Here is a 72,089-nt window from a genome sequence, read left to right on the forward strand (position 1 = left end):
TCCAGAACTGTTGAAGCCACCCAGCCTGGTCCATCCCATTTTCTCACATTCTTCCTCATGTCCTGTTAGCTGTGTCCCGCACTTCTGACACAGCTAAGCAGAAAGAAAAGAAAATGGTTAAGCTTCACAGTAAGATAGGTAACCTTCTGCCTCTTGTTTCCCTCAGCTACAAAGTGAGTGTCCATAACCTGGAGACGCCATGATGTTGACCACCTGCTATAGAAGTACCCAGGTAACCCCTTTAGAGATGTCGTGTCCCATCTCCAGTCCTCTTTTGAGACCTCTGTTTTCAGGGTAAATTAATACTATTTCTTACTTGATTTGAGCATTTTCTCCTGTTTTTCCTTGCATTGCAGAATCATTCAGAACAGAATGACCGGCAGCATGTGACAGACTAAATTAGGTTTTTGCATTTCTCTGGAAATTTAAGTCCCTTTTCTAACATAGTTTCTTCCACAAAATATGCTCAGAGTTCCAAACCTTCTAGTCACAAGTGAATCTTTGGAACATACTCTTTATACATTGTGCTGTATTGTGCTTAGTCGCTCAGGTGTGTCTGACTCTTCATGACCCCATGGAATGTAGCCCACCAGGCTCCTCTGTCCATGGGGATTCCCTAGGCAAGGATACTGGAGTGGATTGCCATGTGCTCCTCCAGGGGATATTCCCAACCCAGGGATCGAACCCAGGTCTCCCGCATTGCAGGCAGATTCTTAACTGTCTGAGTGACCAGGGAAGCCCACTCCTTATACATTGCTGCTGCTAAGTCACTTCAGTCATGTCTGACTCTGTGCGACCCCACAGAGCTCACCAGACTCCCCCGTCCCTGGGATTCTCCAAGCAAGAACACTGGAGTGGGTTGCCATTTCCTTCTCCAATGCATGAAAGTGAAAAGTGAAAGTGAAGTCACTCAGTCATGTCCGACTCTTTGCAACCCCATGGACGCAGCCCACCAGGCTCCTCCGTCCATGGGATTTTCCAGGCAAGAGTGCTGGAGTGGGTTGCCACTGCCCTCTCCCTTTATACATTGGGACTGTCTAAACATAGTTGAATGAAAGAAGTATAAATCTTGACTTCTTTTCTTTTTTGGCAGTACACTTTTATCATGATGAAACAATTAGCTTGACCTAATTATAATAAGAACAGTCATCCAAGAGGTGACTGGCATTATAGCTTCATCCTCCAGTCTAGAAAACTGTACAATGAGTGGGTTCCCTCACCAGGCCAAGAGCAAAGGCCTGATTAAAACCAAAAATAGGCCCAGCTGCTCTGCAGGCCGCACATTTCTGCAACTTCACTGAGTAACAAAACAGAGTATAAACATGGGGTATTTGGTAAACTAATGACTGAATAAGAGCCTATGAAGTTCTCTGTGATTCCTGCCAGCCTCTGCTCCACTTCTGCCTCCGAGACCATCCACCTGATTTTGGCAGAGAACAAACCTGCCTTATCATGCAGCGTAGGCCTGAGTACGCGACAGCTATGTTCTCAGTTCGGTGTGTAACTCTTTCCCAATATTTCATTAGATGGGAGATCAATAGAGAGGAGCAGAAAGGTCTGCCCACAAAGCAGCCAAGTAAATTTTTTGCAACTTTTTGGCTCTTGGGCTCAAAAAACAGAGACCTCAGGGTGCCCTCTGCCTCCTCACAAAAGTCATTCCTTCCCTTCGTCGCTGTTTTCAAATGTGGGTGCTTCTACTAAGCGTAAGGTGCCAGCTAGATGCTTCCCTGAACTGTAGACCTGAGTACAATAGAGAACTGCTCTTCATGTGGGGCTGGCATTCCTGGAATCACTCCCCAAAAGTGATGAAGCAAAGGCCCTTATGGCCAAGTTTCTGAGAAACTGCTGACTCTGCTTGACAGTCAAGTTTCTGGGGCCAGAGTGCTCTCAGGGACACCTGCACTCACTCCTCGGGGCAGGGACAGCCCCAGGGACAACCCTTGACAGCAGGCCATGTTACCTGAGCACTGAATACTCTAGGGGACACCATCACCAAGCTCCCTGCACCTCCTCCCTAACCACATTCTCCCCAGATGCGAAGAAAATCTCTGGAGAAAAACTGTTCCCTGTATAGATGTCCATATATATATATATATATATATATATATATATATATATATATAGAACTATAGAAACCATTTATTAGAAAACAATGGTACAATGATAACTGAGTGCTATGTGAGCTTATTTACCAGATTCCCACTTTGAGCTAATGACAGTCATCTTGAATTCACCCAATTTGGGGAAAGGAGAGACCAGATCTAGTTACAGCTCTGCCATCACTTAACTGTGGCAATGATCTTGGGAGTGTCAGAACCTCTAGGAACCTCTGTTGGTTTACAAAGCAAAAGGAGGAAGTTAGGATATTGCTATGGTGTGGCTCAGCTGGTAAAGAATCCGCCTGCAATGTGGGAGACCTGGGTTCCATCCCTGGGTTGGGAAGATCCCCTAGAGAAGGGAAAGGCTACCCACTCCAGTATTCTGGCTTGGAGAATTCCATCAGCTGAGTCCATGGGGTCACAGAGTCAGACACGACTGATTGACTTTCACTTTCACTTTCCTAGTTTTGTTACTAATTATGGAGAGATTGATGATCTCCACTCTAAGGGCAGAAAGACAGGAGGAACTAAAGAGCTTCTTGATGAAGGTGAAAAAGAGTGAAAAGTTGGTTTAAAACTCATCATTCAGAAAACTAAAATCATGGCATCCAATCCCATCACTTCATGGCAAATAGATGGGGGGAAAGTGGAAACAACAACAGGTTTTATTTTCTTGGGCTCCAAAATCATTGCAGACAGTGACTGCAACCATGAAATTAGAAGACGCTTGCTCCTTGGAAGGAAAGCTATGACAAACCAAGACATCACATAAAATCAGAGACATCACTTTGCTGACAAAGGTCCATATAATCAAAGCTATGCTTTTTCCAGTAGGCGTGTACAGATGTGAGAGTTGGACCATAAAGAAGTCTGAGTGCCGGAGAATTGATCCTTTTGAACTGTGATGTTAGAGAAGACTCTTGAGAATCCCTTGGACTGCAAGGAGATCAAACCAGTCCATCCTAAAGAAAATCAACCCTGAGTTTTCATTGGAAGGATTGTTGTTGAAGCTGAAGCTCCAATACTTTGGCCACCTGATGCAGAGTCGACTCACTGGAAAAGACCTTGGGAAAGATTGAGGGCCAAAGAAGAAGAGTGCAGCAGAGGATGAGATGGTTAGATAGCTTCACTGACTCAACAGACATGAGTTTGAGCAAATTCCGGGAGATAGGGAAGAACAGGGAAGCCTGGTGTGCTGCAGTCTGTGGAGTTGCAGAGTCAGACATGACTTAGCAACTGAACAGTAACAACAACAATGGAGAGATTGAGTTAAATAAGCAGTCAACAAGAATCGTTAGACTGTCAACACGGACATCAACTATGTTAGTTTGGAGAATTGGGTTCTGTGTGAAGTCAGGGCAGGAACATGACAGGCCTGCTGGAGGAAAAGATAGGAGATATCCTAGTACAGAGTAAGAACCTAAGTGTGAAATGATAGGCTGACCCGTGAGCTGACCTATAAAAGTCACTGACTCCATGGTCTCTGACGCTGGGGTCTCTGACTCTGTGGTCTCTCTTATTTTGATTTAGAGGGTGGGTTCCTTAATATTAGGCTTCCCAGGTGGCACAGGTGATAAAGAACCCACCCACCAGTGCAAGAGATGTAAGAGATACAGGTTTGATCCCTGTGTGGGGAAGATATCCTGGAGAAAGGAATGGAAACCTACTCCAGTATTCTTGCCTGGAGAATCCCATGGACAGAGGAGCCTAGTGGGCTATGTTCCATAGGGTCACAAAGAGTCAGACATGATTGAAGTGACTTATCATGCATAGCATGAAATCTTTAATATTAAATGTAGACACGTTAATTTCATGGATGTGGTATTTGCTGGCAAACAGGAGGTTTCAGGCCCAAGCCTGCCCCTATAACTTGCTGAGCAGGCTTCTTCACAAAATCACTTCTCCTTCACCAGATGTCAGTTTCTGACTAAAACGAGAGCTTGGACAGGTGACTTTGAATCTGCAATTCTCTTTGAAACATCAGTGTCCCTGTCTTGGTGTCACTTTCTAGGTTTGAGCCTCTGACTTGGTATCAGGCCAGGCAGATGGAGAAGGGGGCTGGTGACTATGGTGTTGGCATTTCATCTTCTTCTAATGAGACCAAGGCTTTAATCCTAACTGCAAAAATGACTCAGACTAATCCTGAGAGCAATGTGAGATTCCACAGTTAACAAGTCCAAACTGCTGGTGAGTTGGGGGAAGGCCTTCCTGTGTGGAGAGGTGGGGCATAGTTTAACATTGCAATACTGTATGGGGTCATGGTTAGAGTCATAATAAAAGTCTCTTGGCTAAATGGGAAAATTTAGCCTTTAAGAAAGTTCTAAAATAAGATCATTTACAAGAAAATTATACCTGGTTTTTGTTTTAATGTGGCCCTCTCACATACTTTCTTTTTTCAAATGAAAAAACAAAAATCTCATATACTAGTACACTTTTTAGAAGTTTAATAAAAATTATAGAACAAAATAACCTTTGGGATTGCTCTACAGCAGGAATTGGCAATCACTTCCCATAAAGGCCCAGATAGTAAATATTGTTGGTTCTGCAACCATGTGGTCTCTGTTGCAACTACACAGCTTTGTGATTGCATTATAAGAGCAGGCCTAGACAAGAGCACTAATAAGTGGGCAATAAAACTTCATTTTGGGGGCTTCCCTGGTGGTCCAGAGGTTAAGAATTTGCCTGCCAGTGCAGGGGACATGGGTTCGATCTGTTGTCCTCAAAGGTTCCATGCTGCAGAGCAGCTAAGCCCATGCACCACAATTGCTGAGCCCGCGCTATAGAGCCTGCGCGCTGCAACTATTGATGTCCACGTGCCCTAGAGCACATGCTCCACAACGAGAAAAGCCACCACGGGACGCCTGAGCACTGCAACTAGAGAGAGTCCCTGCTCTCTGCAACCAGAGAAAAACCCTGGTAGCAACAAAGACCCAGCATAGCCAAAAATAAATTTTTTAAAAAAAGTTTACTTATGAACATGGAAATCTGAGCTTTGTGTAATTTCCATATGTCATAAAATATTATTATTCTCTTGATTTTGCCCAACCAATAAAAAACGTAAAAACCACTCAGGTTTCAATCTATACACAAACAGGACACCTTTGGCCCACAGTGCTATGGACTGGCAACCCCTATTAAACAAGAATAAAGAGGTGGAAAGATGTGTGGACACATTCAGCAAGAGACAGGCATGCCTCATTCTGTTGTGTTTCCCTTTCTTCTGCTCCATGGATGCTGCTTTAAAAAAAAAAACAAAAAACAAAAAAACTGAAGGTTTGTGGCAACCCTGCATCAAGCAAGTGTGCTAGCCCCATTTTCCAACAGCATTTGCTCACTCTGGTCTCTGTGTCACATTTCGGTAAGTCTTGAAATATTTCAAACATTTTCATTATTATTTTATTTGCTATGGTGTGATCTGTGATCTTGGATGTTGCTATTGTAACCATTTGAAGGCACCATGAACCATGTTCATGTAAGAGGATGAACTTAATCAATGCTGTGTGTGTTCTAATTGCTCCATCTGCTGGCTGTTCTCTATCTCCTGAGACACCACAGTATTGCAATTAGGCCAATTAGTAACCCTACAATGGCCTCTAAGTGTTCAAGTGAAAGGAAGAGTCCCATGTCTCTCATAAATCAAAAGCTAGAAATGATGATATTTGGTGAGGAAGTCATGTCCAAGCTGAGATAGACTGAAAGCTAGGGCTCTTATACCAGTTCAGTTCAGTCACTCAGTCGTGTCGAACTCTTTGGACCTGATGGACTGCAACACGCCAGGCCTCCCTGTCCATCACCAACTCCTAGAGTTTCCTCAAACTCATGTTTATTGACTCGGTGATGCCATCCAACCATCTCATCCTCTGTCGTCCCCATCTCCTCTTGCCTTTAATCTTTCCCAGCATCAGGATCTTTTCCAGTGAGTTAGTTCTTCGCATCAGGTGGCACATCAGCTGGAGTTTTACCTTCAACATCAGTCCTTCCAATGAATATTCGGGACTGATTTCCTTTAGGATTGACTGGTTGGATCTCCTTGCAGTCCAAGGGACTCTCAAGAGTCTTCTCCAACACCACAGTTCAAAAACATCAATTCTTTGGCACTCAACTTTCTTTATAGTCCAGCTCACATTCATACACAACTACTGGAAAAACTATAGCTTTGACTAGACGAACCTTCGTTTGCAAAGTAATATCTCTGCTTTTTAATATGCTGTCTAGGTTGGTCATAAATTTTCTTCCAAGGAGTAAACATCTTTTAATTTCATGGCTGCAGTCACCATCTGCAGTGATTTTGGAGCCCAAGAAAATAAAGTCTGTCACTATATCCACTGTTTCCCCATCTATTTGCCATGAAGTGATAGGACCAGATGCCATGATCTCAGTTTTCTGAATGTTGAGCTTTAAGCCAACTTTTTTACTCTCCCACTTTCACTTTCATCAAGAGGCTCTTTAGTTCTTCACTTTCTGCCATAAGGGTGGTGTCATCTGCATATCTGAGGTTATTGATATTTCTCCCGGCAATCTTGATTCCAGCTTGTGCTTCTTCCAGACCAGCGTTTCTCATGATGTACCCTGCATAGAAGTTAAATAAGCAGGGTGACAATATAAAGCTTTGATGTACTCCTTTTCCTATTTGAAACAAGTCTGTTGTTCCATCTCCAGTTCTAACTGCTGCTTCCTGACCTGCATACAGATTTATACCAGTTAGTCAAGATGTAAATGCAAAGGGGAAGTTCTTGAAGGAAATGAAAAGTGCTGTTCCAGTGAACACAGGAACAGTAAGAGAGTGAAACAGCCTTCTTGCTGATATGGAGAAGTGGCCTGGATAGAAGGTCAAACCAGCCACAACTGCTAAGTCGCTTCAGTTGTGTCTGACTCTGTGCGACCCCATAGACGGCAGCTCACCTTAATCAGAGCCTAATCCAGAGCAAGGTCCTAACTCTCTTCAGTTCTATGACGGCTGAGAGAGGTGTGGAAGCTACAGAAGAAAAGTTTGAAGCCAGCAGATGTTGGTTCATGAGATTTAAGGAAAGAAGTCATCTGCATAGCATCGAAGTGCAAAATGAAGCAGCAAGTGCTGATGTAGAAACTGCAGCAAGTTACCCAAAAGATCTAGCTAATCATAATAATCATAAAGGTGGCTACACTAAGAAACAGGTATTCAGTGTAGAAGAAACAGCCTTGTGTTGGAAGAAGATGCCATCTCAGGGTTTCCTGGTTAGAGGGGAGAAGTCAATGCATGACTTCAAAACTTCGAAGGACAGCCTGACTCTCTCATCAGGGGCTAATGCAGCTGGTGACTTTAAGTTGAAGCCAATGCTCCTTTACCATTTTGAAAATCCCAGGGCACGTAAGAATTATGCTCAACATACTCTGACTGAGCTCCATAGATGGGACAGAAAAGCCTGGATGACAACACGTATGTTTACAACATGGTTTACTGACTATCCTAAGCCCACTGTTGAGACCTACCATGCTGAAAAAAAGAGCTCTTTCAAAATATTACTGCTCTTTGACAATGCACCTGGTCACCCAAGAGCTCTGCTGGAGATGAACTATTAGGGTAATTGCTCTTCCCATGCCTGCTAACATAACATCTATTTTGCCACCCATGGATCAAGTAGTAATTTTGACTTTCAAGTGTTATTCTTTAAGAAATATGTATTTCATAAGAAATATATATTGCCATAGACAGTGATTCCTCTGCTAGACCCAGGTAAAGTGATTTGAAAATCTTAGGGAAAGGATTCATTACTCAAGATGCCATTAAGAACATTCATATTTCATGAGAAGAGGTTAAAAATATCAATATTAACAGCAGTTTGGAGAAAGTTGATTCCAAACCCTAATAGATAACTTTGAGAAGTTCAAGACTTCAGTGGAGGAAATAACTGCAGATGTGGTGGAAATTGTGGGGGGGACTAGAAATGGGGTCTAGAGATGTAAGTGAGTTGCTGCCTCCTCCGGATAAAACTTTAACATGATGAGTTCTTCTGATAAGGGAAGAAAGTGGTATCTGAAGATAGAATCTACTTCTGGTGGAGATGCCGTGAAAGTAGCTGAAGTGACAACGAAGAACTGAGACTATGTAAACTTAGTTGCTAAGGCAGTGAGTGACAGGGTTTGAGAGGCCTCCCTCCAATTCCGAAAGAAGTTCAAACCATCAGACGATGATTAGCACTTTTTAGCAATTAAGTATTTTAATTAAGGTATGTACATTGTTTGTTCAGATATAATGCTATTGCACATTTAATAGACTAAAATATACTATAAAAACATTAACTTTTATATACACTCAGAAACCAGTACTCTTGCCTGGAAAATCCCACGGATGGAGGAGCCTAGAAGGCTGCAGTCCATGGGGTCGCTGAGGGTCGGACAAACTGAGCAACTTCATTTTTACTTTTCACTTTCATGCATTGGAGAAGGAAACGGCAACCCACTCCAGTGTTATTGCTTGGAGAATCCCAGGGATGGGGGAGCCTGGTGGGCTGCCATCTATGGGGTCGCACAGAGTCGGACACGACTGAAGTGACTTAGCAGTAGCAGCAGAAACCAAAAAATTCATGTGACTTGCATTATTGGGTTGGTCTGGAATCAAAGGAGATCCAACCAGTCCATTCTAAAGGAGATCGGTCCTGGGTGTTCTTGGGAAGGAATGATGAAACTCCAGTACTCTGGCCACCTCATGGGAAGAGTTGACTCATTGGAAAAGACTCTGATGCTGGCAGGGATTGGGGGCAGGAGAAGAAGGGGACGACAGAGGATGAGATGGCTGGATGGCATCACCGACTCGATGGATGTGAGTCTGAGTGAACTCTGGGAGTTGGTGATGGACAGGGAGGCCTGGCGTGCTGCGATTCATGGGGTCACAAAGAGTCGGACACAACTGAGTGACTGAACTGAACTGAACTGGAACCAAACCCATTATATCTCCAGGATGTGTCTATATGAATATATTAGGGAATCATATTAGAAATTAAGTCTAAAACAAATTTTTTGTAAAAGGGGATTTTGTTAATCTTGGTCCACATGTAAATGAGTTTAATTTTCTTGATATGAAAAATAACTTACACGGGAGATAATCCCATGGTTATATTATTAATAAATTCAATTACTAATAAATTAAACAAATAGAAAGATTTAAAATCTTTAATGAATTTTATAAAGTATGGAGGAGATTTTTGAGTGAATAATTATTTTGCTTTTTCTATGAGATGAAAAATGAGCAAAATTGTTGTAACTTAGTAGGTGATCGCTTGAAACATTTAGAATACTTAATTTAAAACAAAAATTCACACTTTTATTTCTGAAAAGTGAATCATTTCAACATTAGCAAAGATTACAATATATCTTAGTATTTGTAGTGCAAGGAAAAAGTTAAATATAATTTATAATATATACATAGAGAAATATCAGTAAAGTATTACAGTTCATAACTCCAATACTTAAAATATTTCACTAAAGCACTGTTGTACACAGTAGCTGAACACTATGCTATAGCCTAAACTATATTTCCTTCAGTTACAACTTGTTTAAAGATAAAAAGTTTTCAAATAAAACACAATGCCAATTTAATGAATTCTTTGCAGTTTCATATCTAAAACTTTCAGATGGTCATTATCATCCAATTTTAATTTTAAAATATATCACATGAGAGCTACATTCTTTTCATAGGTGCATGTTAATAATATCAGAACAAAACCTGCCTTTCCTGGAAAAAAAATCTTCCAATTAATATGAAATCTAATAAAAGTGTAGGTAAAATGATTGAAACCTGACACAGATATTACAGTTTCCAGCAAAAATAAATTAAATATAAAGAGAATATAGTAAAACCATCTTTAATGTTCTCAAGCTATTAAGACAGTCATTTTAAAAGCCATGAATACTAGATATAAGGAAAGCTGAAAAAAATTTTTATTAAAAGGCATGATATAATCCTTTAAAATACCCTCTGTAATATACATCTATACCCAAAGAGCCCCATATCTGATCAGAAAGTCATGCATTTTCACTAAAACGTGAATGTGTACCTTTTGCATAACCATGGGAGGTTTATATAAAAATAAAGCAGTTTCCTTAGGAAAACAAAAAAAGAAGAACTTTTGCCAAATATTCTGGGAAAAAAACAAGCAAACAAACAAACAAAAAAGACTTTTTCCTCTGAAAATAATAAAGTTCAGTCCCTGGCAATGTGAACACTCCACAGACTTATTCAAATGAAAACAAATTATTGTGTTTCTAGAAACTCGTTTGTTTTGTTTTTCACTTGCAGAGTCTGAATCAGCATCTGGAAACCGTCACCAAAATGTTAAGATTCACAAGCAAGCACTGGTGAGCAGAACGAACCTGCTGCACCGTTCCACTGCCACTAAACACGTCTGTCCACAGGGCACTGGTGAGTGACAGCGCGCCGCAGCCTTGTAACAGCATCAGGGGGCCTCTTTCTCCAAGCATATGTTCACGAATGTTTGAATTTATATCTAAACTCAATATCATGTAACGGTGGTAAAATGCCCAAGCCTGCCCGGGATTGGTCCAAAGGTGGACATTTGACACAGCTCTCCACAAGCTCTAGTTCGAAATAGGAAAGCATCAGGATCAAAAACTGCTTGATTTCCTGGACAGCAAATAATCTTCCAGGACATATAGTGACTCCTGACCCAAAGGGCATGTAGTAATACTTTAACTTGAGTCCATTACTGTAGAAGGTGGTCTTTGTCTTCCCATTTTCATCAAGATAGCGATCATATTTAAAAGTCTGCAATAAAGAAACAAAGGAAACAAATGCATAAGCTAGTTTAAAAAGAATCTTTTTCTGAATCTGGAAGTTCCAAAGAGTAATTTTCTTTTTTAATCCAATCTATGAGTAACATAGCAAATACCCCACCTTGAATCAGAAAGTAATAAGAAATAGGAATTTAAAGAGAACTGAGGGGAATGGAAGAGCTTTATACCTCCCATCCCACCTGGGTGACTAGTTCCTCCCTCCCTTAGGCAGAACGAGAAAGAAGGATTTAGATCAGAAATTAGAGGAGTCAGTATATTAGCCTCTAATTTCCTAGACTTGGGAAGAGGCACATTTTAAGGAAGGAAGGATGCAGCTTTATTATTGCAACTGCAGATATAATCTATTAGAGATTGTTGTTGTTGATATTTAGTCACTAAGTCATGTCTCACTCTTCTGCAACATCATGGATTGTAGCCCAAAAGACTCCCCTGCCCTTGGGATTTCCCAGGCATGAATACTGGAGTGGGTTGCCATTTCCTCCTCCAGGGGATCTTCCTGATCCAGGGACTGAACCTGCCTCTCCTGCATTGGGAGGTGGATTCTTTACTGCTGAGCCACCAGGGAAGCCTCTAGTAGAGATATGATGGCAAATACCAAGAATAAAAATTAAAATTTCAGCCATCATCCAAATTCTCCAAAATATAACATGAATATTTGACATTAATAAAAGAGACAATCCCTGTGATTTCCATGATCAAATGAATTCTGCAGTGGTAAATTTCCTTTTTATTTCAGTCTGGATACACATCACCGGGACACTGAACTTTGATGAACAGTCACTTACCAAAGGGTCTGGGTAGATTTCTGGATCTAAATGCATTAACTGTGGATAAAGAGCTATGATGTCATCTTTGCGGATATTATAGGAACCATCCTGGAGGTGCAAAGTGAAGTCCTCTTTAGCCGTACGGATGTTGAGGGAAGCACTGGAAAGTCTCAGAGACTCCTTGATGATACTGTCTAAAGATTTTAAGAGGAATAAAGGAGGAGAGAAAAGGAAGAAGAAAGAACAAAGTATTTATAAAGGCCATGTAATCTAGAGTCTGATATACCCCTAGCAGCCAGTAACACAAACCTAAACAGACTAGGGGAAGCTGGCCAGATCCAAATTTCTCAAACTTTTTTATGTGCTGTGATCAATGAGTCAGTTGTGCCTAGTGTATTTTTAATCCGATAATCTGAGTTATAATCTCTTGATATAATCTTGATCATCAATGGAAACTAGACTTTCATAATTTTACAGAAAAATAATCTTATTTCTACATGATACTAGACATCTAATAATTGCAAAAAATCAGTTAATAACTTTTATGTGAATTATTCAAAGTTTATCACTTTTGATATTTAATATACTAATACTTTTATATGGAAATATTTGTTCAAGATGCAGCTTCACTTCGGTGTTTATGTTGCTGTTGCTGCTGCTAAGTCGCTTCAGTCATGTCCGATTCTGTGTGACCCCAGAGACGGCAGCCTACCAGGCTCCTCCATCCCTGGGATTCGGTGTTTATAAGAACCTGTACTTATCATTACACTGCCTGGGGTTGTGTGAGTACACCCTGCATTCTCGTAGGGACATAAAGGGACACAAAGAACATGCTGAGAATAGCTTAAATATGATGAGACCTTCCAGTCTCTGTCCTTTTAACTGTCATGCTTTAAGTGCTCATCACACAATTGTGCATAAAATCATAGCATGTTAGCACTTGATTTCACAAATGAGAACATAAGGCCCCCAAAGAGTCGGACATGACTGAGCGACTGAACTGAACTGAAAGTGAAATGACATGTCCGAGGTCTCCACAGCAAATCAGAGCCCTCCCATGGGGCCCGTGCTTCTTCCGTCCCTGTCTCTTCTGCTAGGACACACTGCCCCTGAAAGCATACACTGGTTTCTTGCCTCTAAAGAAACATAACAAAAGCAAGAGAAAACTTTTTTCTTACTTAAAAACATAGTACTTCTGTATTTCTATAAAATCCAGAGAATCAAACATTTTTCAGTGAAATAACTGTCCACCCCATCTTCCAACCCATGCAGCTAATTGTGGTTTCATGGTGGTACCTTTCCCCCTTTCGTTTCATGCACACGAATAATGTACTGACTATAAGAAGAATGGCAAAAGCAGTAACAAGCGAGGAAGTGCAGAGAAGAGCTTGAGAGTATAGGGTCAAGAGCTCCATGTCAGGCTGTCACTGGTTCCTCCATCCCATCCCAGGCTGTGACGTAACCTCTAAATGCCTGTCTCCTCACTTGTTATATAGAAACAGTACTAGTCTCCAGGCATAGGGTTGCTGGAGGGTCAGATGGGACATAACGCCTGCAACAAGTAAGTGTGTGATGTGAGCTGATGACCGCTGGTAGGAGGACACAGAAATTTACATGTAACACGCACACAAGCACACCTAGCACGGGCATGTTGTCCAGCTGTATCTGATTCAGATGAACAGGACTGTCGTCAAAGCTAACTTTCTGACCAGCGTTCTCTAGTGTTTTATTTACTTCTTCAGTGGCCGCTTTCATTGCCTCTGGGTTTCTATGAAAAGTTAAGAGAAAAGAAAAGATGTACAGAGCATAAGCTTTTTCTGTACCAAAAAGTCTGCAAAAAGGCATTTCCTCCTTCTTTTAATCAGATACAGGTCAAGATACAGAGACGGTGATAAAGGGACATTCTCATTTATTTTTTACTCTGTTTTATAGTTGTGCTTTTTCAATATTTTTATAGTTACTCCAGGTCTTAGTTGGGGCATGTGAACTCTTAGTTGTGAACTCTTAGTCCCTGACCAGGGATCGAATCTGGGCCCCCTTCCCCGGAGGAGTATGGAGTCTTAGCCATGGACCACCAGGGAAATCCCTGTAGTTTTTTAAGTCCTTGGATATCAGCAAGAACTGATGAAAGGGTCTCACTACGTAAAAGTAAAACTTTGGTCAGACTTTTAAATAAGTGATTCTAATAAGGATTAAATGATCAAAGTAGTCATTACATGGCAAGTGAGAGAGAAAGTTGCCTCCAAGATAACGATTCTAAAGTACTAGCTAAACTGCCAAAGGAAATTTAAATTTACTCTTAAAATCCACTTGTATGGTAATTTATTCCTCTGACACTTGGACCTCTGAAATGAATGCGACTTCATTTTAGGGCACTGACCATTCACTGGATCCTCAGCGCATGGTGAGGTGTCCATGGAACAGGATCGCAGTTAACTAAGTCTCAGAAACATCTGATTGATGTCTTTGCATGACTATCAGGAAATGGCTACTATTACTATAGAATATAAAATTGCTGTTGTAACCTTGCTGTTAATATGTGAATTTACTCCAGACAGAGCTTTCTGAAGTAAACATTTTAGAAGACATTTAATCTTTGAGACAGATGAGTTTTTTATCTGAAATTAAAAAAAAAATATTTTAAAGACATAAAATTAGCAGCCCTCAACAGAACTTTGGCATTCCCAATCCAATTGAATAGTAACTTTGTGTCTGTGAAACATCCAGTTTAACTGGAATAATTCAATAAAACATTTGAATGTCAAATTCCTAAAAGACTAACCTTTGGGAAAGAAGTCACGTTATGCAAAGTTTATGTCGCATCCAAGTTTTTTTTTTTTATATACAGTGTTTAAAAGGCAAAATCTAGCTAAATTCCATCAATAACAGTATATTATGATTGATTCATAGGTATTAGAGTTGGTCAAATAGTATTACAGCAACCGCTAACTGAGTGAAAAAGCAGCTAATGTAGGCAGGCTGAAGTGGCTTAGCAAGCATGCACGCACTGTCCTTTTTGCTGACAGTACATCAGCAATCACATAAGGATATTTTTATGATTATAAAGACCAAATTCATGCACTTAAAGAGGCGTCGTGAAGAACAACCTGGCCTTAAGGAGAAGGGCTCTGGGTGCAGACAGCCTCATTGACCCTGTACCAGTATGTTCCTTTCCCCAGGACGATCAGTCTCTGCTTCTAGAAGGTGTGTTTAGCAGTCACAGCTGTTTTTAGAGGATCAGATAAGCCGATGTAACTATTGAACATTTACAAGGGTAAATGCCACATTCATGATTGACAGCATGAGAAGGTACCATGAGTCTTTTTTTTTTTTAGTTACAATGGTTGAATTTCTGCTTTCAACTAAAATAAAGAAATAAATGGATAATCTGCTGATTACCTAATCATTTGAAACAAGCTCCAGAAAGTGGCTGGAATGGTGTTTGCTTGTGATGCCCAGAGGACTGCGAGGAGTGACTTGGCTCTCTCTGTGTCATCTAAGGTGGCGAATGTGTCATTCAGAAACCTGACCAGCTCTGAGATGTGGTCTCTTTCTCTGAGCTTCTGGAGCCTCAAGCCCTCCGTCAGCTTCTCCCGGGCATAGTGTCCTGTCTTGAACACATGGATGGGGAAGCCAGCCACCAGGGCGGGAAAGATTTTGTCAAATTGCTTGAAGTTGTCCAGGCTGTTTTGAATGAGTGCCTTTTGGGCATCTTGCCCTGCGAGATCGCGGCCAAAGAGTGTCAAGTAGCCAGCTTCGAACATGACCCTGTAGCAGAAGGAGTACATCCCCTCGGTCACCCAGGCAGGCGTGGGGGGCTGTGGTGACCCCTGGGGTCTCAGGACAAGCTGGAGGTTTCCCATCATGGCTTCTGTGAGGGAGCTCAAGGCGTCACCCTGCAGGGTCTTGATGATAGTTTTGCTTATGTTATCAGTGGTGTTTCCATCACTCGGGTCAATGCTTCTGTGTCCAAATGCCTGATGGGAAATGAAATGTGGGGGAAAAAAGAACTTAAGCCTGACCCAGGACTAGTAAATGAGGATGGCATGGCAACCCACTCCAGTACTCTTGCCTGGAGAATCCCATAGACAGAGGAGCTTGGCAGGCTACGGTCCATAGGGTCACGCGACTGAAGTGACTTAGCTACAGGACTGGTAAACAGCGTGATTCTTTCATGATTCTCTACTTGTTAAAAAAGGGGAGGAGAAGGGAACCAGCCTTCCCACCTGAAATTTCATAGCAGTTGTATTTGAAATACTACTTCAAATAAATGGCCAAATCACATCCTTCAAGGCCAACTTTAAGTCCCAGATTATCAGTGAAACTTCCTTCACAATTACTCTGCTCTTCTCTTTCTTATTTTTCTATGCTTCTGCATTTATTTGCATGTTAATTTGGTATTAATCAAGAGTGTTTCTTTAAAATGTTTATTTATTTATTTGGTTGCACTGGGTCTTATTTATTTGGTTAGAGTACATGGGAACTCTTAGTTGAGGTATCTGTGACCTAGTTCCCTGACTAGGGATCAAACCCAGGCCTTCTGAATTGGGAGTGCAGAGTCTTAGTCACTGGACCACCAGGGAATTCCGAAGAATTTTTTTTTAATCATGGGTTCTTTTTCATATTCCTTGTAGATATATCTTAACCAGATTTTAAGTTACTTAGGGGCAGAGACCAGGTCTAATATTTCTTTGCAGAAACTCAGTTAATATTGATTTATTTTGCTCTGTAAAAGAGCCTTTTAAAGTGATGCCAAAATATCTGGACAATTCCTTAACAAAATTAAACAATTGTGTGGCATGAGTGTGGTAAAACAACTATTGAATGTTAAGTTCCCACATGTGCTCTGGGTGTTGTGTAGAAATTATTGACATGAGTGAGTTTTTAAACTGTCTTATACAGTACCATCTAGTCCAGTAAAACATTTAGTTTTTATTTCACCCTCCTAAACTGGTTAGAAAATGACAAATCTATACCCATTTCAACTTTTTAAATGGTTAGTACCAAGAGATTATGTCCAATTTGGCTTATTGTGTTTCTAAGAATCTTCATGTAAGGGTAGCTCTCTTCAACATATCTGTCTTTAAATTGGAGTACATCAGAATGATTAAATAGATTGACATAGAAAAGGTAGAAAATAAACAAGTCTAATGTTATGTAAATGCAAATCTGGTTACCTTTGCAGAAGCAGTAAAGTGAAATTTTTTCCAATCAAAGTATTTTCCATGGCACAGTACTTTATGATATGACAAGGGATTTGTGATGAAGTGGACATAGTTTCCCATCAGTCTGCAGGTGAAAACATGACCGTGTTTCCTTTGATTCGCTCTGAGGAACTCGAGAGGATTGGCACCAAACTGCAGAGCACAACCCAGATACGGAATCAGCCCATTCTCCAGAGGTGGTTCGCCCATCTGCCTGTGAGAAACAGAGATGGTAAATATGGAAAACTGTACATAGTTCTTTGTTTATGTTTGTTTATATTAAGTTTACTACCACTGATGTCAAATTTCGAACTCTATAGTTTATTGATATTTTTTTGGTTGGTGAGGCCCTGCTTCTTTACTAAAATAATGAGTCATCTTAACTTAGTAACATGATATGTTGGTTAAAATGATAGGTAAATCCATCCATCCATCCATCCACCCATCCATCCATGCATCCATTCAGCAAACACATATGTGTATGTGTGCACACGTGTGTTTATGTACGGTATGCTCAATCATGTCCGACTCTTTTGCAACTCCATGGACTGTAGTCCACCTGGCTCCTCTGTCCATGAAGTTTCCCAAGCAAGAACGCTAGAGTGGGTTGCCATTTCCATCTCCAGGAGAATCTTCCTGACCCAGGGAATCAAACCCACATCTCTTGCATCTCCTGCATTGGCAGGGGGATTCTTTATCCCTGCACCACCTGAGAAGCCCTTACTGAATGTCTAATATATGCTGCTCATTCTTTCCAATCATGAGGATAAAAGGGTCAACCAAGGCCAACAAGAATTTTGCTCTCAATGTAGAAATGAAATTACATTGTAGTGTTTATATTTGTTTCTAAGCATTGTTTGCCTGAGTATCTCAAAATGTTTTATTTTATTGTCTTCTCTAAAGGTATATAGCATACTGAACGACAGAAAGGATTGCAGAATTGAAGTTTTTAAAAATCTTCATAGTTTAAACATTTTATTATTCTGTAATGATAGTTGAAGAGGGAATCTGAGAAATTAACACATTATAGAGTGAAATTGAATAAGATAGTCATTGACATGGTTGTTGATTATAATTTAGTGCTCTTTCTTATAATCTAGCATTATAATTTAATGCTCATGCTATTTTAAATGTTTTTATTTAATAAAATAAACATTTATTTTCCAACAGAAACCACTCTCCCTCTTTGTAGAATAATATAGCATAAAATAATGATTTTTATTTTCATAGTTTGCAGGTAAGTAGTTTAATTAAAAATAGAAATTACCAAGCCTGAATTAAAATACTGAAAAGGAAAAAAAAAAAAAAAACCTGTTAAAAGGTGGACAACCCATAGCAGCCTACATAGCTGAAGATATGCAGTGGGTAATTCTGTTTTGGAGACTGACATAGTCAAGAATATTTATATGCCCTCCCCCAAATGCTCTTTGAACCAATCAGAAGTTAAATAATTATGGTGGATGTATCTGACTTTATTGTATTTCTTCAACCAGTTGTAAATGATGCACACAAATAAGTAATGTCTCATGTATTTGGCAGTTTCCCAATTCACCATGATTGATTATCATTAGTAATAGTAATAGAGTCTTAACACTGATGTTAAGGGGACATGGGTTTGATCCCTGGTCTGGGAAGATCCCACCTACCAAGGAGCAACTAAGTCCACGTGCCACAACTGCTGAGCCTGTGCTCTGGCTCCAGCGAGTCACAACCCCTGAGTCCACACTTCAGGAGTCACAACTCCTGAAGCCCGCGCAGTTTGAGCACCAAAGCCCGTGCTCCACAACAACCACTGCCATGAGAAGCCTGGGCACTGCAACAAAGAGTAGCCCCCACTCAGCACAGCCAGGGAAAGCCCTAGCAGCAGCAAAGACCAAGTGAAGCTAAAGCTGAATGAGTAAATACAAGGAAGCTTAAAGAAAGAGCAGGATGCTCACTGCAGGCTCTACGCTCTTGTCCAACTTAGCCCGAGTGTGTATGCAGTGCACAAGAACTAGCTGAAAAGAGAACATTTGTTTAGTCAGAGCATCTATTTAACCTACAAGATAGCAACTGCGGATCCCACTTACCACGTCTATCCTTATTCATCCACACTTTATATGCACACATGGGCACACAGACATATGCACACACACAGATCTTACAAAGTTTCTGTCAGTGATGTTTAACAAGTTTGTCCATTTTTACATTAAGACTAATATATTTCAATACTAAAAAGGAAACATTGCCATTATATCTCTTGTGAGATCTAATAAAAAAGATACTTAAAATTTTTTTTAATTTAAAAATATTAAGGAAGAAAATGCCAGCATTTGTAAGTACAGAAAACCAACTGTATGGTATAACAATGAAAGTTAAATAACTTTAAATAAATGAACAAAAATGCAATTTGAAGATAAAACTTACCTTCTTCTCATTCCAAGAAGTAGGTATAAACAACAGCACACTGCTATAACAACCCCCCAGATCAAAGAGAGGCTCATCATTTTGCAAATCTAATGTGAAACCTCGGAGGAGGAGCGTCTGCGATGAGAAAGGTAAGGACGTAACAACAGACTCCAGCTAGACTTTTTATACACGGTAAGATGCTTCACTTGAGTGATCAAAGCAAACAACCATCCCTATTAGGTAAAAAAATAAAATAAAATAACTGGCCTTGAACTAAGTCCACAAGTATCAGAAGAGGTTCCAAAACAATCAGAGGCCTGCCATACTTGATAAGTTGAAGGTCACTCAAACATATGTTGACTTAACATTCAGACCTGGGAATGACAGCCAGTATTACAAATTTAGTACGCTTATGAAAAGAACAAATAAACCTGTTCAAGATGAACATATCAAATAGAGATGTAAAATATAATAAGGCAAAGAAAAGTAAGTACAAGTTATCACTAAGCTAATGATTTGATCTTGTTACCTTTAAAAAGAAATCAACTTAAATGATTTATGAGAGAGAGAGCTGTAAAGTTCAAAGGAAAGAGAACTGAGTGAAATGTTTCTGCTGCTTCACGTTTCAGTGCTTTTACAGAAGCATGGGTATTTTACTATATATAGTAACATGTTGCTTACCTATCACCCTCAAGAAAGAAAGTATCCCACAAAAATTCATCCTCCAGCTAAACACAGTCTAGTGTTTCAAGTCTTTATTAAATTTATGACAATATTCCTTCTGTTTTATGTTCTAGCTTTTTGGCACGTGGGATCTTATCTCCCCGACCAGGGACTGAATCCAACCCCCTTGCACTGGAAGGCGAAGTCTCAACCACTGGACCAGCAGGCAAGTTCCCCACAACACAGTTTATCTTAAAGCATCAAAACTTTATCAACCACTTCTTTCTAACTGAAAATAGGTTTATTAATTTTTCTGATTGTTAAAGAAGTATAGCTTAATTTCAAATAATTCAAGACTAACTGAAACGTATCTTAGTAGAAAGGGAAAGTCAATTCATAATTTACCTCTGCCACACCTCCCCACTCAGAACTGTGAACTGTTTGGTGTGTATATCCTCCCAAACTTTATTTCTTTGCACATTTATGTAGTAATTGAACGTCTATTTTGTACTAAGAACTCTTTAAAGGTTTTCTGACTATAGGTATTAAGAAGATGGGCTGATTCCCTGCTTTAATGAAAGCATTATTTTAGTCCAGAGACAGATAATAAAATATAAGACATAAAATGAGGCAAAGTGCAGAGAGCTATCAGGGCATGAGAGCAACTGTAGGCGTGGTGACTTGCTCCTCTGAGATCAAGGGATTAGCCAAGACAAAACTAGAAAGACGAGAAATCCAAGAAGAAAGAGCAAATGCGGTAGTCCTGAGTTAAGGATGAACTTGGTCTATCTAAGAACCAGAAAGGGTGTAGGATACATTGGAGCAGAGTGAATGAGGGGAAGCTTGGTTAAGATGTAAGACAAAAGACAGTCAAGAGCTCGGTCACATACAGGACGCTTGAGAGAAGCGAAAGAGAGTTTGGAGGGCGGCAGATCAAAACAGTGTCTTCAGCTACACAGACTGCTGTGTTGTCAGGTTAACAACTGAACTTGAGTTTGAAACAAGGGATAACAGTCAAAGGTGGAAATAGGAATCACAAGTCATCAGTTTGAATGGTGTTTAGAGCCCAGAAACTATATCGTATCACCTTGGGAGACAATGTGAAATTGAAAGCTGTGAGTCATGACTGAGTGACTCTTAGCAACCCTTTGGACTGTAGCCTGCCAGGTTCCCCTATTCTTGGAATTTTCCAGGCAACAATACTGGAGTGGGCTGCCATTCCCTCCTCCAAGGGATCTTCCTGACCCAGGGTTCAAACCCAGGCCCCCTACACTGCAGGCAGATTCTTTATCATCTGAGCCACAGGAAAGTCCAGGGAGACAATTAAGCCCAAGAAAAGAATAGAATCCAACACCAGACCCCAGAGCAGTCCATTTCTTGGGATCAGTCAGAGAGTGACGAAGAGGAGATGGGGAAGAAACAGTAGGAATAAAACCGAGAGAATACAGTGTCACAGGAAGAGGAAGATGCCCTTGAAGAAAGATGAGTACATCACAGGCTACTCTAAGGTCAAGGAAGAGGACAGAGAAAGGACCACTGGATTTGACAACGAGGAGATAGTTGGTGAGTCACACATAGACACACATGCAAAGATGGGATTCCATTAAAGACTTTATATAGCACAAAAAAATGAATATCTTGAATGTTTCCCATGACAACACACATCTGTATGTATTACATCTGTATCTGTAAGATCTCTTCATTTTTGTTCTGTGTGTATAGTCTTCCATTGACTAAATGTACTATTATTTAGTTAACTGATTCTCTACTGGTGGGTACTTGGTTTCCAGTTCTTGGCTACAGAATCCATAGATTCATTTCATGCTTTTTTGCCTCCTTGAGCAGAAACTACAAATATTTTCTCATGGGGGATTTGTGATCATAGTTATGAATATCCACCATTCTGTGGCAGTACATAGGCTTTTCAGTCCATTTAGATATTTTTAGAGCATTGCACCCATTAAATACAGTTAGACTGGTGTGCCTTTTTAAATTCCTGTGTCTGTTTTCTATATGACTCATTAAAGGTGAAACCTTTATATTAGCTGGCCTGTCACAACAGAATGTCACAATCAGAGTCAACACCAACCTAAGAGCCAACCAGTTTAACCCTTGGGAGTTACCTCTCAAGCAAACAAATGATAAATGTGGAAAAAATGGCACTTGGGGCCTCTAGAAATTATCTGAAGTTTCCAGTGCATTTATAATTTTGTCAAAATTAGAATGTTTTCAACATGCTAAAGGAAAAGTACATTCCCAACTCCAAGAAAATGTTCTTAACGCCTTGTCTTCCCCATTCCCTCTCAGCACACCGCGAAACTCCATTCACATATAACCTGGATTCCCTTTAGCCTCATCTGTTCTTCCTACTTCTTCTCTCACTGTCCCTCTTCTAGACAAAAAAGCCCAGGACACACAATCCCCCTTTTCTTCAGTGGGCTGAGGAAAAGCAGAGACACAGATGTCCATGTTCGTATTTTTCTTTGTGGTTTACATCTTCCCTCTAGGATGTCACTTCTTTCTACTGTCCTGTCCACACAAGGATCCGTCACACCCCTAACACGCTATCTCTAATCTGCCAAGTGGGGACTGAGATGCTCCTTATGTCATCACAACTATTCACGGGTTGCAGGTAAATACCTGCAAGGTCTCCTGAGGAGTCAAGCACATTAAGTTTCAGGCTTGGGTGCCATGGCATCTCAGTGCGACTAGCACAGTGATCAGAGTATCAGAAAATAAGCAAATGCCAGCTGAATTGGAAAGTCATTTACTTACTTTTTTATTCTGTGCTATGTTTCAAACTGTGAGTTTTTATTACAAACACACACACACACACACACACACACACATGCTGAGCATGTGTGTCCTGCATGGGCTCTGACTTATGGGGTTTCCACAGCAACAAGACAAAAAGTAAGTGCTCTGATGCAGAAAGGAGGATGTTTGAGCTGCCAGAAGGCCTAGCATGAACCAAGCTTATATAAACACTCTAATCCCTCTGTAGTCTATCAATTTCCTCTGTGTTTATAGGGTAGTGAAGGGTCCACACTGATGTTCAGAGGAAGAGCTGATTCTGAGCCTCACAAAACACAGAGCCCGAGTCCAACACCCCATCCCATGAACAGGGACTTACAAAACTTGGGAACTCAAACTAGAGGAAGAGAAAGTAGAGAGAACTGCTCAAGCTATCTGCTTATGTAAGCTGATGGCATAACTGGTTCCTTCTATTGAGAAACGCTGTAAACACAGTTTACATATATGTGATTGTTCGAAATAAAATAAGCTGTCAATATGGTTAAACAGTTGAGTCAAACCAGTCGTTTTCCTGAATTCACAACTAAGACTAATTCAACAGTGGAACATGTGTGTATGTGTGTGAGCTTGCACGCTCAGTCATGTCAAACTCTTTGTGACCCCTTGGACTGTAGCCTGACAGGCTTCTCTGTCCATGGAATTCTTCAGGCAAGAATACTAGAGTGAGTAGCCATTTCCACCTCCAGGAGATCTTCCCAACCCAGGGATCGAACCTGGGTCTCCTGCATTGCAAACAGATTCTTTACAATATGAGCCACCAGGGAAGTGGCAAATCCAGGGCACAACCTCAGATCTTCTGAACAGAATTTAAGCATTCCTCTTTGATGGGCTTCCCAGGTGGTGCTAGTGGTAAAGAATTCACCTGCCAGTGTAGGAGGTGCAAGAGAATAGGGTTTGATCCTGGGTCTGGAAGATCCTGTGGAGCAGGAAATGACAACTCACTCCAGTAAAGAATACTGGCAAGAAGCCTGGAAAATTCCATGGATAGAGGGGCCTGGTGGGCTACAGTTCATTGGGTCACAAAGAGGCAGACACAACTGAGTGACTGAGTACACACACATTCCTCGTTTATAGCTCAGAACCTATGGGCACCTGACTCCAGATTAAGGAAGAATAAGCACTCCACCTGCAAATTCAAATGTAAAGTTGATTCATCAAACATGTTCTGAACACCAAGTGTGTGGAAGGCCCTGTTAGGGAATGAGGGAAAGCTGGATAGATGATTTAACAAACATTTCATTCATTCATGTTAACTTAGCACCCACTTGCTGTAAAGCACTTTTTAGGTGCTGGAGATACAGAGATAGGTAAGACAGGCAGGCTCAAGGGGACACAGGCAATTGACAGGAGAAAAAACCCACTATTTGGTTTCTGATAAAGAAAGCATCATTTGTATGATCAGAAAAGGTCAGGCAGTGCATCAACATGTTGTGCCAAGATCCTCACGTGCTTGCTCATGTAATCGACACTAGTACATGGAATCAGACACAGTTGCCCCATGTATGGGTGGCTTCATGCTGTAATGTTCTGGCTCCAGTCCCAGCACAGCCCCTGCCAGGCCTGTCACAGGGGAACTCCCATTGCCCAAGGGAAAGACAGGTCTGAGGGCTAGAATTAGAGAAGTGGTTGGCTTCGCTTTTCAGTTTCACCTTAAGCTGAGCCTCTGGAGCTTATCCATGAAGCTCAGCTGGACAGAGATAAGAAGTGAGAACCATGGTCCCTTGGACCCGCTGGGCCCAACCAACCTCCCCGGAGGGTAAGAGAACTCAGGTAGAGAGAGAAAGGAGAAAGCAGCAGGGGAATGAGACAGAGAGAGAGAGAAAGAGGGAGGAAGGTAAGAAGGGCTGAGCATTTTCCTACTTTGTACTTGTTATGAATTGTGCTGCTGCAAACATTCATATCCAACGTTTTGCATGAACATAGGTTTTAAAGGTCCTATATGAGGCTGAGCGCTGAAGAATTGATGCTTTCAAACTGTGGTGTTGGAGAAGATTCTTGAGGGTCCCTTGGGCTGCAAGGAGATCAAACTAGTCAATCATTGGAAGGACTGATGCTGAAGCTGAAGCTCCAGTTCTTTGGCCACCTGATGGGAAGAGCTAACTCACTGGAAAAGACCCTGGGGAAGATGGAGGGCAGGAGGAGCAGGGGGTGGCAGAGGATGAGATGGTTGGATGGCATCACCAACTCAGTGGATGTGAGTTTGAGCAAACTCTGGGAGATGGTGAAGGGCAGGGGAGCCTGGCAGTTCTTGGGGTCACAAAGAGTCAGAGATGACTTAGCGACTGAACAACAACACAGAGTTAAGAGTGGATTCGCTGGATCATATGGTGAGTATTGAACATGAGGGTACTCATCAGTTAGCTCCGTTAAACTGTAACTTGCTAAAGAAATAATAAACTTCACAGCAAGTTTGATTTAATTGTCCTGATACCTGCCTTCACTGATCAAGCTTGGTTTTTCTGCCAAGGTTCATGGTTCAAGGTTCAAGATTGCCAAGAGAACACACTGGTCATAGCAAACAACCTCTTCCAACAATATAAGAGAAGACTCTACATATGGGCATCACCAGATGGTCAATACTGAAATCAGACTGATTACATTCTTTGCAGCCAAAGATGGAGAAGCTCTATACAGTCAGCAAAACCAAGACCAGGAGCTCACTGTGGCTCAGATTGCCAATTCCTTATAGCCGAATTCAACTTAAATTGAAGGAAGTAGGGAAAACAGTGCCAAATTCAACTTAAATTGAAGAAAGTAGGGAAAAAAAACTAGACCACTCAGGTATGAACTAAATCAAAACCCTTACAATTATACAATGGAAGTGAGAAATAGATTCAAGGGATTAGATCTGATAGAGTGCCTGAAGAACTACAGATGGAGGTTCATGACATTGTACAGGAGGCAGGGATCAAGATCATCCCCAAGAAAAAGAAGTGCAAAAAGGCAAAATGGTTGTCTTAGGAGGCCTTACAAATAGCTGTGAAAAAGAAGACAAGGGCAAAAGAGGAAAAGAAAGATATACCCATTTGAATGCAGAGTTCCAAAGAATAGCAAGGAGAGATAAGAAAGCCTCCCTCAGTGATCAGTGCAAAGCAATGGAGGAAAACGATAGAATGGGGAAGACTACAGATTTCTTCAAGAAAATTAGAGATACTGAGGGAACATTTCATGCAAAGATGGGCACAATAAATGACAGAAATTATATGGCCCTAACAGAAGTAGAAGGTATTAAGAAGAGGTGGCAAGAATACACAAAACTATCTCCATGACCCAGATAATCACGATGGTGTGATCACTCATCTAGAGCCAGACATCCTGGAATGCAAAGTCAAGTGGGCCTTAGGAAGCATCACTACGAACAAAGCTAGTGGAAGTGATGGAATTCCAGTTGAGCTATTTCAGACCCTTAAAGATGCTGTGAAAGTGCTGCACTCAATATGCCAGCAAACTGAAAACTCAGCAGTGGCCACAGGACTGGAAAAGGTCAGTTTTCATTCCAGTCCCAAAGAAAGGCAATGCCAAAGAATGCTCAAACTATCTCACAATTGCACTTATCTCGCAGGCTAGCTAAGTAATGCTCAAAATTCTTCAAGCCAGTCTTGAACAGTACGTGAACTGTGAACTTCCAGATGTTCAAGCTGGATTTAGAAAAGGCAGATGAACCAGAGACTGAATTGCCAACATTTGTTGGAGCATCGAAAAAGCAAGAGAGTTCCAGAAAAACATCTACTTCTGCTTTATTGACTATGCCAAAGCCTTTGACTGTGTAGATCACAACAAACTGTGGAAAATTCTTAAAGAGATGGGAATACCAGACCACCTGACCTGCCTCCTGAGAAATCTGTACGCAGGTCAGGAAGCAACAGAACTGGACTTGGAATAACAGGCTGGTTCCAAACTGGGAAAGCAGTATGTCAAGGCTGTATATTGTCACCCTGCTATTTAACTTATATGCAAAGTACATCATGAGAAATGCTGGGCTGGATGAAGCACAAGCTGGAATCAAGATTGCTGGGAGAAATATCAATAACCTCAGATATGCAGATGACACCACTCTTATGGCAGAGAGTGAGAAGGAACTAAAGAGCCTCTTGATGAAAGTGAAAGAGGAGAGTGAAAACGCTGGCTTAAAACTCAACATTCAGAAAACTAAGATCATGGCATCCAGTCCCATCACTTCATGGCAAATAGACAGGGAAACAATGGAAACAGTGGCAGACTTTATTTTGGAGGGCTCCAAAATCACTGTATATGGTGACTGCAGCCATGAAATTAAAAGACACTTGCTCCTTGGAAGAAAAGTTATGACCAACCTAGACAGCATATTAAAAAGCTGAAACATTACTTTGCTGACTAAGGTCCATCTAGTCCAAGCTATGGTTTTTCCAGTAGTCATGTGTGGATGTGAGAGTTGGACTATAAAGAAAACTGAGCACCAAAGAATTGATGCTTTTGAACTGTGGTGTTGGAAGAGACTCTCAAGAGTCCCTTGGACTGCAAGGAGATCCAACCAATCCATCCTAAAAGAAATCAGTCCTGAATATTCATTGGAAGAACTGATGCTAAAGCTGAAACTCCAGTACTGTGGCCACCTGATGTGAAGAACTGACTCATTGGAAAAGACCCTGATGCTGGGAAAGATTGACGATGGGAGGAGAAGGGGACAACAGAGGATCAGATGGTTGGATGGCATCACCAACTCAATGGAGATGAGTTTGAGTAAACTCCAGGAGTTGGTGATAAACTGAAGTTTCACGGTAGCCTAAACAAGAGGCTTGTGGGAGTTATTTTTCAGGAACGTGTATCCAATTTGAGTTGGAGCCTATAAAACTCTGGTTGGGACCACAGACCCTCCAACTGCACAGGCTCAAATGTCTGATCATGACCTTGTGACCTGAGATGGCCCAAAACATCAGAGCATCCCACGGAGAAGCAAGCAGCTCAGTTGTACCTGCACAACCAGGACAACTTCACCTTTTTCTTTACCTCAGTCACCTTTCCCCACCCTCCACACCCCCCACCCCAAGGGTTATTCCATAAATAGCCCAAGCCCCTCCTCTCTGGGCAGGTGGGACTGAGATTTCCTGCATGGCTGTCTTGCAGTGCTTTCTTGCAGAATAAGTGCACTTGAATAAGTGCTTTCTCTGAGGGCAAACCTCAGCGTCTCAGCATTTGACTTGCTGCGAGCTGGGTGAACAAACCTGGTTCGGTAATACTGTGTTTTTAACTTTTTCGGACAAACTATTTTCCAAAGTGGCTGCACCACTGTACATTCCCACCAGCAAGGTAAGAGGGTTCCAGTTTCTTTGTGTCCTTGTCAACTGTTACTTTTGTCTCCATATTATTAAGTACAGCCACCCTGGTTGGTGTGAAATAATATCTCATTCTGGGTTTGATTTGCATTTCCCTAAAGAGTAAAAATGTTTTTATGTGATTATTGGCCCTTTGTAAATCTTTGGAACATGTTTACTGAAACTGTTTGCTCATTTTTTTTACTCAGTATTCATCTTTTTCTTGTTCACTTCTAAGAGTTCTTTTCATATTCTGGATGCTATACCCTTATCAGACATGATTTTCAAACATTTCCTCCCATTCTGCTGATTGTCTTTTCACTTTCTTGGTAATATCTTTGGATGAACAAAGGTGTTTAATTTTGTTGAAGTCCCATTTACCTATCTTTTAAAAAAATATTTATTTGGCTCTTCTGGGTCTTAGGTGCAGCACGTGGGATCTAGCTTCCTGACCAGGGTTTGAACCCAGACACCTGCACTGGGAGTGCGGAATCTTAGCGACTGGACCAACAGGGAAGCTGTACCTGTCTTTTTCTTGGTCACTTTGGGTGTCATATCTGAGAAGCATTGCCAAATCCTAGACTTAAGGCTGTGTTTTCTCCTAAGAGTTACATGGTTTTAGCTCTTATACATAGGCACTTGTAGGGAAAGAGCAAATCAGCCAAGTTGGCAGTGGTCACTCTCGTGCTGCAGCCTCCCACCCCACAGTCTGTAAATATATGATTATGTAACAGCTGAGGTCACTGACAGCATTGCACACGCTTGTCACAGTGTACCCGCTTGGCCATGGGCCACTTTTGTTCTGTCAGCATATATGAGCTCCACCTGAACAGCCCTTGAGGCTGCGTTATGGCTGCATCCACTGGATCAACCATGAGGATATACAGCATGTCTGCTGCTATGGCTGCTGCACCAGCCACTAGAGAATAAACAAGTCTGCAGTTCACACGGCTCCTCCCGTCATCTTCCAGCTTCTTCCTATCCACTTTCTAGCTCGTGCCTTGCCTACCCTGAATTCATTGAACCAGTAAGATACAGCAAGACAGTTTTTGATCCATTCTGTGTTATTTTTTCAATATGGTATGAGGTTGGGGAAAATCTCATGGACAGAGGAACCTGGTGGGCTGCAGTCCATGACTTCACAAAGAGTCGGGCATGACTGAGCGACTAACACTTACTTAACACTTACTATGAGGTTGAAGAAGTGTGGCATGCTGCAGTCCATGGGATTGCAAAGAGTCGGGCATGACTGAGCAACTGAACTGGGGATCCAACTTCACTCTCTTGTATGTGGATATTCAGTGTCCACCACCATTTGGGGAAGTGAATCTCTTGGCTTCCTTTTTGAAAACCAATTGACCATACAGTTAAGTGTTTATTTCTGAACTCCTTTTTTCCCTTGATCAGTAGGTTTATCCCTGGGCTTCCCAGGTGGAGCTAATGGTAAAGAATCCACCTGCCAATGCAGGAGCACAAGAGACAAGGGTTCTATCCCTGGGTTGGGAAGATCCCTTGGAGAAGGGAACAGCTACCCACTCCAGTATTCTTGCCTAGGAAATCCCATGGACAGAGGAGCCTGGTGGGTTTACAGCCCATGGGGTCGAAAAGAGCCAGACATGACTGAGCATGAGCCTATACATAGGTCTATCCCTATGCCAGGATCGAAGTCTTTTATTTAGTTCGTTAGCTATGCTGGGTCTTCATGTAGCATGCAGGATCTTTAGTTGCAGCACGTGGGATCTAGTTCCCTGACCAGGGGTCATACTCCTGCATTGGGAGTGCTGAGTCTCAGCCACTGGACCACCAGGGAAGTCCCAAGCACAATCTTGATTACTGTAGACTGTACTCAGTTTTGAAATCAGGAAATGTTGACTCATTCCACTTTGTTCTTTTTAAAGATGTTTTGCCTATGCTGTGTCTTTTAAATTTGTATATGAATTTTAGAATGAAGTTGTAAATTTCTTAAAAAAAAAAAAAAGAAAAAATCCTGGGATTTTGATAGGGAATGCATTCACTCTATCAAGTTAGAAAGTATTATTATTTTACCAAAATTAAGTCTTCTGACCCATTAAATGGGTTATCTTCCCATTTATTTCCATCTTTAAATTTCTTTCAATGATGTTTTGCAGCTTTCAGTTTACAAATCTTGCACTCTTTTGTTAAATTTATTCCTAAGAGTACATCATGCAAAATGCCAGGCTGAATGAAGCACAAGCTGGAATCAAGATTGCCGGGAGAAATATCAATAATCTCAGATATGCAAATGACACCACCCTTAGGCAGAAAGTGAAGAGGAACTAAAGAGCCTCCTGATGAAAGTGAAAGAGGAGAGTGGAAAAGCTGGCTTAAAACTCAACATTCAAATAACGAAGATCATGGCATCCGGTCCCATCACTTCACGGCAAATAGATGGGGAAACAATGGAAACAATGACAGACTATTTTCATGGGCTCCAAAATCACTGCATATGGTGACTAAAGCCATGAAATTAAAGGACGCTTGCTCCTTGGAAGAAAAGCTATGACCAGCCTAGACAGCATATTAAAAAGTAGAGACATGACTTTGCCGACAAATGTCCATCTAGTCAAAGCTATGGTTTTTCCAGTGGTCATGTATGGATGTGAGAGTTGGAGCATAAAGAAAGTTGAGTGCCGAAGAATTGATGCTTTTGAACTGTGGTGTTGGAGAAGACTCTTGAGAGTCTATTGGACAGCAAGGAGATCCAACCACTCAGTCCTAAAGGAAATCAGTCCTAAATATTCACTGGAAAGACTGATGTTGAAGCTGAAACTCCAGCTGATGTGACCACCTGATGCGAAGAACTAACTCATTAGAAAAGACCCTGATGCTGGGAAAGACTGAAGGCAGGAGGAGAAGGGGACGACAGAGGATGAGATGGTTGGATGACATCACTGAGTCAATAAACATGAGTTTAAGTAAACTCTGGGAGTTGGTGATGGACAGGGAGGCCTGGCATGCTGCAGTCCATGGGGTCCAAAGAGCCAGACACAACTGAGTGACTGAACTGAAGTTATTTTATTCTTATTGATGCAATTTACAAGGAATTTTTTTTCTCAATTTCATTTATAAACTGTTCATTGTTAATATATATAAAAAACTGATTTAGCGGTGTTGGTTTCACATTTTCTGAACTTGTTTATTAGCACTCAGAGGTTTTTTCGTGGATTCTTTAGGCTTTTCAGTGTATACAAGGGTATTGTTATTTTAGTCGATAAGTCATGTCCAGCTCTTTTGCAACCCCACAGGCTATAGCCTGCCAGGCTCCTCTGTCCTTGAGATGTCCTAGGCAAGAATACTGGAGTGGGGTGCCATTTACTTCTCCAGTTGATCTTCCCGACCCAGGGATCAAACCTGTGTCTCCTACATTACAGGCAAGTTTTTTTTACCACTGAGTCTCCAGGGAAATGTATACAAGGTTATGTCTTTTGAAAAGAGAGAGTTTTCTGCTCAGATGTGTATGTCTTTCCTTTCTTTTTCTTGCCCAGCTGCTCTGTATGTAGCTTCCAGTTGGATGTTGAGTGGTAATGACCTCAGGTGAACTCAGCCCACTGCTGCTTGAAGCTGGAGGTTTCAGTTCCCAGCCAGAGATTAAGGTCGGGTAGAGGCGGTGAGGGCACCAAATCCTAGCCTCTAGACCAGTGATCAGTGACAAGGCCCTGACCTTTCGGCTTTGCAGAAAAGAATTCCCACAAAGACAGAAAGCAGTGAAACAAAAGAAGCGTTCATTAGAAGGAAAGGGTACATGTGGGTAGACACATGGGCTGGCTCAGAGGGAGAGTCTGCCCTCGTGGTGGTGTCAGTCAGGTTTATGGGGCATCTGTTCTGGGTTTCCTTTGGCCAACCATTTTTATTTGCCTGGTACTGAGTCCATATTTCAAACATCTCAGGATCCTCCCTTGTGTGTGTGCAAATCTCTCAGCCAAGATGTATTCCTATGAAGAGGCCTATGGGTAGACTTAGCACCACACCACTTCTGACCTCCAAGGAGTTTTCTAGTCAGGAAGTTTTCCTTGATTTTGAGAATGAGAAACGTGTGGTCTCATCTTTCAGCTGGCCAGGGTCCAGCCTCCTGGGCTCCTCAGATATTTTGGAGTTCCTGTCCACATGGGAAGAACTCAAATTGCTTTCCCTGGGAGGAGTGGGGGGAATCTACTTCTAATTTCTTAAGACTTATTTTCTGGCCTAACATATATCTATCCTAGATAATGTTGCACACGTACTTGAGGGCACTTTGTATTCTGTTGCTGCCGTGTGACCTGCCCTTTGTACATCTATCAAGTCTAGTTTGCTTATACCGCTGCTGAAGTCTTCTGTCCTTGTTGGCCTCCTATCTCACTGTTCTATTATTGAAAATTAGGTATCAAAGGCTCTATAGTTGTTGAATCACCTATTTCTCTCTCAGATTCTGTCAGTTTTGATTCACGTGTTTTGTAACTTTTAGGTGGATTTATACTTACAACTGTTTTTTCTAGATGGATTAACCCTTTTATCATCCTAGCAATACCATTTACCTTACATGTGCTTGATTTTTCCTCTATTAATGTGTATTTTTAAGAAATGTTAGACGTGTTCCAACCATAGCACAAACCAAAAGGTAATATGAAAAATTAAATTTGTATTATTTAGGAGTTCATTAATTTTTTCAGTAATGTATGCTTGTGCTAGAAATCTGTGGCCTGGTGTTTTAAAAACCTAATGCTTATATTGCCCTCTAGTGGAGAGCTATGTGCACTGACACTTCCTCTGTAGTTAAGGAAACCGGAAGCAACACTAGCTCTCACCTGAGAGAACTCTGAACTAGAATTGTAGAAAGCACCGCATAAGCCCAGTTTACAGAAAGAGAGCCCAGTCTCACACCCCACAGTTTGGAGCCGGCAAAACCTAGGCTTGGAGATCCTCCATTCTGTTGTTGTAAGCCAAGGCACTGGTATTCTCAAAAACAAGGTGGTAAGACCATGAAGGTGCAGGACTCTGGAGAAGCTCCAAACCCAGAGACGCCAGGACTAGTCCTCATGAGCATCTCTGTCTCTGTACCCTGTGGACAGAGATGAGAAATCCAGCAGTGCGTCAGCCTGCCAGTCACTCACCAATCCAGCCTGTGGTCCTGGATCTCTGTGTGATGTGCTTTCCCCTCTGACTCAAGATTTTCCCTTTGAAACTTTGGTTCTCAGCATGTTTTTAGGGTTTTTTTCCTTCCTTGAGTTTGTGGCTTCTGTTATTTCACTGATTTTTGGAAAACTCTTGGCCATTATATCTTCAAGTAGTCTTCTGCCCTCTCTCACTCTTTCTCTGGAATTCCAGTTACATGTATGTTAGCTTGTTAACCCATTTGTTGTTCAGTCACTGAGTCATGTCCGACTCTTTCCAACCCCATGGACTGCAGCACACCAGGCTTCCCTGTCCTTCACCATCTCCCAGAGCTTGCTCAAACTTATGTCCATTGAGTCAGTGATGCAGCCCTGGAAGGTGGAAAAGGGAGAAGGGAAGAGGAGGTAGAGCTTTCTCTCCTGACAGGAGAGGGAGGCTCCGTGCTGCCCTGGTTGTGTTGTGGATGACGTCACTGTTGGCCTGTATGTATTTGTAGGGCTGTGTAAAGATTCCACTGAAGATAGTCACTATCCTTCTATGCGTGCATGCTAAGTCACTTCAGTCCTATCCAGCTCTTTTTGACCCCATGGACTGCAGCACGCCAGGCTTCCCCATCCTTCACTATCTCCCAGAGCTTGCTCAAGTTAATGTCCGTCGAGTCGGTGATGGCATCCAACCATCTTGTCTTCTGTTGTCCCCTTCTCCTCCTACCTTCAATCTTTCCCAACATCAGAGTCTTTTCTAATGAGTTGGCTCCTCGCATCAGGTGGCCGAAGTATTGGAGCTTCGGCATCAGTCCTGCCAATAAATATTCAGGGTTGATTTCCTTTAGGACTGACTGATTTGATCTCCTTGCAATTCAAGGGACTTTTTATTGTTAACCCATAGTTAACAATAACGTTACCATAACAAGAACATTTTATTGTTAACCCATAGTTGTTCCTTAATTTTTTCTCCTTATGTCTGTATGATCCCTACTGACTTATTTTCAAGTCCATTGATTTCCTTCTTCTCTAGTTTTCAGGCTGCCAGTAAGCTTATCGAAGAAATTCTTCATCTCTGACCTCATGTTTGTTTCTAGCATCTCCACTTGACTGTTTTATGGTTTCCGTCTTTCTAATGAAAGTTCCCTTTTTCTAATGAAATTCCCCCTTTTCTAATGAAATTCCCCATCTGTTCATGTCTGCTGTCCTTTCATGCCTCTAGATCTGTTAACATTTCTTTCGTGGTTTGTAAGGCTCGGAGAACCGCACTCTGAAAACGACACTCAGGGACAGCCTCTAGGGGACTGACAAAGTTTATTATCCAATTGTGTACTTTTATAATTTTCAGGGAATAGAGCATAAGGCTGACTTGCACGTAGCCATTCCAGATAAACATTAAAGCATTCAAGCATAAAATACAGTTCCTACCACCCGAGCCATAAGATAGCTTTGACGAAACTCTAAAGGGAGTCTTATCACGAAACAACAGTCCTTGCTCTCAGAAACAGGTGGTCAGAAGGAAGCCTTCGAACGCCTCAAGGCCGGGTGTATTGACCCTTCGTCATCCGTTCCCAGCTTTGGGCACTCAGTGAACGCTCATAACCCTTTGTTATGCTCGTCCCAGCTTCCAACCTTCGTCATGAGTGGAGCAAATACATTTTCAGTATTTGCTTAAAGCCTTCCAGCTCCTCCACATTTCCTCCCTTTCTTTCTCAAGAGCAAGGACTGCTGCAGCAATGGTTACTCCCGCTTTTTGGGCGGCGGTGGCTCGAGCACATAATGTTCAGAATCCTATAAGAACAATAACAAACAAACAAATAAGCGCATAAGAAGCCATCGTATGGGGTACCCATTTTTTTGGATTTAAAAAGGAAGTACTAGCAGATAGTGTATTATAGAAGTCAGTGTTATATAACACAGGGGGAATGCTGCTAAACGTAGTCATGATTTGTATTTGTTGATCTATCTGAGCTTCTTGGGCCCAGAGATCATGAGAATCCTTTTTCCAAGCAGTAATGAAATCATGATTTTGAATAGAATTATATAATGCCATTCCAGAAACTGTACCAACAGTTACAATTGAAATAATACCCACTATGGTAGCTATAATCCAGCCAATAAAACGTTTGCTTCTTTTCAGGGATTCTCTCAGAACAAAAGACAACAACATGGAATCTGACCAAGGTTCAGAAGTCTTAACTGGAACCCACAAATCAGTTCTTTGCCGGACTAAAGAACACTCTTTAGTAACATTAATTGGCACATTAAGATTTAAACAAGTATACAAACGACAGTATAGGACAGAATTGAGCCATTACTCCTAAATTGTCCAATAGCAAAAAGATAGGGCGCATTTACACAAGCATGAACATAACCGGTATAATTATACTCAATAGTATAATCATGTGGAATGGAAACATGTGTGTAAGCATACGAGTCGCTAAACTGGGACAAGCCAGCAGGAATTTTCCAAAGATGCCAGTGTTCAGCCCCCAGGACTGGATTGATTATCCAGGGTCTGGGAGGTGAAAGACTTCCATTGTACCAGTTCAAAAGTTCATCGCGTTGATGCTAGAGTCCTGTTTGTGTTCTGTTAAAATGTGGTGCTGAAACATTATACCATTGGCGGATGTTATTATTTTCTTGTGATTCTGAGCAATTCACAAGAGTCCATGAGGCCCCCAGTCAACAAAGTCATGTTGGCGTGAACAGAAACTTTTTTAAACCTTCCTCTACAGGTGGACCAGTCCATCCCTGGCACAGATGATTTTTCTTTCAGGATACGTTGTCATAAGGAGGCTTAGAAGGCATCTGTTGCAATTTCTGTTCTAGTGCTGTGACCGGTCAGGGAGTGTGGAGCAAGGTCTGTCCATCTTCTGACTCTTTTGAGTGGGACCCACTGCTCGGTTCCATCATCTAAAATGACAAGATAATATCCCTTGCCTAGGAACTTAAGTGTTCCTGGCCACCATTGTTTAAGACATTTAACCCAAACAGCAGTTTGTTCAGGCATACGCGATGGTGAATCAGAAAAATGTCGCTCTGTTCATGTTTCCTGACTGTGTAGAGACAAATTAAAATAATTGATTGAGGCAAATTAAAATAATTGATTGTTAGAAGGGCTATAGGCAAAATGGCTTTAGGTCCATAGGGGCCCCTTAGCGTGGTTCTTTTAAATTCCCTATCAGCGCCAACATCTTGGTCATCTCTGAGTCTGGATCTTTTGAACGCTTTATTTCTTGAAGATGGTTGATATTTTTTTCCTTTTTGTAGAATCTATTTATGATGAGATTTAAATTCATCCATGCTAGATAGCAGGAACTAAAAACTCACTGTGAGAAAGGAGAGAATCTGTACTGCGGATTGGGCTTCAGTAGGAAGGTTTGGATGTTTCTGGCCAAGAGCTGACTCTGCTTGAATTTGTGGCTGAGGCAGAAAATGGAAAATTAGAATGGTGAGGAGGAACCAGAATTTCTCTCTGCAAGCTGGACCATGCAACCAAAGCAAGTATACCCAGGACCATTTTTTACTGCCTTTTTCTAGGCATCCAATTACATGTACATTAGTAATTGACCCTCAGAAAGCCGCATCCCAAGAGAAAGGACTAACAAAGAATTGCGCAGTTGCACATTAAAATTTTTTTTTTATTTTGTCTAGTATTTTAGGGGTTTCAGTGAAAATGAGAAGTTCTTTAAGAGATCAGCAGTACAGTTTCTCTGATATTTTACTAAGTGCTCCCCAGATAATGGAAGAACGAGGGGGAAATTTTCTTCCCTCACCTCAAACTAAACAAGAGGGTTTCAAAGAACTGCTCCAGGAGCCTTCATGTGCCCCCTGGCATTGGGGGACACAGCTAAGAGACTTGCTGGAGCCAGGGGGCTGACAGAGAAGACAGCCTCACAGCAAGCAGCCTACACCTCCAGCATTGGGCAGAGAAAGTCTCCGGCTAAGTCACCTTGACAAGGACACGCCCAGAAGGATGGCCTCGAAGAGAGGAGAGGGACTCCAGAGGAATGGTGCAAGTGGGTTGAGACTTCAGAAACAGGAGCTGAAGGTGGTTACAAATAGGGGCTTCCTGGTAGGAGATCCCCCCAGGAACAGGGGCTCTGAGATTAGACAAAGCACATCATCAGAAGTAAAGTGAAAGTCACTCAGTTGTGTCCAATTCTTTGCAACCCCCTGGACTGTAGCCCGCCAGCCTCCTCTGTCCTTGGGATTCTCCAGGCAAGAATACTGGAGTTGGTTGCCATTTCGTGTGGAGGCATGGAAATGAGGGGTGTGGAGGCATGGAAATGAGGGGTGTGGAGGCATGGAAATGGACTTCAGGAGGTTGGGACACGAGATAACCACCATTCCAGTCTATAAAGCCCACCCACAACTCACCCTGCCTGGTCAGGGGTGGGGCGGGGGTGGGGTGGGGGCTGAGCTAGCAACAAATATCCACTGAGGGGGGTGGGGGTCAGGGAGGAGAAAGAAGACTGCCACTGCACCCCTCTTTTCCACTGCAGGTTTCCAAACTTAGGTCAGACATTTTCAGATGGAAGGGGAGAGGCTTAAATTGCACACAAAAACGTCAAACTGAAATCTACAACTAAGAGAGGAACTGTGGGTCTACTGGCAGATGTCCGCTATTGAGGAACAAAAAGTGAGCTATTTTAAACTCTCATTCCTAATATGTGTGCTTAGTCGCTCAGGTGTGTCGCATGCTTTGCAAACCCATGGACTCAACCCCACCAGGCTCCTCTGTCCAAGGGGATTCTCTAGGCAAGAATACTGGAATGGGTTGCCATGCCCTCCTCCAGGGGATCTTCCTGACCCAGGAACTGAACCCATGTCTCTTTAGTCTTCTGCGCTGGCAGGCAGGTTCTTTATCACTAGTGGCACCTAGGAAGCCCTACTAGAAGACAGATTTCTTCAAGTTTCTAAAAGATGTGGTCCGAATCACCAAGCAAGTGTGAATTTTCATGACTTAGAGCATGCTATCATGACTCAGCAACACAACTCGTATTTTTTTTCCTCCTTTGCTATAATTTACATGAACTTCCTTTCAGGAAGGGAATAGTCTCAGATTGTGTGGAATTCAGATGGTAAATAATCTGCCTGCGATGTGGTAGACCTGGGTTCGATTCCTGGGTCAGGAAGATCCCCTGGAGAAGGAAATGACTACCCACTCCAGTATTCTTGCCTGGAGAAGTCCATGGACAGAGGAGCCTGGTGGGCTACAGTCCACGGGGTCACAAAGAGTCGGACACGGCTGAGCAGCGACTCACACACGCACTGCCCTCCTCAGTGACAGTTTATGTGTTCTACCCTTCTTCCCCAAATGAAGGAAGTGCTGTGACTTGGCAGATCATCAAGAAACCTTAGCTACTGAAGCAGTTTCTAAATATTCCTTATCTTAGTCTACTTTTCAGCATTTATTGATTGGAAATTGTCGGGTGTCTTGGGGCATGATAAATCCTTGTATTTAGCCATTAGCCATGATAAATCCTTGTATTTAGCCATTAGGCAAGACGAAGTGAAAGATAGCCATTATCTGGTTCAGCTGCAACAGTGAAATAATTATATGCAAGGGCAGGGCTGTCATGCATGGGTGGTTTACCCTGCTGCTTAAATATTACCATTTGAGTTTTAAAAACTGGTTACTAATAAGGCAATGTGTCCACCCTGTCTTTAGATTTGTTTAATGAATAACTTTATGGACTCTCTATATTGTATTGACTTTTTATACAGCAGTAGATGATGTTATTTTATTTTGGTTTAAACTGATAAAGATGATCTACATTTTAAGCCAATGAGCCCAGTGATATTATTTATGGCTCTAATAGTGTTGATCCACATATCGAATTCTCCTTTCTAGGTGTCTGATTTTCCTTTAGCTATTAAGGGGGTATTTCCCATAGCTTCTCAGGCTATGATCTTCAAAGCAATTTTGATAATGATATTAACTGCTTTCATCAAGTCATCATTCCTTGTTCTTTGGATCAATTGTAAGACCTGCCCAGTAGTGGTATGATGTGGCCCCCACTGCCCCTTAGGCTTTCAGCAAGGCAGATATTTTTCAGAAGTTGCATTGATAGAATGACAGGGTTCCCAAATTGAGCCAGTCAGATCTCCTGTAGGATTAGCTGTGAATCACCAGCAAAAGTCAAAAATCGAAGACCTCTTATTGCAGGGAGGAAGCCAGTTCTGACTCCATGTTGGAACTGTTTCTTTGACTTGCTTTTCATTGCTTTTGTTATTATAATCATACAGAATGGTTTGCCTCAGAATCCTGCCCCTCTGCCTGACTTTTTTTTTTTTTTTAATTTTAAAATCTTTAATTCTTACATGCGTTCCCAAACATGACCCCCCCTCCCGCCTCCCTCCCCACAACATCTCTCTGGGTCATCCCCATGCACCAGCCCCAAGCATGCTGCACCCTACATCAGACATGGACTGGCGATTCAGTTCTTACATGATAGTATACATGTTAGAATTCCCATTCTCCCAAATCATCCCACCCTCTCCCTCTCCCTCTGAGTCCAAAAGTTCGTTATACACATCTGTGTCTTTATTCCTGTCTTGCATACAGGGTCGTCATTGCCATCTTCCTAAATTCCATATATATGTGTTAGTATACTGTATTGGTGTTTTTCTTTCTGGCTTACTTCACTCTGTATAATTGGCTCCAGTTTCATCCATCTCATCAGAACTGATTCAAATGAATTCTTTTTAATGGCTGAGTAATACTCCATTGTGTATATGTACCACAGCTTTCTTATCCATTCATCTGCTGATGGACATCTAGGTTGTTTCCATGTCCTGGCTATTATAAACAGTGCTGCAATGAACATTGGGGTACATGTGTTAAAGTGCCTTTCTTCAGAACTTTGTCCACCTGTGGATGGCAGGAAGGAAGAATTAACACATCCCCTGCCTGAGGCTTGCCATTCTAGGAGATATTTGCAAGATTAATAGGCTTTTCCTTTGCTTCCTCACCTCCCATCATCTTTAATATATAAAAGAACATGGTATTCAGACCCTGATAAAATAGTTATTTTGAGGCAATAGGCTGTCATCTTCTTGGTCTGCTGGTTCCCAGGTTAAAGTCTCTTCCTTGCCTCAACACCTCATCTCTCAGATTCATTGGCCTATCATGGGGCTAACAGAGTGAGCTGGGCCTCAGTCACACTCTGGTTAGAAGAAAAACAAAGGACTGATACTTCTAAGAGTGTGGAAAATTCATGGGCAGATCTCCGATCATTATATACAATGGGTCTCTGATATCAGACCCTAGAACTGAGATAGTTTTCGTCTTTTAATTGTTGTTTAGTTATTAAGTCATGTCTGACTCTTTGCAACCTTGCCAAGGCTCCTCTGTCCATAGGATTTCCCAGGCAAGAATACTGGAGTGGGTTGCCGTTTCCTTCTTCAGGGGATCTTCCTGACCAGGGATTGAACACATGTCTCCTGCATTGGCAGGCAGATTCTTACCACTGAGCCACCTGGGAAGTCCTGCTCTTGATTATCTGGCTTTTATCAGCTCTGCTTCCTTGTGACATGCATATTTAGCGTGCTGTGACTCACTATGACACACCACTGTCTAGTTCATCACTTCAGAGGTTCTTTGTACCTGGTCCACCACAGGTATTGATTGGGCACAGGTGTTATGCTGGACAACTTAACCCACATGGATAACTAAATACTGAAAACTCTGACTCACTCCATTGTGACCTTGTGCACAGCTGCAGCCCTGCCCAGAGATTTCCACAGTCCCTCCCTACCCCTACTCCCCTTACCCCAGGCCTTCATCAGCCCTGCATCCATTCCCACAGCCAAGTCAGAGTTTATTCCTTAGGCTTCCCTCATGGCTCAGCTGGTAAAGAATCTGCCGGCTATGCGGAAGACCTGGGTTCAATCCCTGGGTTGGGAAGATCCCTGGAGAAGGGAAAGGCTACCCACTCCACATTCTAGGCTGGAGATTCCATGGGCGGTATAGTCCATGGGATCGTGAAGGACATGGCTGAGCGACTTTCACGTTCACACATTCTTATTCTGTTGTTTGTTTGCTTGTTTGTTTTACTGTGCTGGGTCTTCGTTGCTGCTCCGACTTTTCTCTAGTTGCAGCAAGCAGGGGCCCCTCTCCAGTTGTGGTGCGCAGTTTGCTCATTCTGGTGGCTTCTCTCGTTTCGGGGCACAGCCTTTAGGTGAGGAGACTTCAATAGTTGCAGCCCATGGGCTCGGTAGTATGGCTCCTGGGCTCTAGAGCACAGGCTCAGTAGCTGTGGTACATGGACTTAGTTGCTCCATGACGTGTGGAGTCTTCCCAGATCAGGGATCGAACCCGCGTCTCCTGCATTCGCAGATGGATTTCTACTACACCACCATGGGCATCCCCTGGTTCCAATTTTGCATGTTTCCCTGGCTCACAGAATTTTTAAGGATTCAGTTCAGTTCAGTCACTCAGCCATGTCCAACTCTTTGCTACTCCATGGACTGCAGAACACCAGGCTTCCCTGTCTATCACCAACTCCCAGAGCTTGCTCAAACTCATGTCCATTGAGTTGATGATGCCATCTGGCCATCTCATGCTCTGTCATCCCCTTCTTCTGCTTTCAGTCTTTCTCAGCATTGGGGTCTTTTCCACTGAGTCAGTTCTTCACATCAGGTGGCCAAAATATTGGAGTTTCAGCTTCAGCATCAGTCCTTCCAATGAACACCCAGGACTGATCTCCTTTAGGATGGACTGGTTGGATCTCCTTGCAGTCCAAGGGACTCTCAAAAGTCTTCTCCAACACCACAGTTCAAAAACATCAATTCTTCAGCACTCAACTTTCTTTATAGTCCAACTCTCACATCCATACATGACTACTGGAAAAATGATAGCTTTGACTAGGCGGACCTTTGTTGGCAAAATAATGTCTCTACTTTTTAGTATGCTGTCTAGCTTGGTCATAGCTTTTCTTCCAAGGAGCAAGCGTCTTTTAATTTCATGGCTTCAGTCACCATATGCAGTGATTTTGAAGCCCCCCAAAATAAAGTCTGTCATTGTTTCTATTGTTTCCCCATCTATTTGCCATGAAGTGATGGGACCAGATGCCATGATCTTCATTTTTTGAATGTTGAGTTTTAAGCTAGTTTTTTCACTCTCTTTCACTTTTATCAAGAGGCTCATTAGTTCTTCTTCACTTTCTGCCATAAGGGTGGTGTCACCTGTGTATCTGAGATTATTGGTATTTCTCCTGGCAGTCTTGATTCCAGCTTGTGCTTCATCCAGCCTGGTATTTCTCATGATGTACTGTGCATATAAGTTAAAAAGCAGGGTGACAATATACAGCCTTGATGTACTCCTTTCCCAATTTGGAACCAGTCTGTTGTTCCATGTCCAGTTCTAACTGTTGCTTCTTGACCTGCATACAGATTTCTCAGGAGGTAGGTAAGGTGGTCTGCTATTCCCATCTTTTTAAGAATTTTCCACAGTTTGTTGTGATCCACACAGTCAAAGGCTTTGGTGTAATCAATGAAGCAGAAGTAAATGTTTTTCTGGAATTCTCTTGTTTTTTTTTTTTTTTTTATGATCCAACAGATGTAAGCAATTTGGTCTCTGGTTCCTCTGGCTTTTCTAAATCCAGCTTGAACATCTGGAAGTTCATGGTTCACATACTGTTGAAGCCTGGCTTGGAGAATTTTGAGCATTACTTCGCTAGCATGTGACAGGAATACAATTGTGTGGAAGTCTGAACACTCCTTGGCATTGCCTTTCTTTGGGATTGGAATGAAAACTGACCTTTTCCAGTCCTGTGGCCACTGCTGAGTTTTCCAAATTTGCTGGCATATTGAGTGCAGCACTTTCATAACATCATCTTCTAGGATTTGAAGTAGCTCAACTGGAATTCCACCACCTCCACTAGCTTTGTTCATAGTGATGCTTCCTAAGGCCCACTTGACTTTGCATTCCAGGATGTCTAGCTCTAGGTTCGTGATCACACCATCATGATTATCTGGATCATAGAGATCTTTTTTGTACAGTTCTTCTGTGTATTCTTGCCACCTCTTCTTAATATCTTCTGCTTCTGTTATGTCCATACCCTTTCTGTCATTTATTGTGCCCATCTTTTCATGAAATGTTCCCTTGGTATCTCTGATTTTCTTGACGAGGTCTCTAGTCTTTTGCATTTTATTGTTTTCCTCTATTTCTTTGCATTGATCACTGAGGAAGGCTTTCTTATCTCTCCTTGCTTGCCGGGGTCCAGCCCCGCAGGATCCAGGGGAACCTGAAGGAAAAATGGTGTCGGCGGATGACTTAGAGAGAGACAAGGAAAGACTATTGTAGATAAGAAAATAGAGGAGAGAAAGAGGCTGATATTCCTTGGTTTACACAGAAAGCCAATAAAACTTCGAGACAAGAAGTTTGCCCTGTTCACAGAGGCCGCAGGTGCCTTCCCGCTCTCCCAAGGGAGTGAAGACGCAAAACGTCTTCCCATTCAGGTCTTAGAAATCCAGGCAGATAAGTGAATGCAGGGAGCCTCTATGCTCCAAGAGATCAGCCTGAAAAAGAAAGTAAGAGAGAAAAAAAAAAAGAGAAAAAAGGAAAACACGGGGTGACCAAGCTTCTTCAAGCGAGGCCCATTGTTTTTATTTTCAAAAGGGTCTTTTATAACTTTACTTGTACATAGAGGGAAATGAAAGATGCAAAGTCATACAGAGTCAGCCCAAACATTACATCTGTTTTGTCTTTATAGAAAACAGGATTTTTTCTGCAAACCTTTCCCGTAAACAATATTGTGTATATTATCTTCTGGCCTTGGAGGCCTGTGAACATTTTATGACCCTCTTTTGATAAAGGCTTCTCAACCAGAAAACTTATTTTCCCTTGAAATGTTTTTTCTTATATTTCTAATCTATGTCAGCCTCAAAAAGTATTAAATAGAGTTACATTCTCACGAAGCAAAGGTGCAGTGAGTGACAAAAAAGAACCAATTAGCTCAAAAGTCTGATGTGGTTAATTTCAAGGCTACACTTGTTTTTCTTACTTTCCAACTATGTTAACTAATGCACTCCCAGGTGCACAGTGGATAAGAGATATGGGAACTTAGCAACAAGCATTGGCCCAATAATGAAATCCTACATTAGCACTACTCTAATAACTTTTAACTCTTTGAAAGGCTCTATGTTTTAGGCTTTCTGTGCCTCTCACAGTCAGGAGGCTGTAAATAATCACATGTGTAGCTGCAAGAGTCTGGATATATCTGCCAAGCAAGCTAAAATGCTAACAAAGGGGTTTTGATTGGAAATATTCTTCTCATGTCCAGGAGACTTATTAGCTATAGCCCTAAGTTGATTTTCTCCAGAGAAAGGTGGTCGGAAATAGCCCCCTGTTAATGTCAGAGGAGTTGGTGAAAGTCATGAAATAGTAAAACAGACAGATTCTGGTTTTGGGGTAGATGTTCAAGAAAGCCTAGGGAGCCCATTGAGTTCTGAAGCCTTGCTTAACAGTTCTCTTCCACATGACCTTGTCATGGGGGGGATCTCCCGTGGTGGCTCCCAGCACTTGCTCTTCTTTGAAACTCCTAATTAAAATGGGTATATCTTTCTTTTTCTCTTTTCCCTTTCACTTCTTTTCTTTTCTCAGTTATTTGTAAGGCTTCCTCAGACAACCATTTTGCCTTTTTGCATTTCTTTCTCTTGGGGATGGTCTTGATTCCTGCCTCCTGTACAATGTCATGAACCTCTGTCCATAGTTCTTCAGGCACTCTGTCTATCAGATCTAATCCCTTGAATCTATTCTCACTTCCATTGTATAATTGTAAGGGATTTGATTTAGTTCATACCTGAGTGGTCTAGTGGCTTTCTGTACTTTCTTCAATTTCAGTCTGAATTTGGCAATAAGGAATTCATGATCTGAGCCACAGTCAGCCTCCGATCTTGTTTTTGCTGACTGTATAGAGCTTCTCCATCTTTGGCTGCAAAGAATATAATCAATCTGATTTTGATATTGACCATCTGATGATGTCCATATGTAGAGTCTTCTCTTGTGTTGTTGGAAGAGGGTGTTTGCTATGACCAGTACATTCTCTTGACAAAACTCTGTTAGCCTTGCCCGGCTTCATTTTGTACTCCAAGGCCAAATTTGCCTGTTACTCCAGGTGTTTCTCGACTTCCTACTTTTCCATTCCAGTCCCCTATGATGAAAACAATATCTTTTTAAAGGATTGGCTGCAATGAATTTACCTCTCCACATGAAAGTGAAAGTAGAGAGTGAAAAAGTCGGCTTAAAGCTCAACATTCAGAAAACTAAGATCATGGCATCTGGTCCCACCACTTCATGGGAAATAGATGGGGAAACAGTGGAAACAGTGTCAGACTTTATTTTGGGGGGCTCCAAAATCACTGCAGATGGTGACTGCAGCCATGAAATTAAAAGACGCTTACTCCTTGGAAGGAAAGTTAGGACCAACCTAGATAGCATGTTGAAAAGCAGAGACATTACTTTGCCAACAAAGGTCCATCTAGTCAAGGCTATGGTTTTTCCAGTAGTCATGTATGGATGTGAGAGTTGGACTGTGAAGAAAGCTGAGCACCAAGGAATTGATGCTTTTGAACTGTGGTATTGGAGAAGACTCTTGAGAGTCCCTTGGACTGCAAGGAGATCCAACCAGTCCATTTTGAAGATCAACCCTGGGATTTCTTTGGAAGGAAAGATGCTGAAGCTGAAACTCCAGTACTTTGGCCACCTCATGCGAAGAGTTGACTCATTGGAAAAGACTCTGATGCTGGGAGGGATTGGGGGCAGGAGGAGAAGGGGACGACAGAGGATGAGATGGCTGGATGGCATCACTGACTCAATGGACATGAGTCAGAGTGAACTCCGGGAGTTGGTGATGGACAGGGAGGTCTGGGGTGCTGCGATTCATGGGGTCGCAAAGAGTCAGATACGACTGAGCAACTGAACTGAACTGAACTGGTGGTATCCCTGTTATACAGCACTAGTTTAAAGTTGAAAACTAATTTCTTTACAGATTCTATTACTCTGAGTTGTATTGGTAAACATTTAGCAAATAGTTTGCCTTGCTGGGAGAAATTTATTTATAGTCAAATATTGCTGGGTATATTCTGGTATACTTTCTCACTCTGTTCACACACCAGTCATCTAGACCTCACTTTAAAGCTGAATGTGTAGACACCAATTACCAATGTTACTTGTTTCAGTTCATTGATTCCTCTTATCAGTTACTTCAAAGAAGAGTTTGATCACTTCTCTGTAGGTGGGTTTGCTACCATACAGAAGAAGCTCAGCCTCTTCCCACCGGGAACCTCCTAAACATATTTCCAGGCATTTTTAGTACATAATTAAGAGTCCTTGGTTGCTTCTCCACATAGAGGCCACCCAACGAGGGGAGACTGATACAAACCCATGCCTCTTGGCAGGTTTCTCCTGCATTGACAGGCAGGTTCTTTAAACAGTAGTGCCTCCTGGGAAGCCTGGGTAGAAACCCAGTCTTTTTTAAATATAAGGGTTTAATCAGATAGTTATACTATAACTTATCAGTAAAGGAAAGAGTCTCTTCTAGATATAACACATGGAACCAGCCTTGAAGAGGAGGTTCTATTATCAAATGCAAGAAGATTAGGAAAACATACTGAAAAAAGAAAGTAATATTAAAGGATCAACTTAAAAGATTGCCAGCTCTTGGGAATTATGTGGCAGTCCATTGGTTGGTGCTCTACAATTCCACTGCAGAGGGTGTGGGTTCCATTCTTTGCTGGGGCATGAAAATCCTGCAGGCTACTCTATGTGGCAAAAAAAAAAAATTTTAATTGCCAAATCTTAAGATATGTTCACCATGCAGGCTTTCTTCTTCTTATTCAGTATTGCTGCTGCTGCTGCTAAGTCACTTCAATTGTGTCCAACTCTGTGTGGCCCCATAGATGGCAGCCCACCAGGCTCCCCCATCCCTGTGATTCTTGACCATTAATTTTGCACTTTGGGGCATAGTTCCTAGATAATTCATCTGGACAAAGGTAAGTTTCCCTTTTTACCTAAATCTTTTTGGTACATAGTAAGTTGTGAACTTATATTTTGGTTTATTCAGTCAATTACTATCAAATTGTTTCCCTGGTTTATGTAAACAAAAATGCATAAGGACTAAACAAGTGATTTAAATCCAGATAATGAATAATAAAAACCAAGTCCATCAGCTTTGTTAAAAATAGTATCTGTCTTTTTCTACTTTCTCATTATTAGTATATAGGAATGCAAGGGATTTCTGTGTGTTGATTTTATATCCTGCAACTTTACTATATTCATTGATTAGCTCTAGTAATTTTCTGGTGGAGTCTTTAGGGTTTTCCATGTAGAGGATCATGCCATCTGCAAACAGTGAGAGTTTTACTTCTTCTTTTCCAATTGGGATTCCTCTTATTTCTTTTTCTGCTCTGATTGCTGTGGCCAAAACTTCCAGAACTATGTTGAATAGTAGCGGTGAAAGTGGACATCCTTGTCTTGTTCCTGACTTTAGGGGAAATGCTTTCAATTTTTCACCATTGAGGATAATGTTTGCTGTGGGTTTGTCATATATAGCTTTTATTATGTTGAGGTATGTTCCTTCTATTCCTGCTTTCTGGAGAGGTTTTATCATAAATGGATGTTGAATTTTGTCAAAGGCCTTCTCTGCATCTATTGAGATAATCATATGGTTTTTATTTTTCAATTTGTTAATGTGGTGAATTACATTGATTGATTTGTGGATATTGAAGAATCCTTGCATCCCTGGGATAAAGCCCACTTGGTCATGGTGTATGATCTTTTTAATGTGTTGTTGGATTCTGATTGCTAGAATTTTGTTGAGGATTTTTGCATCTATGTTCATCAGTGATATTGGCCTGTAGTTTTCTTTTTTTGTAGCATCTTTGTCAGGTTTTGGTATTAGGGTGATGGTGGCCTCATAGAATGCGTTGGGAAGTTTACCTTCCTCTGCAATTTTCTGGAAGAGTGTGAGTAGGATAGGTGTTAGCTCTTCTCGAAATTTTTGGTAGAATTCAGCTGTGAAGCCGTCTGGACCTGGGCTTTTGTTTGCTGGAAGATTTCTGATTACAGTTTCAATTTCCGTGCTTGTGATGGGTCTGTTAAGATTTTCTATTTCTTCCTGGTTGAGTTTTGGAAAATTGTACTTTTCTAAGAATTTGTCCATTTCTTCCACGTTGTCCATTTTATTGGCATACAACTGCTGATAGTAGTCTCTTATGATCCTTTGTATTTCTGTGTTGTCTGTTGTGATCTCTCCATTTTCATTTCTAATTTTATTGATTTGATTTTTCTCTCTTTGCTTCTTGATGAGTCTGGCTAATGGTTTGTCAATTTTATTTATCCTTTCAAAGAACCAGCGTTTGGCTTTGTTGATTTTTGCTATGGTCTCTTTTGTTTCTTTTGCATTTATTTCTGCCCTAATTTTTAAGATTTCTTTCCTTCTACTAACTCTGGGGTTCTCCAATTCTTCCTTTTCTAGTTGCTTTAGGTGTAGAGTTAGGTTATTTATTTGACTTTTTTCTTGTTTCTTGAGGTATGCCTGTATTGCTATGAGCTTTCCTCTTAGCACTGCTTTTATAGTGTCCCACAGGTTTTGGGTTGTTGTGTTTTCATTTTCATTAGTTTCTATGCATATTTTGATTTCTTTTTTGATTTCTTCTGTGATTTGTTGGTTATTCAGAAGTGTGTTGTTCAACCTCCATCTAACATGTATACTATCATGTAAGAATTGAATCGCCAGTCTATGTCTGACGCAGGATACAGCATGCTTGGGGCTGGTGCATGGGGATGACCCACAGAGATGTTATAGGGAGGGAGGTGGGAGGGGGGTTCATGTTTGGGAACGCCTGTAAGAATTAAAGATTTTAAAATTAAAAAAATAAAAAAATAAAAAGAAAAAATAAATAAATAAATAAAACACAGAAACAGAAAAAAAAAATAGTATCTGTCAATGTTTGGAATGTGTTTTGTTTTTATATTCAATTGATATAGAAAAAAATAACACACTAAGGTAATTTAAAATGCTTATTTCTATTTTTTTACCCAAGTGTTTCAGTTGACCATTGAATAACCAGAGTTTGAACAACGTGGGTTCACTCATATGCAGATTCTTTTCAATAACTATATGGAAATATACATGGGGATGCTTCCCAAGTGCCTCAGTGGTAAAGAATCTGCCTACCAATGCAGAAGACGTGAGTTTGATCCCTGGGTCAGGAAGATGTCCTGGAGGAGGAAATAGCAACGTACTCCAGTATTCTTGCCTGGAGAATCCCATGGAGAGAGGAGCCTGGTGGGCTACAGTTTGTGGGGTCCCAAAAGAGTCAGACATGATACAAGAGGTTAAAAATTATGTTATTCTATTTATAGGACATGCATAGTTTAGGCAAATTCATAGAGACAAAGTAGAGCAGTAGTTCCTAGAGACTGAAGAACAGAGATTATATATACTTATTGTTCAGTTGGGCTGATGAGAAAGTTCTGGAGATGGATGATGCTGCTTGTACAACACTGGGAATGCACTTAATGCCTCTGAATTGTATACACTAAAAAATGGTTAAAATGGTAATTCCGTGTTATACATATCTTACTACAATAAAAACATTGAAGAAAAAGTCAGGCACAGCTTATCGACTAAACAACAAAAATAGTGTGCAAGACTTGAAGTGGATGGCCCATCCTTACAGAGGCATAAAGGTAAGTGATGTTTAATATTTTATTACTGTTTTATAACTTTGTTTTCAAAGAATTCCATTACTATGCAGTATGCCTCTCTCTCATAATTGGAAGAACTGCATTTCAGCCTACCATCACAAGTGTTTTTTAAAGTGTAACATTTCCAGTGCTATATTATGAAATATGACTGTAATACTTGAAGACATGAAATTTTTATAATGATTCATTGATTAGTGTACAAGCTGAGCTACCGTGAAGCTTTCCTATTGAAGCAGTCATATTGGTGCTTCTTCCTTGAATCATTATGCTTGTCAAAAATGTGACAAAGAAACATTTATCTTTTATTTGTGACGTCTAGTGTTAGTGATACATATAACATACAGTGTTTTCTATCATATAAGACAGTGTTGATATAGATACTGGCAGTTGATTCATTTTCTAAGCATAGGACGTAAACTTACTGTACTGATAAATAGAGTGTGAGGTACTTCCCTGGTGGTCCAGTGGTTAAGACTCTGCACTTCCACTACAGGGAGGGCTGGTTCAATCTCTGGTCAGAGAACTAAGATCTTGAATGCCTCGAGGCACAAACAAAAAATATTAAAAAAATAAATGTTAAAAAAATACAGTTGAGTCCAGTTGCTCAGTCATGTCCAACTCTTTGCAACCCCATGGACCTCTCTGTCTATCACCAACTCCTGGAGTTTACTCAAACTCATCTCCATCGAGTCAGTGATGCCATCCAACCATCATCCTCTGTCGTCCCCTTCTCCTCCTTCCTTCAACCTTTCCTAGCACCAGGGTCTTTTCAAATGAGTCAGCTCTTCACATCAGGTGACCAAAGTATTAGAGTTTTAGCTTCAACATCAGTCCTTCAATGAACACCCAGGTCTGATCTCCTTTAGGATGGACTGGTTGGATCTCCTTGCAATCCAAGGGACTCTCAAGAGTCTTGTCCAACACCACAGTTCAAAAGCATCAATTCTTCTGCACTTAGCTTTCTTTATAGTCCAACTCTCACATCCATACGTGACTACTGGAAAAACCACAGCCTTGACGAGGTGGACCTTTGTTGGCAAAGTGATGTCTCTGCTTTTTAATATGCTGTCTAGGTTGGTCATAGCTTTCCTTCCAAGGAGTAAGCGTCTTTTAATTTCATGGCTGCAGTCCCCATCTGCAGTGATTTTGGAGCCCAGAAAAATACAGTACAGCACTATAAGTGTGTTTTTCTTTCCTTATGATTTTCTTAGCACTGTCTCTAGCTTTATTGTAAGAGTACAATATATCAATATGTAACACATATAGAATATAAAACATGTTCATCTACTGTTTATATTACTGGTAAGGCTCCCTGTCCGGAGAAGGCAATAGCACCCCACTCCAGTACTCTTGCCTGGAAAATCCCATGGACAGAGAAGCCTGGTAGGCTGCAGTCCATGGGGTTGTGAAGAGTCGGACATGACTGAATGACTTCACTTTCACTTTTCACTTTCATGCATTGGAGAAGGAAATGGCAACCCACTAACGTGTTCTTGCCTGGAGGATCCCAGGGATGGTGGAGCCTGGTGGGCTGCCGTCTATGGGGTCGCATAGAGTCGGACACAACTGAAGCGACTTAGCAGCAGCAGCAAGGCTCCCCGTCAATAGCAGGCTATTAGTTGTTAAGTTTTGGGGGTGTCAAAAGTTATATGCAGATTTTTTAACTCAATGAGGACCCCCCAACATTGTTCAGAAGGTCAACTGTATTTATAAGGGTGATTGTAAAGTTTCAAATGAAGGAAGTGTGTTTGTTTTTATTATTATTCTGTTGTGAATTTCCACATTTTTGCATTCTGGTCAGAAAATGTGATCGTCTATGAACTCTGCTTTTAGGGCTCTTTTTGAAATTTTCAGTGTGACCTAATAATATATTATCAGTTTTTGGTGAGTACTTCATGTGGATTTCACAATTAAGTACTGTATATTTTTACATGTTAAGAGTAGGTTTTGGTTTGACAAAAAAACACAAAATTCTGTAAAGCAATTATCCTTCAATTAAAAATAAATAAATTTATAAAAAATAATTTCTGTATCCCTTTTTAAGGAAGAATTATTACCTATACAAAAATTTTTAATATCCTTTCTGTTCTTAGTTTGATATTTTCATTTCTGAGTTATAATAAACTTTCCTACTATGGTTGAGGATTTGTCAGTTTCCCCTCATGATTCTGTCAGTTTTTTCCTTTTCTTTGTTGTTCACTGTATGTTTGAGGTTTTGATGATAGGCATACACAGTTAGCCCTCAGTGTCTGCGGGATTTGCAGATACTGTAGAACCAACTAGCCTGGAATCAAAAATATTTGAAAAAAAAATTTCCAGAAAAGTTCCAAAAAGCAAAACTCGAGTTTGCATGCCTCATATCACTTAGATTGTATTTGTAACTATTTACATATGCAGATGACACCACCCTTATGGCAGAAAGTGAAGAGGAACTAAAAAGCCTCTTGATGAAAGTGAAAGTGGAGAGTGAAAAAGTTGGCTTAAAGCTCAACATTCAGAAAACGAAGATGATGGCATCCGGTCCCATCACTTCATGGCAAATAGACAGGGAAACAGTGGAAACAGTGTCAGACTTTATTTTGGGGGGCTCCAAAATCACTGCAGATGGTGACTGCAGCCATGAAATTAAAAGACGCTTACTTCTTGGAAGGAAAGTTATGACCAACCTAGAAAGCATATTCAAAAGCAGGGACATTACTTTGCCAACTAAGGTCCCTCTAGTCAAGGCTATGGTTTTTCCTGTGGTCATGTATGGAGGTGAGAGTTGGACTGTGAAGAAATCTGAGTGCCAAAGAATTGATGCTTTTGAACTGTGGTATTGGAGAAGACTCTTGAGAGTCCCTTGGACTGCAAGGAGATCCAACCAGTCCATTCTGAAGGAGATCAACCCTGGGATTTGTTTGGAAGGAATGATGCTAAAGTTGAAACTCCAGTACTTTGGCCACCTCATGCGAAGAGTTGACTCATTGGAAAAGACTCTGATGCTGGGAGGGATTGGGGGCAGGAGGAGAAGGGGACGACCGAGGATGAGATGGCTGGATGGCATCACTGACTCGATGGATGTGAGTCTGAGTGAACTCCGGGAGTTGGTGATGGACAGGGAGGCCTGGCGTGCTGCGATTCATGGGGTCGCAAAGAGTCGGACACGACTGAGTGACTGAACTGAAATGAACTGAACTGAACTGAACATAGCATTTATGTTGTATCAGGTATTATAAGTAATTTCGAGGTGATTATGACAACCCACTCTAGTACTCTTGCCTGGAAAATCCCACGGACCAAGGAGCTTGGTAGGCTACAGTCCATGGGGTCGCAGAGAGTCAGACACGACTAAGCGACTTCACTTTCTTTTCACTTTCGATAGTATATAAGGGGGCTTCCAGGTGGCACAGTGGTAAAGGAGTCCACCTGCCAATGCAGGAGATGAGGGTTTGATACCTGGGTTGGGGGTCCCTCCTCCCTAGAGAAGGAATGGGCAATCTACTCCAGCATTCTTGCCTGGGAAATCCCGTGGACAGTGAAGCCTGGCAGGCTACAGTCCATGGTCTCGCCAAAAAGTCAGATACAGCTGAGCAACTGAGCACACACAAAGTATATTAGAGGAGGTATGTAGGTTATATGCAAATACTATGTCATTTAGATGGGACTCGTCATTTTATATGGAATCTACCTCCAATGCAGGAGATCCGGGTTCAATCCCTGGGTGAGGAGTATCCTCTGGAGAAGGAAATGGCAACCCACTCCAGTATTCTTGCCTGGACTCCAGTATTCTTGCATGGACAGAAGAGCCTGGTGGGCTACTGTCCATGGGGTTGCAAAGAGTCAGACACGGCTGAGCAACTAAACCACCACATGTCATTTTATATGGGACTTGAGTATCCACGGATTTGGGCATTTATGAGGGATCTTGGAACCTAGAGGGATAAATGAAGAACTTCATGATTAAGGAATGACTCTCTCATTAATAAAGCCTTCTGCTGTGTAGTCTAGTTTTATATTTATGTTGTTGTCTTCTATATGTTAGTATCTGTCTTGAATATCTTTTCCATTCTTGTAATTTAAAAATTTTTAGTGTGTAGTTTTTAAACACCAAAGAGCTGAAGTTTTTTTTTTTTTAATTTCAGTATGAATACGTTTTTTTAATGGAATGAAATGATCCTTTTCATGTTTATTTTGCTTTCTTATATCTGTCCATCCTACTTTTTTTTTCCAGTTATCATTTTCTTATTTCTTATTTCCTTCATACTTCTGTTGGCTTGAGGTTTCTTTCTCTCTATATTTTATTTTCATTCTCTTGTGGCATAGAAGATACACATGTATATGTGCACATATATGTATTTGAAATTACACATATTTGAAATAATGTATATATTATTCAAATTATATATAAGGAGAATATATACATAGAAGCAAATCTTCTATGTCCTAATAGTTCTGTAGTCCAATTCTTATACCTAGAAATAACCTGCTCTCACAGATAATCAGTTACATTCTAACAGCTAATATATATTAACTGTTAGGGATTAATGCTTCAGTGTCAGTGTGCTCTTTTGCTTCTTGTATTCACTTATTTGGGCTTGGAGTTGCTGTGAAAATGAACTTGCCTTCTCATCCGCCTGTCTTCAGGGCTAACATCTCCTTCAGGGCTTTTTTTCTGGTGGAGCAAAAATCCACCTCAGCACCTGTGCACATCGTCTAAGTGCTTCTGAGTGGAGGGAGTTGTTCCCCTAGGACCCGCCTCAGTGAGCTCCCAGCAGCAGAGTTGCAAGCTGAATCCCATGAGGCTGTGGGGAGTGTGGTGTCCAAGGCAGGAAGCTAAACAATCTCTTATTTCTTGAGGCCACATGTGCTAGGGTGGCCTAGTAGACAGAATAATGACCTCCCAAAGATGTCCATGTTCTAGTCCCCAGAACTCGAAAACATGTTAACTTACATGGCAAAAGGGACTTGGCAGGTGCAATTAACATTGATCATGAGATGCAAAGGCTGTCCCGTAATCCCAGAGTCCTTGTAAGAGGGAGGGGAAAAGTAGATGTGGTCCTGGATGCAGAGTTTAGAGGGATGCACTTTGGAGATGAAGGGTCCCTGGGCCAAGAGGAGGAAATGAACTCACCCCTAGAACCTCTAGGAGGGCCACAACTTTGCCAACACCTTGACTTCAGCCCATAAAACCCACTTGTGACTGCTGATCTCCAGAACAGCAAGATGATATATTTGTCCTGGGTAAAGTCACTAAGGGCTCCCCTGGCTCAGTGATAAAGAATCCACCTGCCAATGCAGGAGACATGGGTTTGATCCTGGGGTTGGAAAGATCCCCTGGAAGAGGAATGGCAACCCGCTCCAGTATTCTTGCCTGGAGACTCCCATGGACAGAGGAGCCTGGAGGGCTACAGTCCACGGAGTCTCAGTTAGACACAGCTTAGTGCCTGAACAGGAACAATAACAGTCACTAAGGTGGCTCGACTTTGCTATAGCAGCAGTGGGGGAACAAAGGCAAGTGGTGTCTTTCCCCAGCAATAGTGACTGTCAGGTGTGGGTTTCCTTTTCTCCAAGCTATCTTCAGTGAAGGGCCGTCCCAGCCAAGCCCGCCAAAATTCTCTAGGTCTGCTTCCTGCTTCCCTGCCCAGACTCAAGAGAAGGGACAGGCACCAGTCACCTCACAGGTAGGGGGTGGGGGTGGGGGGGAGGTTTGCACTTCTGTGGCACAATGCTGTTGTGTTTTGTTGGCTTCTGGGAAGGCAAAATGGTCCAGGCGTGGAATGGAGACTGGTGAAAAGTGAAATATATATTGTTCAGAAACATGGCAGAAACACAGCAAGGAAAAGGAGGGTCCTCTACCCTGATGGAACTGCACCTGCGAGCCAGGAGGAAGGCGTGGCTCTAAGCCTCACCTCTCTGCTCCAGCTGCTCCCCTCTTGGCTGTGACTCTCAGGGGAAGGACATCTCTAGGGTTATGATACTACAGTTCTGCACCCCAGCTCTTACATCTAGAAGCAACATGCTCTTTCAGATGTTTGAGTACCTCCCAAGCACAAGTTGTTGGCTGGAGACTGGGTGAATTCAGTCTCAGGACTCAAACCTCACCAGCCCCAGATACACTGTCCCTTCGCATCTCTCTCTGACTCTGTATCCCAGCTGGTCCCCTCTCTAACTTTATAGTGACTCTCTTTGTGAGTGTTAGTCCCTCAGTCATGCCTGACTCTTTGCAACCCCATAGACTATAGCCCACCAGGCTCCTCTGTCCAAGGAATTCTCTAAGCAAAAATACTGAAGTGGGTTGCCATGCCTGCCTCCAGGGGATCTTCCCAACCCAAGAATCGAATCTGGGTCTTTTGTGTTACAGGAGGATTCTTTACTGTCTGAGCCACCAGGGAAGCCCTAACAATTTGGGTAGCCCCATTTTACATAGCTAGCCCTGAAATTTTATCTACATCATCCTTTTTGATTCTGGAAGATCTCCATAACTTCAAATCTTCGAGGACTAGACTATAGAGTCCTCTCTTCCAAGAAATCTGACTTCTTTAACCAGAACTGGTTCTTCCTCCTCCTTGTGTAAGAAAAATCTGCTTCTTCAAGATGAATTTGACATCCCCGGCTGTGACTGTAAAGCAAGTGGCAATGTCTGTGTGTGTAGTCGTTCAGTCTGACTCTTTGTGACCTCACAGATTTTTTACCATCTGAGCCAAAACTGAAACAAATATGGCTTTTGGTGGTGTACCCATATTTGGGCTTGAATCCTTGTCCTGTGACTTACTGTGAATTTATATCACTAAACTTACACATCATTCTTACTATCTCTTCTGACAGAAATCAAGTTTTACTTACCTTTGACAGTTTCTGGAGTACTAAAAATTCTCAATACATTTAAAATATTTTGAAATAGTACTGTGAAGAACGCTAATTGCCTGTCAGTATGCATTCTTCCTTCTTCTTTAATACTGAAACCCCAGGAATTGTGCATAGCTAAAGGACGCTATTTCTTAGACCCTTCTTCAACTAGATGATCTCTAGTGATCTCTGAAGCTTCTCAGGTCTCCACTGGGTAAATGTGCCTCAATGGCATACTGACCATTTTGAATTAAAATTATTTAAGAAATGGCCAACACAAGAGGAACACTCTGACCCTCCCTTCTGTCTCCCCAAAAGCAAGAAATAGATCTCTCCTGTGAAAGATCCTCTCCCTACATCTGGAGATCGAAGGACACCCTTGTCCCCAGAGACTGGGAAGTTCCAAGAAGCCTATGTGAACAAACCTCTTTACTTCTTCAATTCACTACTCGAAGCCTAGACCAGGTTTACAGTCTTCACAAATTGGGCACCCCGAATCAAGTTTTTTTGTCCTGTCAACTCTTCACAGATTTGTTTCTTTGTCTAAAAAGTATAAAAGCTGCTTGCTTTGATGACTTCTTAGGTCCTATTTCTAGGAGGCCTCTGTGCAGATGATTAAAATATCTTTCTTTTTCTCCCATTAATCTGTCTTGTACCAATGTCATTATTGTGCCAAGTTCCAGCCACAAGAGCTTGAAAGGGAAAGAAGGGGAAATATCCCCCTCCCCAACACTTCATTAAAAAAAGGGGAGCTTTTTGGCGCATAGGCTGTTCCTCTTCTTGCTGTCTGGGATGGGGGTGTGATGGCTACAGTGCAGTAGGAATTTTATGGTATGAGACACTCTTCTGAATTTCTTTCTTTTTTTAATTTATTTTTTTACAACAAAAACATTTTGTTTTGGGGTAAAGCAAATTAACAATGTTGTGGTAGTTTCAGGTGAACAGTGAAGGGACTCAGCCATACATATGTATGTATTCATTCTTGCCCCAACCTCCCTCCCCAACCTGCCTCCAGGCTGGCATATAACACTGAGCAGAGTTTCATGGGCTATACAGTAGGTCTTTGTTGGTTATCCATTTTAAATATAGGAGTGTGTATACAGCCTACCCAGCTATCCCTTCTATCCATAACTATCTATTGATAGTTAGTCCCTAACTATCCCTTCCCCCTGGCAACCATAAGTTCATTTTCTAAAGTCTGTGAGTCTCTTTCTGTTTTGTAAGTTCATTTGTATCATTTCTTTTTAGATTCCACATATAAGGGATGTCAAATGATACTTCTCCTTCTCTGTCTGACTTACTTCATTCAGTATGACGTTCTCCAGGTCCATCCATGTTGTTGCAAGCGGCATGATTTCCTTCTTTTTAATGACTGAGTAATATTTCATGGTGTATGTGTACCACATCTTTATCCATTCCCCTGTTGATAGATGTTCAGGTTGCTTCCATGTCTTGGCTGCTGTAAACAGTCTGCAATGAACATTGGGGTGCATGCATCTTTTCAGGCCAAGTTTTTCTCTGGATATATGCCCAGGAATGGGATTGCAGGGTTATATGGTAGCTCTATTTTTAGTTTTTTGTTTTTTTTTAAGGAGCCTCTATACTTTTCTCTATAGTGGCTGTACCAGTTTACATTCCCACCAACAGTGCGGGAGGGTTCCCCTTTCCTCACGCCCTCTCCAGCATTTGTTGTTTGTGGATTCTGGATTTCTTTTATGTGAGAAAAAATTTATGTCTGTCTTATTCAAGCTACTTTATTTTAGATTTCTTTTTACAGCTAAACACAACACTACTAAATCAAGCCTATTTTTTCTTGATTGTTAGAACAAAGAAGAAAAACATGGAGGATTGAGGAAACAGGGATGAAAAAAGCAAAACAATCTTAGGCTTTTAGGGGTGATGTTTTCCATAAAGTCTTTCAAAGAACAAAATGTTGTGCCATCACATGTGTTTGTGAATGGGAGTTAGGCCATGCACAGTTGATAAATGGGAGTGATGTCAGTGTAATGAGGCTGATATGGGATTTCCAAGAGATTAGGAGCAAACTCTCCACAGTTAGAAAGCAAGCCATAGCAGTATACAGACTCCTTATAATATAAAGAAATCCTACTGCAGTACCTTTCTTTAGTGAAAGCGAGGACTGGGTTAGTGGCTTCAAGAACTGCTCTACATTTCCCAATATTAAGCTATCTGGTAAAACCATGAAGACAAACAAGGAAGTTGCAAAAGAATTTTCCTTTGTGTTGGGGGAAAAAAAAAAGATAGAGACTCCTAGATCAGATTTCCGATTTTGAGAAACTCGTCTCTTAGAAACACATGCCTCTATATCTCAAAGTGGAAAATGCAAGCCCCCAAGTTCAAAAGCTGCCTAAGGGGACTTCGTGGTGCTCGAGTGGTTAAGACTCCATGCTGCCAATACAGGAGGCACAGCTTTGGTCCCTGATTGTGTTAGGGGAAGCACACTGACTGAAACCACCCACCCTGGCCAGGCACCATAGTAACCATTTGCATGAGTTGTTTTATGACCCGAGATCCTGATAAGGAATACAGAACTAATAAGCCACCACCAATCGGAAGAGTTCGGGAAAGGTTGAAAGGAGACACTGCGTGTCTGTCCACTTCCCAGAATCCCTCTTGCTAGCATCCATCTTGGCTGAGCGATGCATGCTCCACCAGGAAAGTCTCTGAATTAGAATGATTGGCCAAAGACCACCTGGAAACTAATCCCATCACCAAAAAACCCAAGACTGCGAGCCATGCGGCAGAGCAGTTCTCCTGGGTTCCCTCACCCTACTGCCCTCATTAAAGGGCACCCGGGTGCCCTTTCCCAATAAAATCTCTTGCTTTGTCAGCACATGTGTCTCCTTGGACAATTCATTTCCGAGTGTTAGACAAGAGCCGAGCTTCGGGCCCTGGAAGGGGTCCTCCTTCCTCCAACAATTGAGTAAGTAAGATCCTGATGCTGCATGCTGTGGTTAGTCGCTCAGCTGTGTCCGACTCTTTGTGACCCCATGGACTGTAGCCTGCCAGGCTCCTCTGTCCATGGGGATTCTCCAGGCAAGAATACTGGAGTGGGTTGCCATGCCCTCCTCCTGTGTCATACATAGTTCACCCAAAATTCACCTGTAAGTGGGTAACTGGTAACATCTGTGTTAGCTAATTGCTTTTATTCAAAGGAGAAATAAGATATCTCTTATCTCTGTGACAAGCATGTTGCTACAACTTGGGGCCAGGTGCCTAAGTGAAACTCCCAGAAGACCTGGAGATAGGGATGCTGCATTGGTGTGGCCAAAAATAAAAAACTACTAAGGAGGGGCGGGAACGCTGCATAGGGCAGGCTCTAGTGGAGGTTGACTGAGCATTTGTTTTTTAATAGATGTTTATTGTTTTTCTTGTTGCTCCTGTTACAAAGTTGGGTGGTGTGTTCTGCCCTAAACCTATTTATTCCATGTGCCCTGTTATTTTTAGTGTATGGATTTGGAGAATGAAAAGCTTTAAGTGAATGCATATATGACTTTATAAAGAGCTGGTTGTTTAAAGGAAACAGTAAGAATAGCATCAGGGCAAACTAGAAGCAAAAATACACTCCTTTTTCACATCTTAACACCAATGCTTCAGTAAGGGTTGGCTTTCCAAACTGCCTCTTTGCATAATTTTATTTTCTTTTGTCATTGAGAATAAAATCTTGAAAAATGGAAAGCTTTAAATGTTTTTCCTTTCATGCTCTTCGTATCAGGAAGCTTCTCATGTAGGTCTTCCAAAGAGGAGCCTGAGGGGATACAGGAGTTGGGGGTACAGGAGACCAAGCAGGTGAGGACTAGATGATGGGGATGGAGAGTCCCCAGGCTGGCAGAGGAGCAGATTAGTCAGATGGAGCTCAGGAAGGGAGGTTCCAGGGGAAATGGGGTGGAGAGGATATGATGCATGTGGAAAAGTGACGTCAGTAGGTCTGTTGCAGCTCTGTTGGGGAAACCAGGAAGAATCAGCTGTAAGACCATGCAAAGCCAGTTCTAACTTGATTCAGAAACAAGAAACAAGACAGTTCTTGCACCTCCCACAAGGCAGAGCAGGTCACCTATCCTGCATCAGCTTGTGTTATTTAAGAATAAGAAAACAGCTGAATAATATTCCATCGTGTATATGTAACACATCCTCTTTATCCATACCTCTGCTGATGGACATCTAGGTTGTTTGGCTATCATCAATAGCACTGCAATGAACACTGGGGTGCATATGTCTTTTCAAATTGTAGTTTTCTCCAGGTTTATGGCGAGGAGTGGTACTGCTTGATCATATGGTAGGCTCTGGTTTTCTTTCTTTCTTTTTTTTTTTTCTTAAGGAACCTCCATACTGCTCTCTATAATGACTGTATCAGTTTACATTCCCACCAACTGAACCGAACTGAACAACAGCAAGAGGGTTCCACTTTCTCCACACTCTCTCCAGCATTTATTGTTTGTAGATTTTTTTCGATGATGGCCATTCTGATCATCTGAGGTGATGCCTTACTGTAGTTTCGATTTGCAATTCTACAAACTAACACAACATTGTAAAGCAACTATGCTCCAATAAAATACTATATTAATAATAAAAGAATAAGAAAACAGGATGTCATCCTCTTACTTTTCAAGAGTTCTAGTAACAACCCTGAACTTCAAATAGATTTACCTGCGGCGTTATTGTTGTTCAGTCACCCAGTCATGTCTGACTCTTGGAGACCCCATGGACTGCAGCATGTCAGGCCTCTCTGTCCCTCACCATCTCTTGGAGTGTGCCCAAGTTCATGTCCATTGAATTGGTGATGCCATCCACCCATCTCATCCTCTGATGCCCTCTTCTCCTTCTGCTGTCAGTCTTTCCCAGCATCAAGGACTTGTCCAGTGAGTCTGCTGTTTGCGTCAGATGACCAAAATACTGGAGTTTTAACTCCAGCATCAGTCCTTCCAATGAGTATTCAGGATACTGAATTTCCCTTAGGATTGACTGCTTTGATCTCCTTGCTGTCCAAGGGACTCTCAGAAGTCTTCTCCAGCACCATAGTTTGAAGGCATCAATTCTTTGGCACTCTGCCTTCTTTACGGTCCAACTCTCACAACCGTACGTGACCACTGGGAAGACTTGACTGTCTGGACCTTTGTTGGCAGAGTAGTGTCCTGCTTTGTCATAGTGTTCCTGCCAAGAAGCAAACATCTGATTCCATGGCTGCAGTCACCATCCACAGTGATTTTAGAGGTCAAAAAGAGGAAATCTGTCACTATTGCCACCTTTTCCACCTCTATTTGCCATGATCTTAGTTTTTTTACTACTTAGTTTTAAGCCAGCTCTTTCACTCTCCTTCACCCTCATTAGGAGGCTCTTTAGTTCCTTTTCTCTTTCTGCCATTAGCATGGTATCATCCACATATCTGAGGTGGATGTTTCTCCCGCCTATCTTGATTCTAGCTTGTAACTCCATCCAGTGTAGCATTTCTGATGATGTGCTCAGTGTATAGATTAAACAGATGACAGCAGACGGCTGTTCTTTCTCAATCTTGAACCAACCAGTTATTCCATATGGGATTCTAACTGTTGCTTCTTGACCCGCATACAGGTTTCTCAGGAGACAGGTAAGATGGTCTGGTATTCCCATCTCTTTAAGAGCTTCCCACAGTTTATTATGATCCACAGAGTCAAAGGGTTTGGCGTAGAGGATGAAACAGGGGTAGATTTTTTTTTACCTGCAGTAAGCACATGAAATTCTTCCTGCTTTTTTGTTGGTGACCAAGCACAGAGGGCCGCTAGACCTCCCAAAATCCTGGTCGGAGAGCCTCATCATTGTACCTTCCTATGGGCGTAAAATTCCAATCATTCATGTTGCTCATCTCGGTATCCTTATCCAGACCTTTGGCTTCAGATAACAACAGGGGCTTCCCTGGTGGCTCAGTGGTAAAGAATCTGCCTGCAATTCAGGAGACTCAGGTTCAGTCCCTGGGTCTGGAAGATCCCCGGAGAAGGGAATGGCAACCCACTCCAGTATTCTTGCCTGGAGAATCCCATGGACAGAGAAACCTGGTGGGCTACAGTCCATGAGGTCCTAAAGAGTTGGACACAACTGTGCAAACACACACAACAGCAGAGCACCTCTTTCTCCCAGTTTCCTGTGTCAGGTCTGACACCTCAGAGTCCCCTGCTGATTTGCTCTACCTCTCTTACAGATGCTAAATCTACAATCAGGTACCCACCTCCCCCTCACTCCACCGGCCCGAGAGAGTGGCCTGCTTAGAGTCAGTCTCTGGAGAAGAGGCTAGTTCTCAGGGAGGAAAGGAGAACTCTTGAAAACCAGGCAGGGCAATGATAAGAAATTCTGTCTCTCCCTGGCCTTGTGATTTTGCCTTTCATTGCACAAGCCATTTGTTTCCTCCCTCGTGGTTTTGAGTTCATTGCATAACTTTCTGAAAGCAGTTTTCAGTAACAACAAGGAATGCAAGCTTAAGATGAAAGTGTAACAGTTGGAGTGCAAATAAACCAGCTAGGTGACCTCTGTTCAGGAGGTTGCTGGGGAGCTGAAAGGAACACTGAGCCTGCAAAGAAGACTGTCTCAACTTCCTCTTCTCCTGACAGCTGAAATATTCTACCAAGACCGATTATTATAGAAATCTTTAGTTCTGAGTTGTTAAAATGTGGACAACAACTTGGCTTCTAGAAATAGGAAACTACGGTACATTCTAGAATTTCATAATACTTTTCTGTTCCTCGGGCATTGTGCCAGGCATCAGAGACCATTTAAAGCATAGCTCCAGCCCTTAGGAAGTAATGATTAACACAGAAGAAACCACAGGGAAGAAAAGCAAAGGCCTCTTCTATAAAATACAGTAAGGTGCCTGTCCAAAGGTCAGATGAATACAATTGCCTATTATTCACACACTCCGGAAGCTAAAGGAGTGATAGAAACTCTGGTAATTTTCCATAGGACCAGGCTTCAGAAGTTATCCATTTTCCTGGCTACGTAAACGCAGCTAATTGGGTTGATTCGGATCATCTGGAACACTTTTGACCACGTGTAACTTGGAACCGAGCATTTGGCATCCTTTCTAAGGGTGTGTGTATTCACAGCTTGGTGAGGAATCTCAAATAGAATTCCACAGTTACAATCTAATACATCTTTTAGCAAACTGAAAAAGTGCTGTCCTGTGTGGAAGAGAAACAGCCAGTGATCAGTGGAACCCAGGGCAACCCAAATGTCCACGTGGCACATCTCCTGTGGAATGTGGGTGTATTCAGAGACGTCAGTGATTTCATGTTCTTAACGCAACCTGATGTACCTAAGTACTCCAGATACTATTAAAAATTAAGCTGAATAGAAGTGGCCACAAAATATGGTAGTGTTCATATACTAGTTTTGAATACTGATGTGCAAAGAGCTGCATCCTTTCATCAGGATGATTCCTTCAAATCTCTTTAAGTTTTATGTATTATTGATCACTTTTTAATATTTTCTGTTATAAAACTCCTGTATCAATGGGGGTAAGATGCATTTAAATTTCTTGCCTTGTAGTTATTAATAATATCATCATGGTCAGTGTAAGAAGGTAGAAAATAGAACCTTGAAAATAACCCAATGGACAATTGAAACTCCCTATTTTTAAAGTCACATGTGATTTTACCCTTGTTTTAAAGTTTTTTAGCAGCCCCACAAATTATTTTGTGGAGGAAAGAAATCTCTAAACATCGTAAAATGTGTTTTAATTTTTAGGAAAGCAGAACTCAACATACACCTTTGAAAGGGGGGCCGAATGCCATACTGTAAGTTAATTTAACTTACATTTGCAAGTTATATTTAACTCAGTGGCATGTCAACCAACTATGTTTTTATCAAATGTTAAGAGACATGGCTCGTGACTGTGATGGAATTTTTGTTACAGATAATCACTTAACTGTGGGCAAAAGAACCTCTGATGAAAGAACTGTAAAAATAGCTTTGTAAAAATGGTAAACACCTAGGGGAAGGTAATTTAGCATCATTTACGCAGGAATGTTCTATTATCAGATAACCACTTTCACTAAATGCAGATGTGAAGAGTAATATTTACCAAGGAATAATTATTCACATTTCACCAATGTTTAGGCTTAATTAAATGATTTCTTTCAATGTTCTTTTTATATATGAAACCCCCCATAGGCATTTAAAAAGTGATCAAGTTGACAAAGTAATCATTTACTTTTTTTTTTTTTGCAAGGACATATTCCCTTTTGAAGTGAGATCGTCTAGAAGGTATATAGACAAATTTGTCCCAAGAAAGTCAGCTGGGGAGTGTGCTGAGTGGCAGTTTCACTCCTCAACAAAGCATTGTTCATAACCTTGTTGATATAATATAAAACCCTGCAGAGGGAAGCATATCCGGAATGAAGGCTAATGTCACGAGTTTAGGACAGTCTGGTCTGTCATGTGGCTGGGATTTTTAAAAGGAAGAGGAAGTTACATAATTCAGTAGAGCAAGTGGCCTGCAAGGGTTTGACTATTTTTGGTCTTCAGGGTGAGGTTAAATCTTTAGAAATAACAATACTAATTATGATAGTACTATTCATATTTCAGGGACGTTTAAAAAGACAAAATTCAAAATGCTGAAAATTGAATAAGAATGCATAGTAATTATTTGCTTCCTTACTTCTTCCTATGAGCAACGTTATCAACCAGAAAGATATCTAAGAGGCATCCTTTTAAGTCAGAGTACTCACTGTACTTTAGGTTTCCACTGTACACGGAATACTAAAGAGATTTTAATGTACAGTAATATCTTTGGGTAGAGTAGTCAATTGGCCACATAGTATTCCAGGACAGTTTCAGAGACAACATTAGAAAACAGAGACATTACTTTGCCAACAAAGGTCCGTCTAGTCAAGGCTATGGTTTTTCCAATGGTCATGTATGGATGTGAGAGTTGGACTGTGAAGAAAGCTGAGCGCCAAAGAATTGCTGCTTTTGAACTGTGGTGTTGGAGAAGACTCTTGAGAGTCCCTTGGACTGCAAGGAGATCCAACCAGTCCATCCTAAAGCTGAAACTCCAATACTTTGGCCACCTCATGTGAAGAGTTGACTCACTGGAAAAGACCCTGATGTTGGGAGGGATTGTGGGCAGGAGGAGAAGGGGATGACAGAGGATGAGATGGCTGGATGGCATCACCGACTCGATGGACACGAGTTTGAGTAAACTCTAGGAGTTGGTGACGGACAGGGAGGCCTGGTGTGCTGCTATTCATGAGGTCGCAAAGAGTTGCACACGACTGAGACTGAACTGAACTGAACTGAATATCTTTGGGTAGTCATACCCTACCAAAGTAATTTTTAGCATATACTCATATTTGTGAATCTGTTTTTACATCAGACAACTGAAAGTTCTAAAAAAAAGTAACATGTTCTGGAAAATAGCTATCAATACATTCATGTTGTAGCTAACGTATGATCATGGTTTAATCTTAAACCAATGATATTTTGATCTTACTATGTTTTTATAAATATCATTCAAAAAGATAAATCATGTAGAGTGATGTGATTACATTTCTTGGTTAATTTCCCTCACTTCTTTTGCAGTGATTTATACTCTAAGTTCTTATCATTTTCACCTCCCCACCCCGAGAAGCAAGAATTCTTCACTATGTTCAAATTATTACCTTTTGAGGAATTCCCTGTGAGGGCCAGTGGCTAAGATTCCACGCTTTCACTGCTGAAGGCATGGGTTCAGTCGTTGGTCAGGGAACTGAGATCCTGTAAGCCACATGGCTCAGCCAAAAAAAAAAAAAGAAAGAAAGCAAATAAAGCAAGGCAAAACTCCACAGTTAACTACGACTTTTTGTGGAGATATTCATCCTAGAGTGTCTGTCACCCAGTTTTCTCTGGGACCGCATACCCCACATCTCAGCGTCTCCTGTCAACATCATCTGTCAGCTCTTTGGGACTCTCTGCGGTGCTGAAACCTCTTTGTCATGGGAACCTTCTCATCCCATTTTCCTTTCTTCTTGTATTCCTGTTAAGTGCAGCACAGTGCGCATGTCCTCTGTCATTTACAGGGCTTCCCTGGGGGCTCAGATGGTAAAAAATCAGCCTGCAATGCTGGAGACCTGGTTTCAATCCCTGGGTTGGGAAGATCCCTGGAGGAGGGCATGGCAACCCACTCCAGTATTCTTGCCTGGAGAATCCCCATGGACAGAGGAGCCTGGCGGGCTATAGCCCAAGGGGTCGCAAAGCGTTGGACACAACTGAGTGACTAAACACACAGCACATTTGTCATTTACTTCCTGACAAAGGCAGCTTGTGAGAAGCTTGTGGATTCTTGCTGGTGTCAGAATGTCTTCATTCTGTTGTACAGAAATGATCTAGTTTGGCCCAGTAAGATATCACTTTCCTTTATCATTTTGAAGGCATTGTTCCATTGCTTTCTAGCTTCAGGCATTTCTGTTGAGAAGTCCAGTCTCTTCTGATTCTCAATCATGGGTATATGACCTGTTTCTTCTTCCTTGGAATTTATAGGATCTTATCTTTAACGTTTCAAAATATTGCATTGTGGTGTCTTTCTGATGATGAATTGTTCTGGGTTCCTAGTGGTGCTGGTGGTGGTTTAGTTGCTAAGTTGTGTCCAACTCTTCACAACCCCGTGGACTATAGCCTGCCAGGCTCCTCTGTCTGTGGAATTCTTCTGGAAAGAATACTGGAGTGGGTTGCCATGCCCTCCTCCAGGGGACTTTCCCAACCCAGGGATCAGACTCGTGTCTCCTGCCTTGGCAGGTGGATTCTTTACTACTGAGCCATCAGCTGCTGCTGCTGCTAAGTCACTTCAGTCATGTCCGACTCTGTGCGACCCCATAGATGGCAGCCCACCAGGCTCCCCCATCCCTGGGATTCTCCAGGCAAGAACACTGGCGTAGGTTTCCATTTCCTTCTCCAATGCATGAAAGTGAAAAGTGAAAGTGAAGTCGCTCAGTCATGTCGAACTCTTCATGACCCCATGGACTGTAGCCCACCAGGCTCCTCTGTCCATGGGATTTTCCAGGAAAGAGTACTGGAGTGGGGTGCCATCACCTTCAGGAAGCCCCAAAACAAAGATGGGGCTTGTTAACTGAGGGCCTACATTACAGAGTAATTAGGTCAACTGTGGGTATATTTAGGTCTTTCCTCCTGAGTTTCTCCTGAGAGGAATCTCTCAATCAACTGCATACTGGAGGACAGGGATGGCTTCAAGTCTGACTGTGGGTGTTCTTGAAGCCAATGGGCAGATGGACAGGGGGCCTGGGGGTTTCACTAGTTGGTATATAGATTTCCATTCCCTCTCCCTTCATTCACTAGAGAGCAGGTCTTCAGTTTCTCCAGACTCAGGTAGTGGACACATCAAGATCTGTGTAATAAGATGTTGACAGGGCTGATTCCTTGTGGAGCCTCCAGGGGAGAATGTGTTCTTTATCTTTTCTGGAGTCTAGAGGCTACCCACATGAGTCCTCTGACCCACAACCACATAGTTTCAATCTTTACTCTCTTCCTTGTATCATCTACTGCCAACTTTGATCCTCTAGCCACTCCCTCACCCCACCAAAGGACCCTTGTGATTATAACAGACCCAAGTGGATAATAGAGAAAGATCTCCCTATCTCAAAATGCTTAACCTAATCTGCAAAGTCCCTTTACTTTATAAGGTAGCATATTTCTAGGTGGGGGCTTAGGACTTGGGCATCTTTTGGGAGGGGTCATTATTCAGCCTACCACCACTGGGAGCTCATGTCACTTCAACTTTAATAAGGACAAAAACAGTCCTCCCATCTTCCCACCTTCTGAGTCCGCTCATCTTACTGTGCCACCTCAGCACATATTTGCTCATCCCACCACCAACTAAGTCTTCCTGATTTTCTTTATCCTAACATTTTTTGGGATTTCTCTGATTTTCTCCATCTCTTCTATAGTTGACATCAGGACTACTGCAATAGTGTCCTAGTGTGATTCTGCACATTCCAGACTTATCCACACATCCTGTCCATCCTCAAGCAGTAAGCAGGGTAGTAGTCATTTAAAAGACCAAAGACCCTGATGCTGGGAAAGATTGAAGGCTGGAGAAGGGGATGACAGAGGACGAGATGGTTGGATGGCATAACCAACTCATTAGACATGAGTTTTAGCAAACTCCAGGAGATAGTGAAGGACAGGGAGGCATGGTGTGATGAAATCCATGGGGTTGCAGAGTCTGACATGGACACGATTGAACATTTGAACAACAACAACAAACAACAACAACAAAATCATTTAAATGCAAATCTAATCATCTCTTTTTCCGGAGCTTCTGAACATCCCTGCCTCCTTCTCCAGCTTCATCATAAGTCATCCTTCTCTCCCTGTTGTGTGATGGCCAAAATGGCCTTTCAGCTCCTGATATGCATCAAGCTTCATTTTAACCAAAGTGCTTTTTTGATTGATCTTCTCTTTGCCTGAAAGACTCCCTCCATTTGTCACTTGGCGTACTCTTACTCTTCAGCTTAAGACACATCTTCAAAGATGGCTTCTTTGAACTCTTAAGACTAATTTTTGTTCCCTTATAATATATTTCCTTGACCTTTTTCTTTTCAAAATTTATTGATGTATAGATGATTTACAATGATGTATTAATTTCGAACCTACAGCAAAGTGATTCAGTTCAGTTCAGTTCAGTTGCTCAATCATGTCTGACTCTTTGTGACCTCATGGACTGCAACACACCAGGCCTCCCTGTCTATCACCAACTCCCTGAGCTTACTCAAACTCATGTCCATCAAGTCGGTGATGCCATCCAACCATCTCATCCTTATCCCCTTCTCCTTCTTCCTTCAATATTTCCCAACATCAGGGTCTTTTCCAATGAGTCAGTTTTTTCGCATCAAGTGGCCAAAGTATTGGAGTTTCAGCTTCATCATCAGTCCTTCCAATGAATATTCAGGACTGATTTCCTTTAGGATGGACTAGTTTGATCTCCTTGCAGTCCAAGGGACTCTCAAGAGTCTTCTCCAACACCACAGTTCAAAAGCATCAATTCTTTGGCTGGTTCCAAATCGAGAAAGGGGTACGTCAAGGCTGTACATTGTCACCCTGCTTATTTAACTTATATGCAGAGTACATCATGCAAAATACCAGGCTGGATGAAGCACAAGCTGGAATCAAGATTGCCAGGAGAAACACCCAATAACCTCAGATATGCAGATGATACCACCCTTATGGCAGAAAGTGAAGAGGAACAAAAGAGCCTCTTGATAAAAGTGAGAGAGAAGAAGAAAAAGTTGGCTTAAAACTCAACATTCAAAAAACTAAGATCATGGCATGCAGTCCCATCACTTCATGGCAAATAGATGAAGAAACAATGGAAACAGTGAAAGACTTTATTTTGGGGGGCTCCAAAATCACTGCCAATGATGACTGCAGCCATTAAATTAAAAGACACTTGCTCCTTGGAAAAAAAACTATGACCAACCTAGACAGCATACTAAAAAGCAGAGACATTACTTTGCCAATAAAGGTTCGTCTAGTCAAAGCTGTGGTTTTTCCAGTAGTCATGGATGGATGTGAGAGTTGGACTATAAAGAAAACTGAGCAAAGTGATTCAGTTGTACATAAATATATTTTTCATATTCTTTGCCTTTATCATAGGATATTGAATATACTTCCCTATGCTATACAGTAGGACCTTGTTGTTTATCATTCTGTATAAACCCTTGAGCTTTTTCTTAAACACTCATCACCATTCTATTTGTGTAATTATTATATTTTAAATTAATTTTTTACAACAGTTTTAGGTTTGTGGAAAAATTGAGCAAATAGCACAGATTGTTTTCATGTACTTCCATCTCCCTAATCACAGTTTACCCTCTTCCTAACCTATAAAATTAGTGGTGACTGCAGCCATTAAATTAAAAGACACTTGCTCCTTGGAAGAAAAGCTATGACCAACCTAGACAGCATATTAAAAAGCAGAGACAGAATTTTGTCGACAAAGTCCTGTCTAGTCAAAGCTTTGGTTTTTCCAGTAGTCATGTATGGATGTGAGAGTTGGACTATAAAGAAAGCTGAGCACTGAAGAATTGATACTTTTGAACTGTGGTGTTGGAGAAGACTCTTGAGAGTCCCTTGGACTGCAAGGAGATCCTACCAGTCTATCCTAAAGGGAATCAGTCTTGAGTGTTCATTGGAAGGACTGATGTTGAAGCTGAAACTCCAATACTTTGGCCACCTGATGAGAAAAACTGACTCACTGGAAAAGACCCTGATGCTGGGAAAGACTGAAGGTGGGAGGAGAAGGGGACAACAGAGGACGAGATAGTTGGATGGCATCACTGACTCAATGGACATGAGTTTGCATAAGCTCTAGGAATTGGTGATGGACAGGGAAGCCTGGCATGCTGCAGTCCATGGGATCACAAAGAATTGGATGCAACTGAACTGAACTGAACTGAGTATGAGTATTGTACATCTGTCACAAATGATGGGCCAGTACTGACACATCACTGCACATCAGGGTTCTTGGCCATTGTACAGCGAGCTCCATTCCATCAACAATTATCTGACACCAACTGGGTGTCCTGTGGTTTCATCCAACCTGACACTAACTACCCAGAGTTATTGTTAGATCCTACAAGTCAGAGGACAAGATCTCTAACAAGACTGCATTCACGTCACACAAGAGCCCAAATGGCATCCTCAGGAGGTCGGTACTTCCGTCCAGCTGGTTACACATTCAGATTCCCACAGTGCACCTTAAATTTGGTACTTAGCTACTAGTCACTGGAAGCACTGTACTTTGGATTGTGGTTTTATTATAAAGTACACAAATAAATTGCCAGGTAGAGAGATACATAGAGCAAGGTCTGGAAGAGTCCCCAGGGCAGGAGGCTCCAGCTGTAGACTTGGAGGTGCTTCACTCCCCTGGTACTTTGATATGTTCACTAACCAGGAAGCTCCATCAAGCCCTGGTGTTTAGGTTTTTTATTTGGGGTTTCGTTACATAGGTAGGATGTATAATGTTACTGGCCCATAGATGAACTCACTCTTCAGCACCCTCCCCTTGCCAAAGATTGGGGAGTGGTGCTGAAAGCACCAACCCTCTAATCTCAGGCTTGATCTTTCTGGTGATCAGCTCCCACCATGAAGTTTTCCAGGGCCCCTTTTCACCGGAGCCCTGCTCCAATCAGGATCCACCTTATTAGCATAACAATGACACACTGGTCACGCATGAAACTCCAAGGGTTCTTAATGTTCCAGTCACGGAACTGGGAATGAAGACTTAATATATACACATACATAATTATACTACCTGCTGTCCAGAATGTCATGGATCTACCATTATAGTAGCATACCGAATAGCTTCATCATCCTAAAAAAAATTTCCTTCTGCTTCACATACCTCATCCTTCTCCTTATTTTCAAACCACTGGCAATTGCTGATATTTT

General features: G+C 41.8%; 1 protein-coding gene across 1 annotated transcript; it reads right to left on the reverse strand.

The window, feature by feature from the left end:
• Positions 1-9,239: 9,239 nt before the first annotated feature.
• Positions 9,240-19,477, reverse strand: CYP7A1 (cytochrome P450 family 7 subfamily A member 1). The gene is made up of 6 exons (XM_069600076.1): positions 19,267-19,477; positions 16,834-17,074; positions 15,056-15,633; positions 13,294-13,424; positions 11,675-11,850; positions 9,240-10,860 (listed from the first exon to the last, which is right to left on the reverse strand). Exons 1-6 carry the CDS (start codon positions 19,344-19,346, stop codon positions 10,561-10,563), a joined length of 1,506 nt encoding a protein of 501 aa, XP_069456177.1. The 5' UTR covers positions 19,347-19,477; the 3' UTR covers positions 9,240-10,560.
• Between the last annotated feature and the right edge of the window lie 52,612 nt (positions 19,478-72,089).

Source organism: Ovis canadensis, chromosome 9 (genome assembly GCF_042477335.2).
Source record: "Ovis canadensis isolate MfBH-ARS-UI-01 breed Bighorn chromosome 9, ARS-UI_OviCan_v2, whole genome shotgun sequence".
NCBI classification, from domain to species: Eukaryota; Metazoa; Chordata; class Mammalia; order Artiodactyla; family Bovidae; genus Ovis; species Ovis canadensis.

Excerpts from the sequence above, each read along its gene's own strand:
- CYP7A1 (XM_069600076.1), bottom strand. The coding sequence starts at position 19,346 with ATGATGAGCCTCTCTTTGATCTGGGGGGTTGTTATAGCAGTGTGCTGT. Across the intron at positions 17,075-19,266 it reads CTTCTTGGAATGAGAAGAAG|GCAGATGGGCGAACCACCTC; the intron begins GTAAGTTTTATC and ends TGTTTCTCACAG. Across the intron at positions 13,425-15,055 it reads AGCTTGTTTCAAATGATTAG|AAACCCAGAGGCAATGAAAG; the intron begins GTAATCAGCAGA and ends AACTTTTCATAG.